This window comes from Neoarius graeffei, chromosome 14, assembly GCF_027579695.1.
Source record: "Neoarius graeffei isolate fNeoGra1 chromosome 14, fNeoGra1.pri, whole genome shotgun sequence".
NCBI lineage: Eukaryota > Metazoa > Chordata > Actinopteri > Siluriformes > Ariidae > Neoarius > Neoarius graeffei.
This window is the reverse complement of record NC_083582.1, coordinates 42,704,720-42,765,667: the sequence shown is the minus strand read 5'-3', so window position 1 is coordinate 42,765,667 and position 60,948 is coordinate 42,704,720. Positions and strand designations below refer to the sequence as shown.

Here is a 60,948-nt window from a genome sequence, read left to right as displayed (position 1 = left end):
TGTTGTGAAGATCAGACTTTGATAGATCCCTGTTCTTTAAATAAAACGAGGTGCCCACTCACACCTGATTGTCATCCCATTGATTGAAAACACCTGACTCTAATTTCACCTTCAAATTAACCGCTAAACCTAGAGGTTCACATACTTTTGCTACTCACAGATATGTAATATTGGATCATTTTCCTCAATAAATAAATGAGCAAGTATAATATTTTTGTCTCATTTGTTTAACTGGGTTCTCTTTATCTACTTTTAGGACTTGTGTGAAAATCTGATGATGTTTTAGGTCATATTTATGCAGAAATATAGAAAATTCTAAAGGGTTCACAAACTTTCAAGCACCACTGTATAACAAAGTTTGTATGAAAAAATAGGGTGCCTAAGACTTTTGCACACTACTGTACTTGTCTAATGTCAGCTAAGTCGAACGTACATTGATAGATTTTGTTTTATATTTTAATGAACTCAAAACATTCTCCGTTTACTGTGACAAGAAAATGCCATGTCAGCACATCTCGCAAGCAGATAACTAAAGACGAGACACTAATGTGAGATAAGGGGAGGGTGGTGGGGTGTTTTATGATCGAGGTGTTTTAGAGTTCAAAACACTTCTGTAACCTGTCAATCATTACAGATTTACATGTCAACTGGATGTGCCATTTTATTTGGGGTAGGGGGTGATTGTAGAAGACGACTGACCTTCTTGCATATTTTTGGGTGACACTCAGAGCAGCGTTCTCTGATGTTACAATGTAGCGTTCGTACTCAAACAGCGTACAGATCTGTGAGTCTGGTTTGGCCATGACTTCTGGGACGCATCACGCACTTTGAGACAGCTGGTCATCTTTTAATTCCCCATGGACGAAACCCTGATACAAGCTATTCTTCTGGACACCTATAATCAGATATAGTTTGGTCCATTAAAAACAGCACACATCTGCGAGTCACGCCACACGAAAACACTCGTGTATCAAACAGCATATTCAACTGACAGAATTTTAATTTTTACCAAATAGGTACATGTTAGCTACTTATGACTGCTGTTCATTAAGTCAAATCCTTTTCATTTCCCAGTAACAGCACTGAGCTTGACATCACTTCTACAGTAGGTGTGTGAGGGAAAAATCCAATTTAACCTGCCTTGCAGTCACCGTCAGCTTTGAACTCTATTTACTTGGAATATGTCTCATATAACAGGCAACATTTCAATGAACCACAGCTAAGATTTGCATTTGGACAAAAGCTCCATCTGCACAGCCTAAGACGCTGCTTCAGTGCAAATGATACTAAATAAACATATGAACGCTCTATCCCTTTGTGATTTCTCGAATAGGTTTCACATCTAAATTAATGACACACATTATCCTGAGGCAGCACAAAAAAAGAAGAAAAAAACCCCCCGAACTCTATCATCAATCACTATAGTGAAGAGATCTTTAGCCTAACCATCACTTGTGCATCCTTTTCCCTTTCTCACTGCTTTGTGAGGTAGACCAAATCAAATCAAATGAACCAGTGTCCTGGTTCACGTACTGCAATTCACACATACTATAAAAACCTAACTAATCCTTCCTCGGTTCACTTTCATTTAATAGACCTAACAGATAATATATTAGATACATCTGAATTTACTGTTATTCGAGTTAATATATTTTTTTTCTAAGAAAAAAGAAACAAGTGAAATGGACTAATTTCCTTTAACCATAAGGTTTGTGTGCTACTGAGGTCTTCAGGTGCATTATCTCACTAGAGATATCCATAGCTAAAATCAATGAAGATCAGATTACTTTTTTTTCTGTATTAGCAGCACTTGCAAACTGGAGACTTCCGAGACGCATCAGCGGGAGCTAGCTGAACAACACTGCTCTGGAATAACGATTTAAATAATCTAGGCCCACACAGAATTACAAAACAAAATAGCCATTTCTGATATTTAAAGGAGTTGCTAAAATGATCGTATTGTTAACAATGCAAATAACGCAGTTTTTTTTTTAATTTTGTTAGTTCCTGCCATGTGCTTCATTAACAAAATATCAATGATCTCTTACATTCATAGAGTTGAAATGTGATATGTTGTTTTTTTTTGAAAGAAACGAATGTCTGAAGCTCATGAAAATGTCTGTCTTTAGTATCCTTTCACAAAACCAGTCTGCGAAAACAAACTGCATAGGAGGCAGCTGCCGTAGTGTTGATTGTGTAGTAATGCGGGAAGCAGAGGAAAGACAGGGGGCCGCTGAGTCTGCAAGACCACCTACTTACCACACACAGGAGGCTGAACACACACCCAATACTCCCAAAATCCATCTACAATACAAACAGGGAGTCTTCAGATCGATCAGATTTTTTTCCCAGCATTTACAGCTGAGCCAGCTGAACTGGTTGGATCTGCACTCGGCACCACTGGAAGTGTAGGGACCCTTTCGGCAGCTTTAGCCCTCTCCTCCAAAAACTTATCAAATTCTGAAGGAGAAAGAGAAAAGAGACAAAGCAATACTAGAGTCAGTGTCATACGCTCATCTAGCCTACAGTCATGTATCTGGTAGTGTAGTGTTACTTTAACAATGTGTCTGACGACTCTAAGTTGTTATCTGCTTGTCTTGATTAGTGTTTCGCCATCACCTGCTTCATGTTTATTAATTTAGTCTTGTCTATTTTATACCTGTTTCCCGATCACCTGATTGGTCACATTGATTTTAACAAGAGTGCTCTGAGAGCACAATATCCCCCACTGGCAACTACGCCATAACTCTGGTAAACTGTGACTAAATTGAACGAAATTGCAATATGTGTGTTACCAACATATAACAAAGAATCCTGTCAAGTTTCGTGAAGTTGACTTCAGAATGTGAGTACCCTTCCCGGGACGGACGGACATCGCTATGACATCATCCCCCTTCGGGCCTTTCAGCCAGTGGGGGATAATAAAACCTGAAAGCTGTACTTGCAATGTGTCTGTTCGCTTCATGACAATAAGATGTGTATACCTTCGCTCGTCACACCTTCTTCTCCTTCATCTCCTTTCTGTCAGAGAAATAGAAGAAAAAAATTTAAGGAAGTAAAAATTAAAGCAACAATGTGCTGTGAGCAGGTTGAAAACCTCAATAAGCATTTTTATAAGAATGATCTCTGAACGATTTAATTTAGAATTCACACCACTGCCACTTAAGACAAAGTCAAGGTAAAGATAAAAGTGACAGAAACATTTATAAATTAATAACAAAATAGATACTGGAATTTGTTCATTGCAGTTTCAGAGAAATTGGGGAAAAGAATCCCTGAACATCCACAAAAGTCCATAAGAAAAGTGAAGATTTAAGAAAAGAAATTAAGGGGTCACAGGAAGTTCCTAAAAGAAGTTGGCAGACAGCAGAGCTGGTTGGTTAAAAAAAAAATTAAGCAAACAAAAAAGAAATACACTGTTAATGGAGCATATTTCTTTTCAGGAAAGCTTGTTATGCAGCATCCAAAAAGAAGCAAAAAGATAGACCTAAAAAAACAAACAAAAAACAATCTCACCACATCAGTACAGAGCCATTCCTCAATGTCATCCATGACAGAGGACTGAGCAAGAGCGAACTTTGGGCCGAAGTCATGGACAAACCATCGGACAGAATCAAACAAACAACAAACAAACAAACAAAAAAGCCAGAAAACATAAAAATATATAAAACTATTTAAGAAAAATTGCTTAAAATTAAACAACTGAAATGTTTCCGCTTTTAAACAGAAATTATCTCAAAAGCACAGTCTTTAGAAAAAGGTGTGTAGTGAAACAGACTGCATACAGACAACAGGTTTGGACTTTTACAATTCCTACTATGTTCAGGAGAAGTGTTTTGACTATGTTTAGGAGAAACTGAATGGCAAACATGCAGACATATTAAATGCTCAAAAGAAATTATGTTTCATAACAAAACAGAAACACTAATTACAAGTGTGCTCTTAGTAATGCCAATTACACACACTCATTACATACGTACACTCACCCCTCCAGAGTTCTGCTGTCTCAGCTCAAGATTCGGAGCTGCTCCACTTGCGGCCTGTGTGTCTTCAAAAGGTGGGCTATAATTTGGACAAGAAAAGACAATAAACACCTGTGCAAGACACGACATGTTTATCTGAGTTATACCTTGTTAAATTTAACTCACCATAAAAATTACCACACGGTGTTGCGAATGATGTGAAGGAAAAGAAGTGCTTTAAGACATCATTTTTCTACCCTGTTCATGAATGAATAACAGGGAGCACCACAGGACTGAGGAGATATTGTTTGGGTGGCGGATCATCTCCTCACAGTACTGACATTAAAACGGTAGGGAACTGGTTTTGCGTGTGTGTGTGTGTGTGTGTGTGTGTGTGTGTGTGTGTGTGTGTGTGAGAGAGAGAGAGAGAGAGAGAGAGAGAGAGAGAGAGAGAGATGATGGTGCACCACATGCATCAGAACTGTTAGTTGTTTTTTTTTTTTTTAACTGAGCACTTTCATTATCCAGAATTCATATTTGGCACACTGTGTAATGTGTCGTTCCTGTCCATGCAACCCACACTGCATGTATTCCTCTACAGCACAGTTTGGATTAGCAGGTGAGAACACACTAATCACACTCAGCTTCAGAGCAACACAACTGCCCGACTGTGCCAGTCTTTTTCTGTTTCCTATCAAACTCTACCATGGTTCAACAGCAGCGATAAAGTGACTCGACCCTGAACTGATCTAATTGCACAAAGTGAACCAAACGTGTTTTTGTGATTTTTGTGCACGCTTGCCAAACACTGACCTTTTTCTGTTGCTACTTATCTTACAAATGAATGAAAGTTTTTAGCCATACAGAACCCTCAGCCAAAGTTTCTTGCTTATTTGAGTCACTTAATTATGTGCGGTGTGAAACCAACCCACCCCAAATGGAGCAATGGGTCTAAACACACCCTAAGAAAATGAAAAATATACTGTATATTCAATCCAGTGTATCCAAAGATTAGAGTAATAGCGTACATCACATGTTTATTCAAACTGAGTAACTGCAGGCTTTCATCTAAACGGGGGAACAGGGGCGCTGCGCCCTCTTACTCTCGGCGTGCGCCCCCTTACCGACTCCGTGAAAACATCCCAGCAACACTACGTGACAATGTGTCTGATCATCAAATACGTTATAATTGCTCCAAAAATATTCCAATCATAGTAGATACACCGCCAGACGGTGCAAAAACAATCCGAATTGGCGTTTTCCAGACTGAGGCGCCATGTTGTTTAGTTGTTTACTTGTCGCGGCTGCTCTCGCGAGATTTGACATGGGTTACATACAAGGTCAGCTGACTTGTAGAGCGAGATTTCTCGAGACTGAATGACCTTTCACCCACCGGCGCGGGAGCTTTTGACAGAAGTAGTTCGCGAGTTGTTTTTGTTGACACTTGGGCATTTAAAGATGTCATCCCGCGGCACGAAGCGGAAGAAAGCCAAAGACTGTCCGGGACAGAAGAAGATTACTTCTTTCTTTTTCAATGTTGACAGACAATTTGTTACAATTTCCCTCTCAGATAGCCTCAGAATGTCCCATTGGAGCATTTTTCAAAGGCTTTGCACGGCGGGGGGGAACAACCGGCACCATCCCCCCCCGCTTCGCTCCCTCGCCATGGTGAGCGCCCTCATACTAAATTTTTCTAGAAAAAACCCTGAACTGAATATGATGTGTTAGATTAGAAGTTTGAAAATTATTAGAATGAACTAATAAACACATCTAAAAGCATTAGAGGAAGAGAGAATCATTGCAAAAGCATGAAAACCTTTTGGAACAAGCAGATCTCTGTCACCAACAAATACAGGTGGTCGTTTTTGGTTTTGCTATTTGACTTTGACCCTGTTTGGGTCAATTACAAAATGTAATAGGTTCATCTGCTGGTTACACTGATAATTCCATGTACAGCCTATACACATTCAACTACTCATTCCTGAGATATCACGCTTAATGAGAATCTCGGACAGATGCACAAACAGACGGATGCACAGACAGCCCAAAAACCTTGTGGGTTATAAACCTATTCAGATGAAGCAGCTGCAAATAAACACATGCTGTGTAAGTTGTTGCATACTCACCTCATTGTAAAATATTTTTACATACAAAAATTGTCCAGAAAATACGGTATATACACATATAATAAAGTATCATTATAAATTGTCCTACTTCTTCCTTTGGTCAGCCAGGGTGCCGGTCCTCGTCTGGGCAAACATGTCAAAGTCATCTGACAGTGGCTGACAGCGACTTAGAGAACTCAGGGTGCCACTGACACTGTCAGCTCCTATATCTGAAAACACACAACTCTGTCATTTATCACTAAGTGTTACTATTATTATTATTGGGGCTAGCATGCAGGAGATACAAATAATCAGCAGAGGCAGAGACTCACCCAGACCTGCCAGCTGAGATGCGAGTGTGGCAGGTGAAGCAGAGTGAGTAGGGGCTACTGAGGCTGGCAGGCTGGAGGGAGGTGTGCTACTGATCCTGGGGCTCATCACTGCAGGAGAGCCTGGCCCAAGGTCAATCAGGTTGTCGTCTGTGGCCTCACTCAGGACCTGCAGGCGTGAAACAATTACACACCAATAGGCAAGGCAACAAACCCACATGGCCCATGGAAAGGGCACATGACAAGGCTTGGTTTTGGGCACTGATAACAAATCAGGTAGTAAATGCTGATGTTAGATTAGTTGTCACCTTGAAGATGAGAACTGAACATTAAGTAAGCAATAAGGGTAAAGGGAACAATAAACCAACAAACAAAAAGAAACACTGAATGACTGGTGAATTTCCCAAGATCCACATGTACCTCACCACTTTTTTTCTCCACATTTTGGTTAAATTCAGCGATTATGAGGCTAATGTCAGTTCCATCCTGATAATTTACAACTTTTTAACCACATGGACTACAACAGAGGCTATATCTTTAAAAAGGGTGGTGACAGGGAGTCCGTGGTACGTAAAGCATCCTTGAGACATTTTTAAATAGAATGTTCAATATGATCACATCCTATTAACAAGAAATCAAATGTAAAAGTAGTGGAGAAAGCAAACATTAAACTCAAAGTTCCAGAATGCAAATCAGCTATACAGCACTACTGCACCGAGTTAGGGGAGTGGTGGGCAGCTCGGCTAGTTAGCAAGATACAAGATGTCAAGCACAGTTTCCCTGATGGAGGACAGAGGTATTAAAACCCATCATGAACCCACTAAATCCCACCATGACCTCTAGCAGCAGGTAGTTGAATGTCATTGTGGGTAATGCAGGAAACCATAAACCAGACAGACCAATAAAAGCCTTAAAAAAAAAGGTATAAAATAAATATTGGATGCCATTCAGCGTGACATTAAAGATACATTTTGATGTGTAAGTAATTTGATAGCTTGATAGTGAAGCACTAAAAGCCAGCTATTTCTAGAAAATTGGACAGAAAGACACATTGCAAAAAAGGTCAATTTTGATTTTTGAGTGGTGGCAGCAACAGCGGTGGAGGATCTATCTATATGCTGGTGTGGCTTTGTGATGCAGTCACTATACAGCCAATGTGTCGAAAAATGCAGAGTGAGTGCATATTAGGAGATATCAAGATGTTTTGGTATGTAGGTGTTAGTTGTCCTAAAGCATGTTTCTCAAGATAGTCCTACTTTTAGTTTTAGGGCGTATTCACACCTACGTTGTTTGGTCCGGACCAAACGACCAAACGAACCAAATTTCCCTTGGTCCGGACCTTTTGGGTTGGTCTGAATACAAACCACCGAACTCTGGTCTGGACCAAACAAGCGGACCGAGGTCGGACTCGGTCCGGACCAAAGGAACCCTGGTGCGGATCTTTTGGAGGTGTGAAAACAGACCGGACCTAATCTGACAGTTTTGCTTTTTTGTACCTCGGGAGCTTCCGTCGTTTGTCGAGCATTATGGGAAACAGAGTCTTGACACTCCACCGTAAAGTGCAAACACTGTTTCGGTTGTCAAGGGTCGTTCAGTCACCAGTGGTAGGCGAGTACAAAAAATGAGTAGGGGGCAAACGTGGGCCGAGGAAGAAACGCGCACCCTTGTGGATATATGGGCAGATGTCCACATATCTGAGCTTTTGGAGAGAACACACAAAAATGCCGACGTGTTTGCTGTATTCAGTGAGAAAATGAAGGAGAAGGGGTTCACGCGCTCCCCAGAACAATGTCGGCTAAAAGTGAAGAAACTCCGTCAGACCTACATTAAAATCAGGGACATTCTTTCAAAAAGTGGCAGTACTAGCGACGCAAAAAAAGAAATTCATCTATTGCGTGAAGAGCCAGAACTGTCACAACATGATGTGCGCTCATCAGCGCTATCCTCCGTAGCCGCCTTGCCCTTTGTCGTCGTCGTTGATAAATTACTTGTACAACAGCATAGTAATCGCACAATTGTGAAAACAGTAAAAACTGGAAAAAACATATAGCTTTGATGACATTAAAAAGAATAACAGCACGGAAAGCCTCCATGACTACTTTTGAACTTAACGCTTTGTGCGCGTGTCGTCTCTGACCAATAGCTGAACGACCTCAGGGCGCGTGGCTTTGTTGACAGATTTTGGTCCGCTTACGAAAATGTACAGTGTGAAAGCGAACCGCACCAAAATGAAAAAATAAAAAAAACATTTGGTTCGGACCAAAGCAAGTGAACTATCGAACTATCCTGGTCTGAATACACCCTTACAGATCCAATATTTAACTTACATGAGAGTAGAAATTAGATAATACAGAACAACACAACTTACCCCATTATTGACACCATGAACAGTTCGACCACACCGGAACCTCTCATATCTAAGTACAACAAAGTACTCATTAAAGATGCAGTCTTTTGATATAAACTATATACCTATAACAGTCTGTGATGCCATCGCTATAGAGCCAATGTATGTGGAAAAATGCAGATTGAGACAAATACCTCTCATATCGCAAAAATATATTGTTGAGATCATCATTGACATGGAGCAGTTCCTCCGTGACCTCCTCATTGGACACACGGGAGATGAGCTCTACTATCCTCTGCTGCATGGCCCTGCAGGTTCTGTTTAGCTCCTTACCGACAGATATGAAAGATATAGAGAGTAATACATGAGAACAGTGCAACCACAGAGCTCACACAGTCACATTCTCTTATTCTAAAACCCAGCTTGGCCATTATGAGGGAAAAACTAAAGTGTATCCCTGACTAATGTTGTCTATTATTTGAAGATTAGGCTTGCTCATTGTCTGAGATCACAAACTGCTCATATAGTCCAATAATAAACTATACAAAGACAAAAAAGCTGAGTCAGGAGTCACCTCACCTGCAGAAGTTCATGGTCAGATGGATCCTCTTGGCCTGGTACCATTTCTGTTAACATCTCAGACATCACCTTGGTGTTCCCACGCACAATATCCAGCTCACTGCGCAGCCTAGAAATCTTCAGGGTAAACAGCCAGCGAAACGTGTCAGTGCATTCTCAGCACAAGCATTAATATGGCAGTGTTGTTTTAGGGGAAGCAGGCTACCTGTTCTGGGGTGGGGTTGATGGATGCAGACATGTGCAGGTTGGGAACCTGAGGTGAGGTGTGGACAGGAGGAGCAGAGTAGGCATGGGCAGGTTTTGGCTGAGCTGGAGCACTAGGTTTGGGGTCACCCTCTGAGGAACTCTGCAACTGACAACACCAGCACACCAGAATGTGACTACAAACCGAGTGCAGAACTTTGTTAAATTTACAGGTTTAAAATTACAAAACATTCAACTAGTAGCTCTTGTGGTACATGCTGAATCTCTACCAAACAGGTCACCAGGAAATCTCACCCGCTGTGGTGTGTGGATAGGTGATAAGGTCTCCAAGTCTGACCTTGGGAACTCTATGCCTTTTCTCTTCATTTCCTCATAGACATGGACCACACCTGTCAAATCTGGCCTACTCCTGAAAGCATCAGCCCAAGCCTACGCCATACAACACACAGAGGGTGAATAAATATTGACTTCAATGCCTTACACATAATACCTCTGTTTTAATAAGTAGCGTTCCTGAATCAGTGGAGAAACACCCCCCCCCCCCCCCCCCCCCCCCGACTCTTTAAAATCAGGAAACATGTATATGGGTAAAATCATATTTTGCACAATCCTAAATGTACAAAAAAGCGTTAAACCTTTTCCGACATGTTCATTCCAAAAATGAAAGCCTAATAGGGAATGGAAGATGAAATAACACAACAGCTAAAACCAGACAATGAGCACTTTAAAGCGCAGACTAATAACAAAATATATATATTAGTGCTGTCAAAAATGTCGCGTTATTAACGCATTAACTTGACTCAATTTTAACGGCGATAATTTTTTTATCGCGAGATTAACGCTCTGTGACATGATGTAGGTTTTTCATAAGCTTTTGAAACTGCCAGGAACTTGGAACAGAGACTTTGCTTAGAAAAACGATAGCAGCTAGACTGTAATGCCACGCCCTGCACAGCCAGAGTCCTCTGCCCCCCCAAGAACCAGCGCGGGCAGGGCGCGCTAGTAGAGATGGGATTTATGGCTCTTTGATGGGATCCGCATCTTTGTGATCCGTTCTTTGAAAAGAGCCGTTCAAAAGACTGGCTCATTTGGCTCTTTTTAAATATTTATTCAGTTTTAAGAAGACAGCGTCTAAAGAAGCCAGATCCCTCTGAACTGTAAACTCAATGCTATCCCAGAAATCCTTCCTGTAATATGCAAATTTGGCCGCCTCTGATTGGACAGCGCGACGCATCAACAGGCAGAAAGTGTAAAAGTATAAAATGTGTCAAGTGAGCTGAAACAGTAAAGATCAGATTCAATGCAATATTTATCAACGAACAACTTAAAGTTAATATAATAGTGTACTTTATATTATAATCAAGCATGTCAAGCCTACCGTCACTGTGTAACCTGTCTCTCTGAGTTGTAGACTAACTCAAACAGTAGATCACTTCACTCATGGTTCTTTTGCTAGCCCCGGTGTTCGGTTTAGGTTTCACTTTGCAGTGGCTGTATCAAGACGTGTTATGCTTTGCAATACAAAGCAAGCCCATTCACGTTTTTATGCTGATAAGAGAATTACAATGGTTTTTCATGTGACAAAAATGTGCGATTAAATTGCGATTAATCGCGAGTTAACTATGACAGTCGCGACATTAATCGCGATTAAATATTTTAATCGCTTGACAGCACTAATATATATATATTTGATCTGTTTATTCGTGCCCTTTTCTGATATTGACACAATTCAGGGAGTTGTCTAAAACTACCAAAAATTGTGAAAGCACATCAAAAGATTTCAGTGTGCACAAGAATTTTATGCACAAGAATTTTAAGTGTGAAAGAAGAACATATTTCAAAGTTTACTAACCCTGAATTCTACACTTGTGTAGAATGACCCATAAGTGTAATAATTAGTTTGGCAGCCAGACTTCATAGAAAGTAATGTAATTATGTACAATAACATAGGTGTATCACATCAGTCCAAGAAGATTAAGATGCGATCTAGAGGTTGTGATCGACATTACAGACAGCAATGGGAATGTGGTAAGAGTTTACAGATAGAATCCGTCGTATCAGTAGAATTACAATAGAGATTACATAAAGAACAAGATTTTAACATTTTAAAACAATCTATCACTACAAAACCTAAGTGGCAGAGACAGGGGAAGGTGGGTCGTAAGATATTAAGGGAAAAAGTGCTGAATTATATTTTGTCAATACTGCTACTAACCAATGCACATCACTGCTTTAACAGGGAAATTAAAGTGAAACGAGACCTTATTCTGCTCTATGAAAAAGCTCTAGAAAACTCTTTGGGAAACTTAAAAAAAAAGGTCATACTCTCTTTCATATTACTCAATTATAACTACTGTAAGGATCTTGACATAGCTCTCACAGCTTTCACTGCAGTTCTATAAAGAGTAACAGCCTATCATAGGCACGATCAAGTTGGCCTCAGACACCTGAGATGCTCGAGGTAATCAGATCGCACATGGTGATTATTAGCAACTCCAGGGACAAAGCACCTGCCAGGTCTCCTTGGCTACAGGGCCTCTCGTAACTAAGCAGTACCAGAGGCTTTCCTGATCCTTCCACTTCACGTTATTTTATTTAATGTGGTTCGAATTACAAAGCATCATATTTTCATCATCACGTTAGTATCAAGTTACCACACCTGTATAAGGGCAAGTACTTTGTCCTGTACAATGGCTGGGGGGTTGTTTTTAGGAGAAATGACCTTAACCAGAACTCCATCAATAAAGTCCCGGCTGGCAACGAGAGCATGGAAGCGATAACCACAGTTCTTCACACATGTCTCAAGAACCTAGTGACAGAAAAGGGGCCGAAATCAGGAGAGACGATTAAACAGCCAATAAATAAATCAATAAATAAATCTATGAATTAAAAAAATAAATATCAACTTACAGTCAAGGTCAGCATCACCTCCCTAAAATTCTTATTCCCATTAAGTCTCTTTTTGACAGCCCTTATGGCATCCTTAGGCCTATCATCAGAAAAGAAAATCAGACATCTACATTCAGTACTGCAGTAATTTTATATTGAGCATCTGTCACATTGTCAAAGCAACAGTATAATTAGGTATAATTTCTGGTTTGCTCAGTCATGAATTTTTGCCTTTGTGTTACATATCTGCATGCTGAATCATATTGTTCCCGTATAATCATAGCAGCATGCTGTTCTTGTCTTATTTAGATGTCCATTGTGTATAAACACTGAATGTTAGTGTATTATCTCATTCAGTGTAGGTTTTTATCTTGACCATAAAAGCTGTATCTCTGACTTACCGCTATATCAACTGTCTTATCTTTAATATACTCACACACAAAATACACATTTAATAGGAGCGCTGTAGAAGCATATCCACGTACACATTTGGCAAATACAGTGCCCTCAATAATTATTAGTACCCCTTGTAAAGATTAGAAGAAAAAATGGATTAGAAAAAAAATCCACCTTTTTGTGAAGTAGCTTCAGCTCACACTGACAAAACTGGAAAAATGCAGCCTTTTATTGAAATACATTTACTCAGAGAAAAACAAATCCCACATCAATAAATAATTATTTTCAACAAAAACTACATGTGCTACACTGCAAAAAACTGAAAACTGAATTTGAGGAGAAAATTACTTAATACTCGTGAAATTATCTTGCTGCATGGACAGATATTTTTATTTGATAAGACATCTTAGAATAAGCTGGTTGCAATCTAGAACTAGGTTTAATAATCTCAGAATTGGTGTCTTGTATTCTCCTAATAGGAAATGCTAGATCGTTTCAACTATTTTTTCAAGTTATTTTCACTTGCTAAGATATCATTTTTTGCAGTACACTATTATGGGCACCCCTGGAAATTATAGTGAACGCAATGTAACTGAAGCATGTTTCCCATTTAACTTGTACATTTTTGAGTTGATTGGAGTGTGTAGGAACCTTCAAGTAGTAATCCATGACTTCCTGATTAACTGGGGAACAAACATGAGGTGACACAAAGACCAAATCCCCTTACCCTGTGTCCAAAATCGCTCCCTACTCACTATATAGGGCACTGTATAGTGGGGACGCCATTTTGTAGTGCTGTCTGAAACCTTAGTGAGGATTATTTACACCCAATATTGTGCACTCAAAAGTATCCCACAATGCATCACGAAAAGTAGTGTACAACGATGGTCACTAACCAAAGCAATATATCCCATCATGCATTGCGGTCACGCTAAAAGAAATCAAATTAAAAGTCTCAAATTTGGTTTAATAAAAAGCAGCGGCAAAGAAGAAAGTATTCAGCCCTGATTTAAAAAAAAAACTGAAAGATGCAGGTACTTTCTATTGATTAATGTAGGAAATACACAGTATAATATGGATTTATCACAAAAATACATGCATTTATTATTTTGAAAACTTACCAGCCGACTGATCTGGCACGTTTTAATTGTGTGACAGTAATGACGTAAATACCAGCGCAACGGACTAGTGTCCAAAAGTGTTTTTTCATTTTACCAATGAGCTCACTATATAGTCCTCTATATAGTAATTCCCTATATAGGGAGTAGTGAACGAGTGAGCGATTTCGGACATAGGCTTAGTCATCCATCAACATGGGAAAGATAAGCGAACACACAAATCAAATGAGGGAGAAGTGTGTTGACCTTCATAAGTCAGGGAATGGTTATAAAAAAAATAGCTACTTGCCTGAAAATGTCAGTTTCTACTGTTAGGGCAATAATAAAAAAGTGAACACCAACTGGAACTGTTACAAACTTGCCTGGAAGAGAACCCAAATTTATTTTGCCCCCATGTACGGTGAGGAGGAGGGTGGGAGAGGCAAAAAAAAATCCCCTAAGATCACTGTTGGTGAATTATAAGAAAAAATAAAATCTTAGGAGTTTCCAAGTCTCCAAAACCACCATCAGATGCCACCTCCATGCTGACAGATTATTTGGAAGGTCTCATCTCATTCTCATCTCATTATCTGTAGCCACTTTATCCTGTTCTACAGGGTCGCAGGCAAGCTGAAGCCTGTCCCAGCTGACTACGGGCGAAAGGCGGGGTACACCCTGGACAAGTCGCCAGGTCATCACAGGGCTGACATGTAGACACAGACAACCATTCACACTCACACCTACGGTCAATTTAGAGTCACCAGTGAACCTAACCTGCATGTCTTTGGACTGTGGGGGAAACCGGAGCACCCGGAGGAAACCCACGCGGACACGGGGAGAATATGCAAACTCCGCACAAAAAGGCCCTCGCTGGCCACGGGGCTCGAACCCGGACCTTCTTGCTGTGAGGCGACAGCGCTAACCACTACACCACCGTGCCGCCCCTATTTGGAAGGTATGCCAGAAAAAGACTTTTCTCTCAGTTAACCACAAACGTAAGCGCCTGAAGTTTGCAAAATGCTACTATAACTTTGACTGGAACCATGTACTCTGGTCTGATGTAACAAAAATTGAGCTTTTTTTGGCAATAAACACTCAATGTGGGTTTGGCATAAAAAGAAGGATGGCTATAATGAAAAGAACCTGATCCCAACTGGAAAATATGGTGGAAAGTCTGTAATGTTTGGGGGCTGTTTTTATTCCAAAGGCCCTAGAAACCTTGTTAGGGTTCATGACATCATGGACTCCATGAAATACCAGGACATTTTAAACCTAAATCTGTCTGCCTTTGCCAGGAAACTAAAACTGGGTCGTCACTGGATCTTCCATTAGGACAATGATACGAAGCATATGTCCAAATCAGCACAAAAATGGTTTGCTGAGCACAGAATCAAGCTTCTGCCATGGCCATCTCAGTCCCCTGACCTGAACCCCAGTGAAAACCAGTGGGCTGAGCTGAAGAGGAGAGAGCACAAGAGAGGGCCGAGGATCCTGGATGATGGAGAGGTTGTGTGAAGAGGAACAGTCTCAGATGCCCTGCCCTGTATCTCCAGGCTTATAAAATGTTATAGGAGAAGACTCAGTGCCATTTTACTGGCAAAGGGAGGTTGTACAAAGTATTAAATGCAGGGCTGCCAATAACTGAAGCCGATGTGCTTTTGATGAAAATAATTATTTCTTGATTAGGGATTTTTTTTTCTCTGAATAAACTTATTTCAATTAAAGGTTGGAGTTCTCTCATTTTTTTCAGTGTGAGATGAAGCTACTTCACCAAAAGGTGAATTTTTTTTGCAAAGCTTTACAAGAGGTGCCAATAATTGTGGAGGGCACTGTACATTTCATTTTTATTTACAGAGTCCTCACATAAATAGCTGTGTTACTGATTTTACACAAGCTCAGAGAGTTTAAAATCTCACTGGTCATTTAGACATATGACAAATTAAAAAATATAGTGTCCATCAACTGCTTCAGTAACATGCTGCCAGAACAGCTTTAAGGGCCTTGGCATGGACGTGACAAGTCTCTGAAATTGTACTGAAGGAAGAATACAATACTTTCAATAGATATTCCCTCAGTTGGTGTTTTGATGAAAGTGGTGGCAACTGCTAACACGTAGGTCAAAAATCTCCCATAGGTGCTCAACTGGACTGAGATCTAATGACTGGCCACAGCACATTATTTACATAATGGTTTCATACTCATGAAGCCATTCCGTAACCCTCATGCTCTGTGGAAATTTTTCATCACAGGATAAAGGTGATGAGTCAGAATCACTCTGTACTGATTTGCAATGACTTGTCTCTGTAAGGGAACAAGTAGGCCCAATCTACACCAGAAAAATGATCAAGACATAACAGAACTACTGCTTTTCTTAGCATTAATTTGTCAGCCATCTAATTCTCTAAAATCAGAGGTTCGAACACGTTTTTCAGACACGGAACCTCCTAAAATTGCAGATTCAGAAGCATAATCTAATATTCAAATTTTGGGCACATTTGGCAAATGTGTACTATCATATTTATTTATAAGATTTCCACTCAAAACTCAAACAATCTGCAGTATGTTGTGTTAAAACGTAGATTAGAAGCAAACATAGTGCGCATATTCACCACGCTTTTCTTTGCATGAAAATTGCACTCGGATTCAAAGTGACATTACAGCAACTTTTGATAGTTGTTGATCATCAGGAGGAGCCCCTGCCACTGGAGATAAGGGGAGAGGAGATGGAGAGGGTCTCCAGTTTTAAGTTCCTGGGTACCCACATCAGTTAACATCCTCAAGTGGATGGTTAACTCCACTGCTCTAGTCAAAAAGGCTCAGAGACTCTAGCCTACTTCCTAAGGACTCTGAGGAAGACCAACCTCTCTGCAAAGCTACTGCAGTCATTCTACCACTGCTCGGTCGAGAGCATACTGACATACTTCATAATGGCCTGGTATGGAAACTGTTCAGCAGCAGACAGAGCAGCTCTTCAGAGGGTTATTAATACGACACAAAAAATAATCAGACTCCCCCTGCCCCCCCGGAGGACATCTACAGCTCTCACCGCCTCAGCAGAGCCTGCAACATCATTAAGGACAATACCCATCCCTTTCATCACCTGTTCTCATTAGTGCCATGTGGAAGCCGCTACAGAGCCTTCAAGGCCTGCACTTCCAGACTCAGGAACAGCTTGTACTCAACAGCTATCAGTGAACTGAACTCACACCCTTCCACTACCACCACAACAACAATTTTACCTCAAGTGCAATCATAATACATTAATGTGTAATAACTGCATAAGTCACTTTAAATTATTTTATATTCTATCCATCCAGCCATTATCTGTAGCCGCTTATCCTGTTCTACAGGGTCGCAGGCAAGCTGGAGCCTATCCCAGCTGACTACGGGCGAAAGGCGGGGTACACCCTGGACAAGTCGCCAGGTCATCACAGGACTGACACATAGACACAGACAACCATTCACACTCACATTCACACCTACGGTCAATTTAGAGCTACCAATTAACCTAACCTGCATGTCTTTGGACTGTGGGGGAAACCGGAGCACCCGGAGGAAACCCACACAGACACGGGGAGAGCATGCAAACTCCGCACAGAAAGGCCCTCATCGGCCACCGGGCTCGAACCCAGGACCTTCTTGCTGTGAGGCGACAGTGCTAACCACTACGCCACCGTGCCGCCATTTTATATTCTATTTATATTCTATTTTTATAGTTATTACTCATTCAACTTTTAACGTGTGTGCATGAGTCCATCTGATAATCTGATTCCAATTCTGATTATAATCAGAATTGGTTATTACATTCCAATTATAATCTATTGGAATGTAATAACGTTGTTTTTAAACAACAAACATAACTGCAAACACACTGCCTGCCTATGCTTCATAAACCCCAGGGTCTCTGTGCCTCACTTTTAGAAATAACAAATAAAAAGTCCTCTTCCGGTTTTGTCCTCACCCATCTTCTGTTTCATTGATGATGTCACATATCTCCATATTTAAAGTCCAGTCTTCACTCTGTAAGGAGCCATCTGTGGCTTTTTCTAAAGAAGAAAACAGGACAGGGAGTTTAAATAAAGTGGCAAATCTCAGGCACCATAACTACAAAATACTGCGGTATATCTGTCTATTATTACACTAATCACTAGTGTAAAGATCAATCAAAATCAAACTACAGTCACTAAAACTAAAGGAGCTCGATTACAGTGATGACAGATGGACATGAGCTCAGTAAAGGGCAGTACAGACTGAGTGATGCCCTTCAGAAGCGAGGCTACCTTATAAACACTTATCCGCAGTTCCACCCTCTGGCTGAATTTTAGCTGCAGACATTTCTTCTGCTTATAGCAGCTGTGAACTATTTCGCCACGCTGATAAGGTTAGTTCATCCCGAACACAGGGAACCCAAACAGTCCAGTTCATCCTGACATGCAGATAACGTAGCAGCAAGCTAGCTTAGAAACAGCTTACAATACTAAAGTTACAGCTTAATTTAACTCCAAAAAAACAGCTAAACATGCACAAAAGGAAGAATTACTTTTCCAGGATATCTAACTTCATGATATAGTAATTAAAACGCTGCTGTTAATTAAACTGGGAGCGAATTTCCGAGACTCCCTGGTACTGGACAGCCATGGAACTGTAACCAGCCAAACCGACACACTACAAAACAGACAAGCTTTACTGTAAGAGATATAACACGTTTCATTAATTTTTATTTCGATCCCATACCAATGCACTGTCCCACCGGAGTACCGTATGGATTTCCAAGCAAGAACTCCATCTTGTTAACAATAATCCCACCGACTAACGGTGAATAAGGCAGTAAACACTGAAGTCCCGCCCCTCATAATGTCCTATTGGAAGACGCAACGCTGGACTTTCTATTTATTGGTGAAAACTTTTGTCCATCACAAAAAAAAACTGTTTCGTGCGTTAAAGGGACACCTCAGCAGGTGGATAAATTATGTATACTTAATTTTTTTTAATTAAAAATTAAAGACTGATTTTATATATGTGTGTGTATAAATTTAGATTTCTATAAAATTAAAATTGTTTTTCTTCTAAAAAATAAAAGGTAGCATGGTGGTGTAGTGGTTAGCGCTGTCGCCTCACAGCAAGAAGGTTCTGGGTTCGAGCCCTGTGGCCGGCGAGGGCCTTTCTGTGCGGAGTTTGCATGTTCTCCCCATGTCTCCGTGGGTTTCCTCCGGGTGCTCCGGTTTCCCCCACAGTCCAAAGACATGCAGGTTAGGTTAACTGGTGACTCTAAATTGACCGTAGGTGTGAATGTGAGTGTGAATGGTTGTCTGTGTCTATGTGTCAGCCCTGTGATGACCTGGCGACTTGTCCAGGGTGTACCCCGCCTTTCGCCCGTAGTCAGCTGGGATAGGCTCCAGCTTGCCTGCGACCCTGTAGAACAGGATAAAGTGGCTAGAGATAATGAGATGAGAGGGGAAAAAAAAGGGCAGCATGGTGGTGTAGTGGTTAGCACTGTTGCCTCACAGCAAGAAGGTTCTGGGTTCAAGCCCAGTGGCCGGCAGGGGCCTTTCTGCGTGGAGTTTGCATGTTCTCCCTGTGCCTGCGTGGGTTTCCTCCAGGTGCTCCAGTTTCCCCCCACAGTCCAAAGACATGCGGTTAGGTTAACATGGGGCGGCCTTGGGCTGAAGTGCCCTTGAGCAAGGTACCTTAACCCCTGACTGCTCCCCGGGCGCTCTAGTGTGGCTGCCCACTGCTCTGGGTGCGTGCGTGCAGGTGTTCATTGCTTCATGCAGAGGATGAATTTCACTGTGCATGTGACAAAGGTTTCTTCTTCTTCTAATTAGAATAAATATTGCTACTAGCAGACACACATGGCCTGTTACTTGTTAGAGCTTATCTTCTGGACCTTTATAGTACCTGATAGCATTCATGGAGGACATGCGTATAAAATACACTACAGATTTAGCTAATATTTTACCATAACTCACAAAGATAACAGTCAAAGGTAGTTGGCCCAACCACTGTATATTTAATGTTTCACAGTAATATTACAACATACAGTATAGGTAACTTAACGTATTTACATTCATCTTTAGTAAGCACTTTCTCGTGTCAGGGTCAAGGTGGATCTTAAGACTATTCTAGGAACACTGGACAAGAATCAGGAACACACCCTAGAAGGGAACTGAGAGTAGCTGATCCACCTACATGCACGTTCCTGGGAGGTGGGAGAAAATCTGAGAACTCAGAGGAAAACTACACAGACATAGGGAGAACATTATGTGAAACTGCACAGACAGTAACTCCAGCGCCGACTCAAACTAAGTTGTCCTGAAACTATGAAGTAGCAATACTAACCTAAATTGATATAGAAAATATTGTAAAACACTTTTATAGATGCCACTAACATTCTCAGAGATGTCTTCACAAACACACTACAGAGAAATTGGTTAAAGGCTTTAGACTTTAAATTATACATAGCAACGTTACAAATTCAGACATATAATTATCGTAGAAAGAGAATTTTGTCTAACGATATGACAATACTACAAGCTGAGAAGATGGATTTTGTCTCATGTGTGCAGGTCAGATCAGTCCTGAAGCAGTTTCTTCTTCACTGTGGAACTCTCAGATGACAGATGCACAAACAGGGCACCTGCTGCTGTACGAGCCCGCAGCTCATACAGATCATAGTCATGAGCCCATTCGACGTTTCCCCAACGTTGGATCTAAGCGTGAACACATACAGATGTTCAAGGAATACAGAGATGCTGGACGATGAAAAACACTGCTATTCTAGTGAAACGAAAACTCAGAAAGCATGCCTAGTCCAACTAAAAGCAACATCCCATAATTTTTCCAGAGACTTGCAAACTGATGAGGCGAGACAGAGATAGTAACACACAGTGATGTGCCATTGGACATAAATTCTAAAGTATTCCTTTATATGCACCATATTTTAGGAAATCTTTATAGATTGAAGTGAAGTGATGAGACACAATCAATCAGGTCACATAACATTACCTTTATGCACCACGATTAATTTCAATGTGGATTAAAAAGGTAGCCTGCTGAACATGTGGATGATTATACCTGATACTCTTCCTCTAGTCGAGACAGCAGAACCGCATGTTCCACAGTTAAATGTCTGTCAATCAGGCCAAAAGACAGAATCAATGACTTCAGTTGTGAGATCACATACTCGAGCCCTGTAGAAAGATGCAATTTATTCAAAAAGAGTCTGCTAATTTAAAGAGAAGAATAAACAATTGATCATTCTTGTGCACTTTATACTAGACAATAGAAACATAATATAAAACAATTTCTATACTGAGCATAATTCAAGATTCAAGGATTTTTATTGTCAATTCACTATATATCCAGGACATATAGGAGAATCAAAATGCTGTTTCTCCCTCACCTTATTTGTAAAATGAAATAAAAATATAAAAAATATAGATAAAATATAGATAATATAGGTAATGAGTGAAGTGGTAGTGGAATAGAAGTGGAATTACATGGAATAGCCCTGTGGTTAACATTGCTGAAATAATACATTAAAAAAAATCTGTTTACACCTAGTTGTTTCATGTATATTAACAAAAATACATTTAGCTTAAGTGCGCCTAAAAGGCATATAAAACACATTAAAATCAAAAACACTCAAAGGCTTTAGTCCAAGACAAATTTAACAACCAATATGTCCCCCACTACATTACGTCATAAAGGTCATGACTCAGCAACTATATTTTGCACAAACAACTAGAAACTCGAAAGCACAGACAGTTTCTTATATCTGAGGCACCTGTGTGTAAACACGTACTTTTAAACACTAAATGAGGACACAACTCTTATTTGAAAAGAAGAGGTTTTTAAAATGAACGACACCAAATCCAATTTTAGAAACATATACTTATCTATACCTGTCAGAGACCACAAATTATAAGAGTTAAGGTGCTGGCGAAATGTTTCCTTGGTCTTCTCTGGGATTTGTGGGCCCATTATACTAAAGGAGGACCCAATGACAACATTGTACCTACAAACAAACAGCAGATTAGCATTTTTCTCTGTTCATGCAGATAGATGTTTGTGTCACACAAGGACAGTGTTATGAATAATGACCAGGAGGTGGTTACCTTTTTTCAATCCAGTCCATAACGGGGTCCCATTCATTCTTCTGTAATTCGACAAGTCCTGGAGGGTCTTCTACTCTGTAACTGAAGGTATATGTGCGACGGTTAACATGCAATCGTATTTGTCTGATAAACCGACATGGTAACAGCTCAGCTCTCAGTCAGTGCAACGCTCCTACAAACACTGCTCCTTGTTAAACCCAAAAATACCACTTTGTATGAAAATTAAACTTTTTATATGAATGCTCTTTATTTTCATATTAAGTGATCCAAGTCCTTCCAACCATTTAAACTGAAAATGCCATGACGTAATCACTGAACATACCAAATGGTGTCAGTCTCCAGAAATTTCAGGGCAGCAGAGATCATTTGGTCCTTGTTGCGCTGCGTTGGGTTATCAAGAGCTGTATTACACAAAGTGGTCTATAAAAAAAAAATGCATCATTAGGTAAAAGAAAATAATCCTGGTATAATTTCACAAATACATGTTTTATTAAAAAGTATCTCACTAGATGCATGGTGTAGAACTTGAGTGTGTCCTTCTGAGCGTCCCATTCAGTAGCAACAGCAATAGCCAGTGCTTCACTGGGCACAGTGAAAAGTTTTCCTCCTGGAGTTTTTAGCTTTCTTCTGTCCAGGTTTATCTCAAACAGACCACCTAAAGCAGACGTCAGTATTCATCAGACCACCAGTATTCAGCCACAACAGCATGTTTGTACTACAGACACAAAACACTTTAAAATGCATTGTTACATAGTAATATGAAGTGAAGGATACGATTTAAGGAAAAGGCACTACAAATTCAACACATCTTCCCTTAAACTGTAATTTTTTTAAATTATATATAAATTTCTCTTTCACAGGTTCTCTCAAATTGCAACAGCAAAAGCAGCAGCATTTGAAGATGAGAAACTTCAGTGCACACTACAGCCCAAGAATCTGACAGATGCACATTTGCAGAAATATTTTCACTAATTTTACCAGATCGCTACGGAATTTCACAGGGGCGCAAGCACACCAAGCCCTTTCCGAAGAGGGCAGCCACGGCCTGTTACGACCATGGCTCGGCCCACTATTTGCCCCCAAAGCTCTGCGAGAGTATGGCTCGCCAAAAACTTTCATACAAGCCCTGGTTCCAGCCACTCACGCGCACCGGGATTTAAAAATTCATAACTTGGCCACCAAATAGCCCAGCCCCGCCAAACTTTACATGGACCTTCCTCTCCCAAAGACCTTTCGAAACAGCCCAGGCACGGCCCACTACAACTGTGGCTCGGCCCGTTATTCAGGGCAAATTTTGACCCCTTTTTGGAGCATTTTATTGGTTTGACCTAGATTCTTTGTCTCAGGTCACACTATTACAAAGCATCGTGAGAATACAAATAATTAAGTCAGGTAAGCATCACCGCTTACCACAGGTGGTTGGATCCTGAACCATTGGTCTGTTGGTTGAGCGTGGCTATAGCCCATGTAGCCAGCTCGTGGTAAATTAAACAAACGCCCCATGACTGATGCCAAGTGGTGCACATATATTTCTGACCCATGCACGTGCATCAGTCTGGATCTGTCCCTGCACTACCTACTTGGCCCAATCACATCATGACACACACTCACTGAGCACTTTATTAGTTACACCTGTACACCTCCTTCCATTCAATCAATTATCTAAAATCAGTCAATTGTCTGGCAATAATGCGATGCATAAAATCATGCAGATACAGGCTAGCAGCTTCAGGTAACATTCACTTCAACCATCAGAATGCAGAAAAAGAGATCAAGTCATTTTGACCATCGTGTGATTGTTGGTGCCAGATGGGCTGGGTTGAGTATTTCTATAACTACTGATCTCCAGGGAGTTTTAAGTACAACAGTCTCTAGAGTTTACTCAGAATGGTGCATTTAAACAAAAACACAACATCTAGTGAGCAGCAGTTCTGAGGACAGAAAGAGAGGTCAACAGAGAATGGCCAGACTGGTTCAAGAGGACAGAAAGGCTACAGTAACTCAGATAACCACTCTATACAATCGTGGTGAGCAGAAAAACATCTTGGAATATACAACACATTAAAACTTGAGGCAGATGGGCTACAACAGCAAAATATACCGTCAGGTTCCACTTCTGTCAACCAAAAACAGAAAGCGAAGGCTACAGTGGGCACAGGCTCACCATGACTGGACAGTGGAAAATTGGAAAAAATGTAGCCTGGTCTGATGAATCTTGGTTTCTGTTGATGCACACAGATGGTAAAGTCAGAATTTGGCACCAACAGCATGAATCCATGGGCCCAACCTGCCTCATGTCAACAGTCCAGACTGGTGGAGGTGGTGAGATGGTGTAATGATGTGGGGAATGTTTTCTTGGTACACTTTGAGCTCATTAACACCAATCAATCATTGCTTGGATGCCACAGGCCATTTCAGTACTGTTGCTGATCATGTGCATCCCTTCATGACCACAATTTACCATCTTCTAATAGCTACTTCCAGCATGATGATGCACCATGTCACAAAGCAAAAGTTGTCTCAAACTGGTTTCATAAACATGACAACGAGTTCAGTGTTCTTAAGTGTCCTTCCCATGTCACCAGATCTGAAACCAGTAGAACAGCTTTGGGATGTGGTAGAACAGGAGATTCGCAGCATGAACGTGGACCTGAAAAATCTGCAGGAATTGCATGATGCAGGCATGTCAACATGCACCAGAATATCCAAGGAATGTTTCCAACATCTTGGGGAACCCATACCATGAAGAACTGAGGTTGTTTTGAGAGCAAAGAGGGAAGCCTTGCCCAGTGTTAGCATAATATTCCTCATAAAGTGCTTGGCGAGAATATATCCTTGAATAGCTTTTTTTTTCCACCTGATAGCCATTTCAGTTCAAGTGTCATTATGATATACATATCAAATTCATTTATAAATGAATGGGCGGCACGGTGGTGTAGTGGTTAGCATGGATGCCTTACAGCAGAAAGGTTCTGGGTTCGAGCTCAGCAGCCAGCAGGGGCCTTTCTGTGTGGAGTTTGCATATTCTCCCCGTGTCTGCGTGGGTTTCCTCCGGGTGCTCCGGTTTCCCCCACAGTCCAAAGACATGCAGGTTAGCTTAATATGGGACAGCCTTGGGCTGAGGTGCCCTTGAGCGAGGCACCTAACTCCCAACTGCTCCCTGGGCGCTGTTAGCATGGCTGCCCACTGCTCTGGGTGTGTGTGTGTGCATATGTGTTCACTGCTTCAGATGGGTTAAATGCAGAGAGGAATTTCACAAGTGTGTAATGAATAAAGTTGTGCTTTCTTTCTATCTTATAAACCACACTTACCTGAGGGGAAACACATTCAACCCATTATACTCTAAAACCATTTTTATAAAAAAAAAAAAAATCATAACCAAACATCTGTTTTAGACAAATATTCATAGAATTATACCGTACATTTTCACACCAAGTTCTAATCAGAAGAATCTTAGAGAGGAAATGTTTATTAACATTGCATTTATGTTTATATTACAAGTACCATTATTATCTCAGCTCATCGCCTTATCTCTAGCCGCTTTATCCTGTTCTACAGGGTCGCAGGCAAGCTGGAGCCTATCCCAGCTGACTATGGGTGAGAGGTGGGGTACACCCTGGACAAGTCGCCAGGTCATCACAGGGCTGACACTTAGACTACTTTCAGACTGCACCCTGAAACGACCCATATCCGATTTTTCTGCCCATATGCGACCTGTATCCGATTTGTTATTGACAATCTGAACGACACAGATCCGATTTTTTCACATGCGACCCAGGCCGCTTGGATATGTGGTCCTAAATCCGATGCATATCTGTTATTTTCACATGCGACTGCAGTCTGACCGGACAGGTCGCATTCATGCGACCTACACGTCATCAACAAGAGACAAATGTCACTATTCTGCGTTGGCTAATCCCACCTCTTTGGTGGAAAACAACAACATTTGTACAGTTTTCAGAATTTAAACAGACTTTTATACAATTGATCAAGCTAATGGTGGATTTGGTAGGGACCTGGATGTTTATCTGTTAGCCTGATTAAATAAAACAGTTTCTATAACTGATTTATAACTTAAACCATCCTGTATTACAAGATTATAAGATTGTTCTGGAAATTTCCAGTAATTTGACACCTTCGGTCTCATTAGTCTGCTGCCCACATTAATCAGATGATTGTGTGAGTTCCGCCGCCGCCACAAAAACCACATCGCCAGGTCTTGCCTCATCTCCATAGCAAACTGCACTGGTGTTTATGCACCTTGAGCCAGCGCTGAGAGAAGTTGCAGAATTCAGCTGGCTATAAACAATCTAAATAAATATTTATAAAAATGTAGAAAAAGTTTATTAATATGACGAAATAAATATGTGCAAATTATTAAGCCTGAATTAAGAGTTTGGTAATACAGCGGCCGTATCCCAAATGACTGCCTACTGAAGCTCGAGTGCACTATATAGAGTTTAAAAATTAATTACTTCCTAGTAACATGTAGTGCACTTATATAGAAATTAGAGAGATATTTAGGAGTCAACCCTCGTTACCAGGCTACACGTTTTCATTTCAGTTCAGAAACAAAAACACACACAAGACCTCACACTAACACTAACCAGATAATTAAACAAACAAACAAACAAACAAACAAACAAAAAAAAGAAATCATTAAACTTGAAGAGTGCGCTTTTTTTTGTTTACGTATTACGTAGATGTGCTTATTACTTGTCAATTTGCGCATGAGGGACACTTTTGGGTCGTTTTCCGTTCATATTGGAGATCACATACAAGTCTCATATAATTGGTAATGTGAACGGCCTAACAAAAAAATCGGATTTCACAACAAATCAGATATGGGTCGTTTCAGGTTGCAGTCTGAACATAGTGTTAGGCTACATCCACACGACAACGGCAACGAGATGTTATTTAAAAATATATCGCGTCCAAATGGGCAACGATCAGTAAAATCTCAGGTCCATATGGCAACGCAACGCTTGCTGAAAACGATGCAATACACATGCCACACCTCTAGGGGCGCTGTAAGACGGTCCCTTCGGAGACACCAGAACAATAGAAGTAAGGACGCATGCGCATAAACTATTATGCACGAGACTTCATATTAGCCACAAAGTCAGGAAAATCTGTTCGTAAAATTACATTATAATGACCAGAAATACAATGAAAAGTATTTTTCCAGTCTCACCTGTGAAAGGTAATCCCGTTTGGACGGCAAACCTGTTGGTACAGTTAAACGCAGCTAATCTTTATTCTCCGCTTTGACCTATCCAATATGGCGGCGAGGATGACGTATGAGTCTACGCGGAAGGCGGCGTCTTTAATGGTCCGGAATAAATTGAATGCTACACGTTGATGGATTAATTTGTTGTTTCTCACCTGTGAAAGGTAATCCCATGTGATCTCGTTTGGACGGCAAACCTGTTGGTACAGTTAAACGCAGCTAATTTTTATTCTCCGCTTTGACCTATCCAATATGGCGGCGAGGATGACGTATGATTCTACGCGGAAGGCGGCATCTTTAATGGTCCGGAATAAACTGAATGCTACACGTTGATGGATTAATTTGTTGTTTCTCACCTGTGAAAGGTAATCCCATGTGATCTCGTTTGGACGGTAAACCTGTTGGTACAGTTAAACGCAGCACATGAATCTTTATTCTCCGCTTTGACCTATCCAATACGGCAGCGAGGATGACGTATGATTCTACGCGGAAGGCGGCGTCTTTAATGGTCCGGAATAAATTGAATGCTACATGTTGATGGATTAATTTGCTCTTTTACGCCCTTTTTGAGGAATGTATTGTAGGACTTAAACCATCATCTGAAGAGGTGAGATCGCTCCTTTTTTTCCCTATTTTTGCTGGCAGGATTGACTCTGCCCTAAGGGCAGAGTCTCTCTCTCTCTCTCTCTCTCTCACTTTGCACCATTACACAATAAATATTCACAGTGAAAATATTTTGTAAGCGCGTTTCATGAACCAAGTTATAGGATTTGTTGACAACTCGCATCGAGTTCGTTACACTTCTACCCGGCGCGAAGCACTCGCAGTCATGTGGTTGTGACGTCATCGTAAACAAATCCGTTCTACTCATCCAGACGACTTCACAACGGCAACGTTGCCGGATCTTTCCACTCTGGAACCCGTTCTCTAAAAGATTGTGTTTTGGGCACCCAAAACGCCGGTGCCGTGTGGACGCCAGGCCAAAACGATAAGCAATTGTATCGGAGTCACCTGAATCCGTTGCCGTGTGGACAGGGCCTTAGACACAGACAACCATTCACACTCACATTCACACCTACAGCCAATTTAGAGTCACCAGTTAACCTAACCTGCATGTCTTTGGACTGTGGGGGAAACCGGAGCACCCGGAGGAAACCCACACGGACACGGAGAGAACATGCAAACTCCGCACAGAAAGGCCCTCGTCTGCCACGGGGCTCGAACCCGGACCTTCTTGCTGTGAGGTGACAGCGCTAACCACTACACCACCGTGCCACCCTACCATTATTTTTATTTTTGACAAAATGTACTAGTGTTTTTTTTAAAGAAACTGAATTTAAAAGTCTGTCTTGACAGTGTTTTATGTAGAACAATATCAAAATACTAAGTTTTTGTTTAATATTTAATTAAATTAATTAATGCCTCATTTGCATAAAGAAAAAAATCATTAAAAAACTCCAATACAAAAATACTTGCAAGAATATCAGCAAACTTTTTTTTTTAATTAACTGTGATATCTATTGTTTAATAAAATGCCCCAGTTCATCTGTAACATCTTGGCTTGAGAGAAAAGCAATGCACACTTCATCACAGATGCTCACCTTCACCCTGAGAGATACTGACATCCTGGTAGAACTTCCTGCGCTCTGTGAAACAAAGAATAAGTAAACAGAAAGTAAAGACACACTTTATGTAAGTCCACAGTGAGCTCAGTGTCGGAACACTTCACCTGCTGTAGCACTTCCGTATCTCGCTCTTTGCACGTGCGCGGGTGAATTTAATGCTTCGCTCGTTAATGCACGAGCAGCGAAAGGCAGAAGAGCTCGAGCGAGCTGCCGGTGAAATTTACACAAACTCTGCAGCATCGCTGTTTCACAAACCGCAAAGACTCCGACCATGAATTAAACACTAATACTGAGTATTAGCCATCAACACCATGAACTAACACACACACAATTCAGCTCTAAACCGCATATAAACGACATCAACACACAAGTTTAAATTAAACCCCTACACTGACCTTCCCCTCATATGCGAATCCATAAACTTCCTTTTTAAAATAAAAGTCTCATTTCCTGTGGGCTATTTTCAACGCAGCAGCTGCCATTGTTTTCATTTCATTCATAATAAATAAAAATAATTGTATTTTTTGATAATAATAATAATAATAATAATATGTTGATACTTTTATTTATAATTTTATTATAATTAAAAAGTTGTAAGAGCACGGTGGTGTAGTGGTTAGCACTGTCGCCTCACAGCAAGAAGGTTCTGGGTTCGAGCCAAGTGCCCGACAGGGGCCTTTCTGTGTGGAGTTTGCATGTTCTCCCCATGTCTCCGTGGGTTTCCTCCGGGTGCTCCAGTTTCCCCCACAGTCCAAAGACATGCAGGTTAGGTTAACTGGTGATTCTAAATTGACCGTAGGTGTGAATGTGAGTGTGAATGGTTGTCTGTGTCTATGTGTCGGCCCTGTGATGACCTGGCGACTTGTCCAGGGTGTACCCCGCCTTTCGCCCGTAGTCAGCTGGGATAGGCTCCAGCTTGCCTGCGACCCTGTAGAAGGATAAAGCGGCTAGAGATAATGAGATGAGATGAGATAATATGTTGATACTTTTATTTATAATTTTATTATTAAAATTATTTATAAATAACAGAGCACGGTGGTGTAGTGGTTAGCACTGTCGCCTCACAGCAAGAAGGTTCTGGGTTCGAGCCAAGTGCCCGACAGGGGCCTTTTTGTGTGGAGTTAGCATGTTCTCCCCGTGTCCGCGTGGGTTTCCTCCAGGTGCTCCGGTTTCCCCCACAGTCCAAAGACATGCAGGTTAGGTTAACTGTTGACTCTAAATTGACCGTAGGTGTGAATGAGAGTGTGAATGGTTGTCTGTGTCTATGTGTCGGCCCTGTGATGACCTGGCGACTTGTCCAGGGTGTACCCCGCCTTTCGCCCGTAGTCAGCTGGGATAGGCTCCAGCTTGCCTGCGACCCTGTAGAACAGGATAAAGTGGCTAGAGATAAGGAGATGAGATTAGATTTATAAATAACAGAGCACGGTGGTGTAGTGGTTAGCACTGTCGCCTCACAGCAAGAAGGTTCTGGGTTCGAGCCAAGTGCCTGGCAGGGGCCTTTCTGTGTGGAGTTAGCATGTTCTCCCCATGTCTCCGTGGGTTTCCTCCGGGTGCTCCGGTTTCCCCCACAGTCCAAAGATATGCAGGTCAGGCTAATTAATTGGGTGGCATGGTGGTGTAGTGGTTAGCACAGTAGCCTCACAGCAAGAAGGTTCCGGGTTCGAACCCAGCGGCCGGCGAGGGCCTTTCTGTGTAGAGTTTGCATGTTCTCCCTGTGTCTGCGTGGGTTTCCTTTGGGTGGTCCGGTTTCCCCCCACAGTCCAAAGACATGTGCTTAGGTTAACATGGGGCAGCCTTGGGCTGAAGTGCCCTTGAGCAAGGTACTTAACCCCTGGGTGCTGTAGTGTGGCTGCCCACTGCTCTGGGTGTGTGTGTGTTCACTGCTTCAGATGGGTTAAATGCAGAGGATGAATTTCACTGTGCTTGAAGTGTGCATGTGACAAAGGTTTCTTCTTTCTTCTTCTTCTAATTGGTGGCTCTAAAGTGAATGTGAGTGTGAATGGTTGATTTTCTCTATGTGTCAGCCTTGCGATGATTTAGTGACTTGTCCAGGGTGTACCCTGCCTCTTGCCCACAGTCAGCTGGGATAGGCTCCAGCTTGCTTGCGACCCTGCACAGGATAAGTGGTTATGGATAATGGATGGATTTATAAATAATTTTAATACTTTATTATTTGAAAAGTTAGCACTGTCGCCTCACAGCAAGAAGGTCCTGGGTTCAAGCCCAGTGGCTGGCGAGGGCCTTTCTGTGTGGAGTTTGCATGTCTCCTCGTGTCTACGTGAGCTTCCTCCGGGTGCTCCGGTTTCCCCCACAGTCCAAAGACATGCAGGTTAGGTTAATTGGTGGCTCTAAATTGACCATAGGTATGAATGTGAGTGTGAATGGCTGTTTGTCTCTGTGTCAGCCCTGCAATAACCTGGCGACTTGTTCAGGGTGTACCCCACCTCTCGCCCATAGTCAGCTTGGATAGGCTCCAGCTTGCCTGACTACAGATAATGGATGGTTGGATTATTTTAAAAGCTGCCCCCAGGCTTTGGAACAGTCTCCCACCCCACATTAGGTCCTGCTCTACCACTGATGATTTTAAGTCAAACTCAAAGACCCAACTTTTTTCTCTTGCTTTTAATTCAATCTGAGGTTGCGCCATGGTTTTTTTTTTTTTTTTATATATAGCTCATCTGGCCCTTGGCCAGGCCGGCTGAACTTATGCGATCATGCGTTGTCCGTCCGTCTTCCGTCATTGTCGTCTGTCCACAATTTACAAAAATTGCTACTCCTTCAGGATTGATTGGATTTCTATCAAACTCACAGACAATGTTCCCCAAATGGGTGTGCATAAAAGTTGTCAAGATGGTGGCGCCACCTGTCATATTTAACATTTTATGGGCGTTTGAAAATTTGGGGTGACTCATCACATCAAACACTACTGTTTGTAAACTGCTAGGATGTTTTCACTGAAACTCACCCAGAAGACTCTAAAGACATATTCCAACAAGAATGGTTCACCAGGTGATGCCACCTGCCATGGATGCGGCTACACAGGGGTCATAGGCAATTTCACAAAAATAGCTACTCCTCCCACAGGATTGATCGGATTTCAAAATCACACACAACAACAGTGGCCAGTATGAGCTCCAGCCTCACTGAGGCAATTAGTTTGTCAAGTTCATGCTTAAATTTTATGATTGATCTTTCAATTTTATGATCGATTTTATGATTTTTGATTGATTTTACAATCTTATGTTTGATTTTTATGCTTCTATTTGGTTTTATGTCTTTTAGTCTTGTCTCATTATTTCTGTACTTCTATTCTTCTATTCATGCCTATCATGTATTGAACTGCATTTGCCTCGACTGTAAAGCACTTTGGGTCAACTCCTATTGCTTTTAAATGTGCTGTAGAAATAAAGTGACTTGACTTAATAGTAGTTTGATTTAAGTACTAAACATTTACAATATCTTTATAATTTTTTTATTTTGATTTACATAAAATCTGTTCAAATAAGTCTCGTGTCAACAATAACATATTCATTATACATTGATCAAATAACATTGCTCACTATATTGAAATGACCTTAGCTACATTCCAATAAAAATTAAACAAATCAACAAAGTCAACTTCAAATATAATATGAAATATGAATACATTATAATTAATACATTATATAAGTATTATCTAACAATGCAGCTCAATGAACAAGGCAAATGAGTGATATATGGTTGCTGAATGAAGCAGCACTGCCACAATGTCAAAGTCAAACCTTTTGTTGTAAAAGGGAAAAAGAAAAGAAAAAAGATTTGCATTATTTATGTGGACTCAAACAACTAGCTCAAAAAGTACAATATAGTATAGTCAACTTTTCTGTTCATCCCAAAAAATGGGCAATGAATTATTGGCTCCAACATGGTAAAGTTGGGTAAAGAAGATGTATTTTAAAATGTCTTTGTGGTTAATTTCCTTAATGTCACACTGTAAATCTCTGTTTCACCTGCAAGCTCAATATACAGGGTTAGTCAAAATTATGTTAACACTTAAATGGTAGAAACCATTTATTCACAAAACTTGCATCATATGTGCAAGATGATTTACAGGACAGTCTCAACCTGTTTGCCATCGTGTTCAACACACAAAAACCAGTGAGCAACAGTACCATTTAAAGAATAATAAAAATAAAAATAATAAAAATAATCCATTAGTATTAACATAATTTTGACTAACCCTGTATAAATAAATATTTTGTAAGCCAAGGGCCATTTAAAGGGCTAGTTCTACAGTACCCTAAACTGATAAGTAAATAAATGAAATCAGTGGGGTCTAATAATAACCTATTTACAGTTTATAACACCATGGTTGTGTTTTTTAATCTAAAGACGGAGGGTGGAGGATAAATAAAATAAAGTACTGATGTAGTATTGTTATAGTAGCTCTGGGTTATAGCAATGCATTTACTTTAATGTGTGACTGACATGTGCAGTGTGCATCTACTACCACCTACTGGATGTAGTTCAGTAATAAAACATCCATCCATCCATCCATCCATCCATTATCTATACTCTATACCACTTATCCATCAGGGTCATGGGGAAGCTGCAGCCAATCAGTGTATGTACCCTGCCTCTCGCCCATAGTTAGCTGGGATAGGCTCCAGCTTGCCTGCGACCCTGTAGGACAGGATAAGCGGCTACAGATAATGGATGGATGGATATGCATATCTCTTTCTCATATATAAAATGTATGTATGTATGTACACACACACAGCGGGGAAAATAAGTATTGAACGCATCAGCATTTTTCTCAGTAAATATATTTCTGATGGGGCTATTGGCATGAAATTTTCACCAGATGTCGGTAACAACCCAAGTAATTCACAGATACAAAGAAATCAAAACATATATGTCCATAAATTAAGTGTAATAAAGTGGAATGACACAGGGAATAAGTATTGAACACATGAAGAAAAGGAGGTGCAAAAAGGCATAGAAAGCCAAGAAACCAGCTGAAATATATCAGTATTTAGAAAGCAATCCTGCCCCCTATCAGTGCAAATTAATATCAGCTGGTTTAGTCCTAAATGATGGCCTATAAAAAGGTTTCTCATTACTATCTGATAACTTTGCCAATTCTCATTCAATTGACCTCATATTTTAACAGCATGTGTGGAAACAGGTCAAAATTTTATCTCATCTCATTATCTCTAGCCGCTTTATCCTTCTACAGGGTCGCAGGCAAGCTGGAGCCTATCCCAGCTGACTACGGGCGAAAGGCGGGGTACACCCTGGACAAGTCGCCAGGTCATCACAGGGCTGACACATAGACACAGACAACCATTCACACTCACATTCACACCTACGGTCAATTTAGAGTCACCAGTTAACCTAACCTGCATGTCTTTGGGGGAAACCGGAGCACCCGGAGGAAACCCACGCGGACACGGGGAGAACATGCAAACTCCACACAGAAAGGCCCTCGCCGGCCCCGGGGCTCGAACCCAGGACCTTCTTGCTGTGAGGCGACAGCGCTAACCACTACACCACCGTGCCGCCGTCAAAATTTTATGTTTAATGTTTTTTGTTTTTATCTTTTTAGGTATAGAAATGCCATTCACTGGAAAAGAAAAGGCGTTTTGTGTGTTAGAGTACACTCAAACACAGTCGAACAAGACTGTGCAGCGTGCATTTATGAGAGAATTCTCTAAAAATGCACCGACTGCAATGCAGATTTGGACATGGCACAAAAAGTTAAAAGAGGAAGGCTGTCTGTGTGTCTGTGTCTCAGATGGCGTGCATATTGAAAATTTGTGAAATCGTTCATGGAATCCATATACCTTTGAATTTCTCATTCAAATTTTGAGGAATAAATCTTATATTGCTCAGCATTAAGCCTGTTCAGTTTCATTTGCCTAGACTAATGTAGTTTCTGGGATATTTACATCTCCAATAATATCAAATTTTTTGAAACACTATATATATGCTTCCAAGGTTGTCATAGCCGAATGGTGATAGTGGGGATAAGCTCCCACTATCTATAAAGTGCTCCCATATGCCGTGCATCTCAAATAGCCTCTGACAACTAAGGCCAACTCCTGGCCTGCTTGTCTGGCTTAGTTTCTAAGTCCAGCAGAACTGCTTCTACTGACAGGAGAAGGGGTGAAGGCAGGTCACTGGCGCCTCAAAACCAGTTGCTTCGGGTTGATGGAACTCGTCAACCTGGGAAGACAGTTAATCTAGGGGAAGGAAAACCCTGATTCCAAACCTCTGCTGCCTTGAGGCATACCCGTTCACAGGAAAGGCTTCGGGAGTCAACCCTGAGGACAAATCTGGAGTGGAGCCCCTAAGGCAGTTGGATGGCATACAGCATCACTTTCCGGCAATTCCTGCAGCTGCGCTGGTACCAAATTGTATCGGTCTAACCTTTCCTTTGGATCCTACCAGCAATGCTGAGAGGGGGATCTTGACCCCTGGGCAGCCCAAGGTCTCCATATATCCTGCCCAGGCCGGTAGCGCCCTGGAGAGGACACTCCAGCGTTGCCACTAGACATCGGCACAACACGGGAAGTGGCAGTTACCGATTAAAAGTTCTATCCGATTGGCATAGGAAAGGAGCACCTGGGGTCACTTCCGACAGTGGGAGAGATCATCGCGTCTCATTGGACAGCTACCACCCGCCTCAAGCTGGGCAACCCCCAGCCAGTAAGATGCTGTCCTGCCACAGCTTGCCTGCTCCTCTGGGTGCATGGGGCTTAGAGGTCATCGATCTTGAAAAGCAAGCTGGAAATCCTGCACCAGGTAAACACAGAAGTATCAAGAATGCGAAGACTTCAGCTCTTTGGTTAGCAAGCTGGAATGTCTGGACCATGTGCACTGGACTCACCGATGATCTCCAGCAGATCAGCGACTCTTGCAAGACTGCAGTCATCAACAAGGAGCTGGCAAGACTGAACGTCAACATTGCTTGCCTACAGGAGACCCGTCTGGCTGACAGCAGCTCCATCAGAGAGTCTGACTATACCTTCTTTTGGCAGGGTCTGTCACAGGACAATCCCAGGCAGTATGATGTGAGCTTTGCTGTGAAGAACTCCCTTTCTGCAGCTATCGAAACACCAACAGGCAGAACAGAGAGAATCCTTGCTCTCTGTGTGTCAACATCATCAGGCACCGTTAACCTCCTCAGCATCTATGCTCTAACACTCTGCTCTACCCCAGAGGTGAAAGATCAGTTCTATGAGGCACTGGATGAGGCAATATCCAGGATCTCCAGCACTGAAGGATTATACCTTTTGGGAGACTTCAATGCTAGAGTGGGGGCTGAGTTTGAAGCCTGGCCATCCTGCTTAGGTCATCATGGCATAGGCAGGATGAATGAGAATAATGGACAGAGACTTCTAGAACTGTGCTGTCACCATGGTCTGTGTGTCACCAACACTTACTTTAAGTGTAAGGAGCTCCACAAAGTCTCCTGGAGACACCCCCGGTCCCGCCACTGGCACCAGCTTGACCTTGTCATCACCAGGCATGCGGACCTGAGCAGCATCCTCCACACTCACAGTTACCATAGTGCTGACTGTGACACAGACCACTCCCTTGTTGGCAGCAGAGTGAGACTCGTGCCCAAGAAGATCCATCATGCCAAAACCAAAGGTCTCCCACACATTAATACCTGCTGTGCAAACAATCCTGCAAGATCTAAGGCATTTGAAGACACCTTCAAAGAGAAATTGGATACCTTTACCACCAATGACAATGATGTTGACACCAAGTGGTCACAACTCTGTGACGCCATCTACTCCTCAGCAGTCACAGCTTTTGGAAGAAAAGAGTGCAGGAACATAGACTAGTACGAAGCTCACTGGACAGAGTTGCAGCCAGTTACTGAAGCCAAGAGGAACACACTGTTGGCCTACAAGCAGAACCCCTGCTTCAGCATACGCGACGCCCTTCGAGCTGCACTGAACAAGGCCCAGCAGACTGCCCACCGGTGCACCAATGACTACTGGCTGAACCTGTGCAGCAGGATCCAGTCAGCTGCAGACAGTGGAAAGTCCAGGGGCATGTACGACGGCATCAAAACAGCCACAGGCCTCACAGCCACCAAGACCGCTCCACTCAAGTCCAAGACAGGGTCGTCATCACTGACCAGAGCAAACAGCTAGAACACTGGATGGGACACTACCTAGAGCTGTATGCTACCCAAAACATGGTGACCGATGCTGCCCTGGAAGCCCTACCGAGTCTTCCAGTCATGGAGGAGCTAGACAACCTGTCTACTATGGATGAGCTCAGCAAAGCCACTGACTGCTCCACCAGCAGTAAGGCTCCTGGGAAAGATGGAATTCCACCAGAAGTTTTGAAGAGTGGAAAACCAGCACTACTGCAGCATCTGCATGAGCTCTTGTGCCTATGTTGGGAGAAAGGCTACATCCCACAAGACATGAGGGATGCAAATATTGTCACCCTGTATAAGAACAAGGGTGACCGTAGCGATTGTAACAACTATTGCGGCATTTCTCTTCTCAGTGTAGTTAGCAAAGTCTTCACCCGTGTTGTTCTGGTGCGCCTGCAGAGCCTTGCTTCACGAGTTTACCCAGAGTCACAGTGTGGCTTCAGAGCTGGAAGATCAACAGTGGACATGACATTCTCTTTACACAAGCTGCAGGAGAAGTGTCGAGAGCAGCAGGTACCACTGTATATTGCCTTTATCGACCTGACCAAGGCCTTCGACCTGGTGAGCCGAAGCGGTCTTTTCAGTCTCCTGCAGAGGATTTGCTGTCCCCCCCCAGGCTGCTCCACACGGTCATTTCCTTCCATGAGGACATGCACAGCACAGTCTGCTTCAACAGAGCAACCTCAGAAGCCTTCCCAGTGAGCAGCGGAGTGAAACAAGGTTGCATCCTGGCACCGACCCTCTTCGGATTCTTTTTCTCCATGCTCCTGCATTATGCCTTTGCTGATTGCTCTGAAGGGATCTACCTCTGCACCAGAGCTGATGAGAGACTGTTTAACATCACTCGCCTGCACGCAAAAACCAAGGTCAGGGAGGTCCTCATGCATGAGTTGCTGTTTGCAGATGATGCAGCATTGATGTCACACAGTGAAGCTGGACTGCAGCAGTTAGTCAGCTGTTTGTCTCAAGCCTGCAAGGAGTTTGGCTTAACCATCAGCCTGAAAAAGACCAACATCATGGCCCAGGATGCTGACTCTGCCCCAGACATCATCATCAACAATATGCATCTTGAGGTGATGGACACCTTCATCTATCTCGGGTCCACAATCTCCAGCTCCCTCTCTTTGGATGCAGAAGTGGGTACAAGGATCGCCAAAGCTGCAGCCGTCATGGCCAAACTGAACAAGCGAGTGTGGATCAACAGCCAGCTGACTGAGAACACCAAGCTACACATCTACCAAGCATGCATACTCAGCACACTCCTCTATAGCAGTGAGCCCTGGACCACATATGCCAAACATGAGAGAAGGCTGAACAGCTTCCACCTCCGCTGTCTCAGACGCATTCTATACATCAGGTGGCAGGACAGAGTGCCAAACACCGAGGTCCTACAGTACACCAGCATCTCAGGTTTGCTTGCACTGCTTAGTTGGAGATGACTCGGATGGCTGGGCGATGTGCGACGCATAGATCCAGGTCGCATCCCCAAGGACATGCTTTACGGTGAGTTGTGCGAGGGCTCCCACCCTGTCGGCCGACCACAGCTCCGATTTAAAGATTGTGGCAGCGGGGGCATGGCCAAGCAGCAGTCTGTGAATGGAGGGTGGGGTCAGGGAAAGCAAGTGGCTAAGTCATTCCATCTGCTGTCAATTAATGTGTGTGTGGGGGTGCGTGTGTGTGTGTGTTTGTTACAGGGATGGAGCATAAAAGGAGAGAGAGAGAAGAGAAAAGGAGCTCTCTCCCTGACCACAACTGTGACCACAAGTGAGTGAAAGAAAGCTGAAAAGCAAGCTGAAAAGCAAGCTGAAGCTCAATAAAGTGTTTTGTGTAAACATCAACTCTCGCCTGCCATGCTTCTGTGCTCCACCCACATCAGGAACTGTTACATTGGTGCTGAAACCTGGGAGCACAGAAAGGAACCACCCCATGGAGTCCTCCCCATTCGAAGAGCTCATCCTTGCCTTTGCTACCGCCCAGCAGAACCAGCATCAAGTACTGATCACCCTCCAAAAGGAACAGGAGCAATGCTTTGAAGCCTTGATGCTGGCCCAGCAGGAAGATTGCCAGGCATTACGGCACCTGCTCACGTCAGCAGGGCCGTTGGCCACTGCTGCCGGCACCCTCACGAAGATGGGACCGCAGGATGATCCAGAAGTGTTCCTCGCTCTCTTCGAGCAAGCAGCCAAGGCATGGGGGTGGCCGCTGGAGCAGTGCGCGGTGCACCTCCTCCCACTCCTGACTGGCAAGGCACAGCTCACAGCACAGCAGCTCCCTGCTGACAGCTGACTGGTCTATGCTGACCTGAGGAAGGCCATTCTGCAGCGGCTCGGCTGCTCCCCGGAGCAACATCGCCGGTGCTTCTGGAGGCTGGCACTGGAGGAGGTCGGCCGGCCATTTGCATTTGGCCAGCAACTCTGGGATGCCTGCCGGCAGTGGCTGAGGGTGGAAGACCGCGACGCCGACGAGATCATCGATCTGGTGGCACTGGAGCAGTTTATCTCTCGACTTCCGGAAGGAACAGCGGGATGGATCCAGTGTCACTGCCCGGCGTCGATGGAATGAGCCATCAAGCTGTCGGAGAACCATCTGGAGGCAGCTCCGATGGCAGGCAGACGAGGCGTCTCCCTTCACTTCTCTTCTCTCTTTCTCATCTCCCTGTCTCTTGTCCCGCTCTCCACCCCATTCCCCTGCCATGGAGGCGGCGGATGGCTCCTCCCCAGCCGGCCCATTGCACCCGTGGTGTCCTCCCATCTCCCTCTTCTGTGTCTGTGTTGTCTCCCCCGCAGGTGAGTGACACCCATAACACCAGTGCAGAGGGAAAGCCTGGGGCGGTGTGCTAGCGCGGTGGGGAATCGGAGCATCTCCAGAGTCAGAGCTACGCAAGGGAGGTGGGTGCTGTAATCCGGATCCCCAACACGCCAGAAACCGCCCCCGATCAGACTGGAACGTATCGCATACCGGTGAGTATTCAAGGGGATACTCACGCTTTGGTGGATTCCGGTTGTAATCAGACCTCAATTCACCAATGCCTGGTGCAAGGTGAGGCATTGGGGGGGAGCACAAGCAGTGAAAGTGTTGTGTGTGCAAGGGGATGTTCACCATTACCCTGTAGTGTCTGTCCATATTCTATTCCAGGGCCAAATGCATAGAATAAAGGAAGCGGTTAGTCCTCGTCTCACCCACTCGTTGATTTTGGGTACTGATTGGCCGGGGTTTAAAAACCTAATGGAATATTTAACATGTAGTGGGTCCTGCACTAGTAGGTCATGGGAAGATCCCGGTGTGGCACTGACTGGAGAAGTTGTCACAGAGCCGTCTACGTCAACACTGCGTGAGAGTGAGGAGCAGCCCGCTCCTCCTCCCTCTCTCAGGGATTCCCTTGGGGATTTCCCGTTAGAGCAGTAGCGAGACGAGACTCTGCGGCATGCGTTTGACCAAGTGAGAGTAATCGATCGTCAAACTCTTCAACCAAGCATGGCACCGACCTTCCCCTATTTTGCTATTATTAAAGATAGATTGTACCAAGTGATGCAGGACACTCAAACTCATGAACAAATAACCCAGTTGTTAATCCCAAAGAGCCGTAGGGAACTCGTATTCCATGTGGCTCACTTTAATCCCATGGTTGGACACTTAGGGCAAGATAAAACACTAGCCCAAATAATGGCCCAGTTCTATTGGCCAGGGATTCAAGGGGATGTCCATCGGTGGTGCACGGCATGCTGTGAATGCCAATTAGTAAATCCTGCCGCCACTCCAAAAGCACTGTTGCGCCCTCTTCCTCTAATCGAGACCCCGTTTGAGCAAATTGGGATGGATCTCGTCGGGCCATTAGCTCGGTCAGCATGGGGGTATCGCTTTATTTTAGTTCTGATGGACTATGCAACGCGATATCCAGAAGCAGTGCCTCTCCGCAATATCTCAGCACGCAGTATTGCGGAAGCACTCTTCTGCTTTATCTCCCGGGTCTGGATTCCAAAAGAAATCCTGACAGACCAAGGCACCTCATTTATGTCACGCACACTGCGCAAACTGTATGGGTTACTGGGGATTAAGTCTATCTGCACCAGTGTCTATCACCCACAAATGGATGGCTTAGTAGAACGATTTAACCAAACACTCAAAAACATAATCCGGAAATTTGTAAGTGAAGATGCGCGTAATTGGGATAAGTGGCTCGAGCCCCTGTTATTCGCTGTATGAGAGGTCCCGCAAGCCTCCACGGGGTTTTCTCCCTTTGAATTATTATATGGGCGTAAACCCCGTGGCATTCTGGACATGCTAGGGGAAAATTGGGAGGAGGGACCTTCACCTAGTAAAAATGAAATCCAGTACATTCTTGATCTGCACACAAAACTCCACACCCTCGCGCACCTAACCCAGGAGAATTTGTGGCAGGCACAAGAACGTCAAAGCCAGCTGTATGACAGGGGCACGCGCCTTAGAGAGCTCACGCTGGGAGACAAAGTGCTTGTATTATTGCCCATGTCGAGTTCTAAATTAGTCTCCAAGTGGCAAGAGCCCTTCAAGGTCACACAGCGAGTCGGGGACGTCGACTATGAGGTGACGCGAATGGATGGGGTGGGGCACTGCAAAGCTACCATCTCAACCTTTTAAAATGCTGGAATGAGGGGGTCCCCGTGGTGTTGGCATTGGTAGTCCCAGAGAAGGCGAAGCTGGGGCCGGAGGTAAAAAGGATAACATCTCGGACCACTCCAGTCCCTTGTGGAGACCACCTCTCACTGGCCCAACTCACGGAGGTAGCCAAGTTGCAGAAGGAATTTTCTGACATGTTTTCGTCCCTTCCTGGTTTTACCCACCTCATAGAACACCACATCGAAACGCCCCTGGGGGTGGTAGTGTGTAGCCGCCCTAACCGATTGCCCAAACACAAGAAAAAGGTGGTTCAGGACAAACTCAAGGCCATGCTCAAAATGGGCATAATTGAGGAGTCCCACAGTGACTGGAGCAGCCCAGCGGTCCTGGTTCCCAAGACCGACGGGTCGGTCCGGTTCTGTGTGGACTATAGAAAGGTCAACGCGGTGTCTAAATTTGATGCATGCCCAATGCCTCGCATTGATGAGTTGCTTGATCGGTTAGGCACTGCTCGCTTTTATTCGACACTGGATCTAACAAAGGGATATTGGCAGATCCCCTTGACTCCTCTATCCTGAGAGAAAACGGCCTTTTCCACACCGTTTGGTTTACACCAATTTGTCATGCTCCCTTTTGGGTTGTTTGGGGTGCCCGTTACATTCCAGTGGCTTATGGACAGGGTCCTCCGCTCTCATGCTGCCTATGCGGCTGCCTATCTAGATGACATCATAATTTACAGTCATGATTGGCCGCAGCACTTGGAACACCTAAGGGCCATTCTAAAGTCACTGAGGTGAGCGGGCCTCACAGCTAACCCGAAAAAGTGTGTGATTGGGTGGGTGGAAGTACGGTATATGGGGTTCCACTTGGGTCATGGGCAGGTGCGTCCCTGAATTAACAAGACTGCAGCGATTGCGGCCTGCCCAAGGCCCAAGACCAAAAAGGAGGTGAGACAGTTCTTGGGGCTGGCTGGCTATTATCATAGGTTTCTACCTAATTATTTGGACGTCACCAGCCCGCTAACCGATCTCACTAAAAAGGGGGCTCCAGATCTGGTCCAGTGGACAGAGCAGTGCCAACAGGCCTTCTCTGAGGTAAAAGCTGCACTGTGTGGGGGGCCACTTTTACACTCCCCTGACTTCTCTCTCCCCTTTATTTTGCAGACTGATGCATCGGACAGAGGGCTGGGGGCAGTTTTATGCCCGGAGGTGGAGGGTGAGGAGTGCCCCGTGCTGTACATCAGCCGGAAACTGTCGATGCACGAAAGCAAGTACAGCACAATCGAGAAAGAGTGTCTCGCCATCAAGTGGGCGGTCCTCACCCTCTGATACTACCTGCTGGGGTGCCCTTTCTCTCTCTGTTCTGACCACACGCCCCTCCAGTAGCTCCACCGCATGAAGGGAGTCAGCTTCAGGCTGGACGGCTCCCTGGCCTGAGTCGGGCGGTGGGGGTATGTGGTAGCGGGGGTGTGGCCAAGCAAAAGTCTGTGAATAGAGGGCGGGGTAGGGGAAGGTAAGTGGCTAAGTCATTTCACCTGCTGTCAATTAATGTGTGTGTGTGGGTGCGTGTGTGTGTGTGTTTGTTACAGGGATGGAGCATAAAAGGAGAGAGAGAGCAGAGAAAAGGAGCTCTCTCCCCAACCACAACACATGTGTGAGTGAGTGAGTGAGTGAGTGAGTGAGTGAGTGAGTGAGTGAGTGAGTGAGTGAGTGAGTGAAAGAGTGAGTGAAAGAAAGCTGAAAAGCAAGCTGAAGCTCAATAAAGTGTTTTGGGTAAACATCAACTCTTGCCTGCCGTGCTTCTGTGCTCCACCCACATCAGGAACTGTTACAAAGATGTCTGCAAATGTGACATGAAGTTGGCAGATATCAACCTGAACAACTGGGAAAGCACAGCAGATTGTCGAGAAGCATGGAGGGCTACTGTTAAGGAGGGAGTCGAGAGGGCTGAGAACACCAGAAACACACAGCTTGCTGACAAGAGAGTTAGGAAGAAGGCAAGGGCAGCCACTACCAGTCAACCATCCTCCTTTGTTTGCAGCCAATGTGCAAGAGATTGTCACTCTAGAGTGGGATTCCACAGCCACTTTAGAAGATGCACATCCAACCCCTAGCGCTACACCATTGTCTCACGAGATGAATGTGTGTGTGTGTGTGTGTATATATATATATATATATATATATATATATATATATATATATAGGCAGGATTTCTTGATATCAGCCACTTCCTCTATCTGTACCACCATCAGATAGAGGAAGTGGCTGATATCAAGAAATCCTACCAGTGGCTGGATAATGCAGGACTGACAGACAGCACAGAGGCACTAATCATGGCGGCACAAGAACAGGCCATAAGCACAAGAGCCATAGAGGCCAGGATCTACCAGAGTAGATCAGACCCAAGATGCAGACTGTGCAAAGAAGCCCCTGAAACAGTCCAGCACATAGTAGCAGGGTGTAAGATGCTAGCTGGATCAGCGTACATGGAGAGGCACAACCAAGTGGCTGGGATAGTATACAGGAACATCTGCAACCAGTATGGAATAGAAGTACCCAAGTCCCAATGGGCCATACCACAGAAGGTGGCTGAGAACAACAGGGCCAAGGTTCTGTGGGACTTCAGCTTCCAGACTGACAAACAGATCCTGGCTAACCAACCGGACATAGTGGTGGTGGACAAAGAGCAGAAGAGGGTGGTGGTGATAGATGTGGCGATCCCAGCTGACGCCAACATCAGGAAGAAGGAACATGAGAAACTTGAGAAGTATCAAGGGTTGAAAGAGCAGCTAGAACGGATGTGGAAGGTCAAGGGCTGTGTGGTCCCCGTGGTAGTGGGGACACTTGGGGCAGTAACCCCCAAACTGGGAGAGTGGCTCCAGCAAATCCCAGGAACAACATCTGAAGCCTCAGTCCAGAAGAGCGCAGTCCTAGGAACATCGAAGATACTGCGCAGAACCCTCAAACTCCCAGGCCTCTGGTAGAGGACCCGAGCTTGAGGATGACATGGATACCACCCCCCCGCCGGGGGTGAGAAGGAGATTTAAAAAAAATATATATATATATCCAACCCCGATTCCAAAAAAGTTGGGACAAAGTACAATAATTTACAAATCTCAAAAACTGATATTGTATTCACAATAGAACATAGACAACATATCAAATGTCGAAAGTGAGACATTTTGAAATTTCATGCCAAATATTGGCTCATTTGAAATTTCATGACAGCAACACATCTCAAAAAAGTTGGGACGGGGCAATAAGAGGCTGGAAAAGTTAAAGGTACAAAAAAGGAACAGCTGGAGGACCATATTGCAACTCATTAGGTCAATTGGCAATAGGTCATTAACATGAGAGTGGCAGCGGCTCTCAGAAGTAAAGATGGGAAGAGGATCACCAATCCCCCAATTCTGCGCTGACAAATAGTGGAGCAATATCAGAAAGGAGTTCGACAGTGTAAAATTGCAAAGAGTTTGAACATATCATCATCTACAGTGCATAATATCATCAAAAGATTCAGAGAATCTGGAAGAATCTCTGTGCGTAAGGGTCAAGGCCGGAAAACCATACTGGGTGCCCGTGATGTTCAGGCCCTTAGGGCCTCTGCATGCTCTTGCAACAAGGCTTTCGCAGATAGCTTTTCGCCGACAGTTGTCATTTATCGTTGAGCGGGGAGTAATAGGCGTGCGCGATGTTATTCACCGCCACAACGCAAGGGGTCGCGAAATCGCTATCCATGCCCAGATTCTGCGATATCTCCCTCCACGAATTATTGGAGTATGCGCTGTCCTTATAATGACTAGAACTGGAGTCGTATAGATGTACGCACTTCCTCACTTCCTCGATCAACCGCTCTTCGTGCTGCTCCATCTTCGCTCGTGTTTTTAAAAATGGCGGTCGTGAAAACAAAACAAACCGGGAAGCGGAAGTGCGTGTACAGCAGATGTAGAGTGATCCAATCAGAGCTCTCTTGTCTGCGAGGCTGTTTGCGGTGGTCACAATTTTTGGGAGGTGTGTGCAAAGCATCTGCGAGGGGGGGGCTTCGCAGCCGCCATCTGCGACGCCATCTGCGAGGACTGGGTTGTCAGCATAAATTGGCCTTTAGACGGCACTGCATCACATACAGGCATGCTTCTGGATTGGAAATCACAAAATGGGCTCAGGAATATTTCCAGAGAACATTGTCTGTGAACACAATTCACCGTGCCATCTAAAACTCTATAGTTCAAAGAAGAAGCTGTATCTAAATATGATCCAGAAGCGCAGACGTCTTCTCTGGGCCAAAGCTCATTTAAAATGGACTGTGGCAAAGTGGAAAACTGTTCTGTGGTCAGACGAATCAAAATTTGAAGTTCTTTATGGAAATCAGGGATGCCGTGTCATTCGGACTAAAGAGGAGAAGGACGACCCAAGTTGTTATCAGCGCTCAGTTCAGAAGCCTGCATCTCTGATGGTATGAGGTTGCATTAGTGCGTGTGGCATGGGCAGCTTACACATCTGGAAAGACACCATCAATGCTGAAAGGTATATCCAGGTTCTAGAGCAACATATGCTCCCATCCAGACGACGTCTCTTTCAGGGAAGACCTTGCATTTTCCAACATGACAATGCCAAACCACATACTGCATCAATTACAGCATCATGGCTGTGTAGAAGAAGGGTCCAGGTACTGAACTGGCCAGCCTGCAGTCCAGATCTTTCACCCATAGAAAACACTTGGCGCATCATACAACCCTGATTCCAAAAAAGTTGGGACAAAGTACAAATTGTAAATAAAAACGGAATGCAATGATGTGGAAGTTTCAAAATTCCATATTTTATTCAGAATAGAACATAGATGACATATCAAATGTTTAAACTGAGAAAATGTATCATTTAAAGAGAAAAATTAGGTGATTTTAAATTTCATGACAATAACACATCTCAAAAAAATTGGGACAAGGCCATGTTTACCACTGTGAGACATCCCCTTTTCTCTTTACAACAGTCTGTAAACATCTGGGGACTGAGGAGACAAGTTGCTCAAGTTTAGGGATAGGAATGTTAACCCATTCTTGTCTAATGTAGGATTCTAGTTGCTCAACTGTCTTAGGTCTTTTTTGTCATATCTTCCGTTTTATGATGCGCCAAATGTTTTCTATGGGTGAAATATCTGGACTGCAGGCTGGCCAGTTCAGTACCCGGACCCTTCTTCTACTCAGCCATGATGCTGTAATTGATGCAGTATGTGGTTTGGCATTGTCATGTTGGAAAATGCAAGGTCTTCCCTGAAAGAGACATCCTCTGGATGGGAGCATACATGTATGCTGCTCTAGAACCTGGATATACCTTTCAGCATTGATGGTATCTTTCCAGATGTGTAAGCTGCCCATGCTACATGCACTAATGCAACCCCATACCATCAGAGATGCAGGCTTCTGAACTGAGCGCTGATAACAACTTGGGTCGTCCTTCTCCTCTTTAGTCAGAATGACACAGCATCCCTGATTTCCATAAAGAACTTCAAATTTTGATTCATCTGACCACAGAACAGTTTTCCACTTTGCCACAGTCCATTTAAATGAACCTTGGCCCAGAGAAGACATCTGCGCTTCTGGATCATGTTTAGATACGGCTTCTTCTTTGAACTATAGAGTTTTAGCTGGCAACGGCGGATGGCATGGTGAATTCTGTTCACAGATAATCTCATCTCATCTCATTATCTCTAGCCGCTTTATCCTTCTACAGGGTTACAGGCAAGCTGGAGCCTATCCCAGCTGACTACGGGAGAAAGGCGGGGTACACCCTGGACAAGTCGCCAGGTCATCACAGTTCACAGATAATGTTCTCTGGAAATATTCCTGAGCCCATTTTGTGATTTCCAATACAGAAGCAAGCCTGTATGTGATGCAGTGCCGTCTAAGGGCCTGAAGATCACGGGCACCCAGTATGGTTTTCCGGCCTTGACCCTTACGCACAGAGATTCTTCCAGATTCTCTGAATCTTTTGATGATATTATGCACTGTAGATGATGATATGTTCAAACTCTTTGCAATTTTACACTGTCGAACTCCTTTCTGATATTGCTCCACTATTTGTCACTATGAAATTTAAAATCGCCTAATTTTTCTCTTTAAATGATACATTTTCTTAGTTTGAACATTTGATATGTCATCTATGTTCTATTCTGAATAAAATATGGAATTTTGAAACTTCCACATCATTGCATTCCATTTTTATTTACAATTTATACTTTGTCCCAACTTTTTTGGAATCAGGGTTTTATATATATATATATATATATATATATATATATATATATATATATATATATATATATATATATATTTGTATATGAGCCTTCTTTGGGCTTTGGGCGAGAGGCGAGGTACTCCTTGGACAGGTTGCCAATCTATCACAGGGCTAACACAGAAAGAAACAATCATTCACACTCACGTTCATACCTATGGGCAATTCAGAGTAGCCAGTTGACCTAATCCACATGCCTTTGGGCTGTGGGAGAAAGCCCACACAGACATGGGGAAGAACATGTAAACTCCTCACGAAAAGGCCCAGGTGGACCCTGTGTTTCCTCCTCAGTGGATAGTCTGATGGAAAGAATGTGTTCATTCCCAGTGTCATAGGGTTGTTGTTGGGGCTTGTTTTCCCCCAGTGAAGGGCAGGTTCTCTGAACTATAGCCATACTGGTAGACCAATGTGTTATAAGATTTTTGTGACACTCAGTTCGTTTACATGCACATCCAAATCGAGCTACTGTCGGTAATCAAGCTAAGGGTCCCAGCAGGGGTGCCAGAGAAATCCAATCCTACATGCACACAAGGAAATCGAGCTATTGTGTGAGGCACATTGTGCACCCGAGCCACAGGTGGCGCTACACGCCCCATCGTGTTGGTACACTTCCGGTTGTCATCATGAAGAAGAGCTATTCAAGAGTATAAACAAAGTTATCAGTTCTGTGTTCACAAGAAGAGTGTATGTATGAACAGAAGTGTTCCTAATAAAATGGCCACTAAGTTGAAGTTGCTCTGTAATGGTGAACATATTAACTGTTAGCCTGCTAACATGCTAATAACTTACCAACTAATTGGAAATGGGTGCGTACATGCCCAGACACAAGTGTTCCTAATAAAGTGGCGGCTAAGGTGAAGTGTCATGCCGACTGAGGCTGTTGTGTTTCCCGCTTGTGGTCTCGTCACTCGTCACTTCCGGAAGGGGCAGTGCTGAAGTAAGTAGCTCGACTACGTAGCTCGATAGGGTTTACATGCACTAAGTAGCTCGGCTACAATCGCATAATCTAGGTCGTGTAGCTCGATTACGAGAAATCAGTTCGGTTCGATTTCAGCCGAGCTAAGGTGTTTCCATGGCATTTAGAACTTCAATTTCAGTCGAGCTATGGCAGAAATTCGATTTTCTCTATGTGCATGTAAACGCACTGACTGAGAACCACCACCTCAACAAATTGGTGGTAAACTGTTAAGATTTAACATACTTTGTGCTCTTCTAGGGACAAGGAGCAGGCCAATTTTTAATTGTTCATGTTTAAAAACAAAACTAAACAAAACAACAACAAAACCCCACAGGCACTGGATTTGTCTCACATGAGGGGAAGCCACAGTCTAATGGTTACAGAAGCAGCTTTGGGACCAAAAGTTTGCCAGTTTGAGTCCCTGGACCAGCAGGAATGGCTGAAATGCCCTTGAGCAATGCACCTAACCCCTTCTCTGTGTATGTTGTATGTCACTCTGGATAAAAGCGTCTGCTAAATGCCTGTGATGTAATGTAATGTAACAAAACCTAATTAATAAAGGGTTTTTTTTTGTTTGTTTTTTAAAACAAAAGGTGACATGGCAAAGCTATATGGTTATGCCACATACCTTTGGCATCACCGCACTTACTAGGAAATGAACAATGTGTAATGTGACTTTGACAGTGGCTACAGGGAAGCCATGGCCTAAAGGTTAGAGAAGCAGCTTTGGGACTAAAAGGTTTCCTGGACCAGCAAGAATGGCTGAAGTGCCCTTGGGCAAGGCACCTAACCCCTGGCTGCCCACTGCTGTGGGTATGTCAGGGTCTGTTGTACGTCATTCTGGATAAGAGTGTCTACTAAATGCCTCTATTGTAGTTATTTCTTTTTAAGATACGAGTGGTGGCTGTGGCTAAAATGAGCCAAAGATGGATCATTGAGGGAGGGAGGAAAAAAGTTAAATACTTTAAATAAGCTCCAATTCTGCCACATGAGTAAATTAAGTTATAACAATGTATTAATGCAAATATTGTGAAACATGGAGGAAGAAAGCAGATATATGCTGTTATCTGTTACGTGTGGGAAGGACTGAGCTGTTCTGTAACTTACTGTTAGCAAGTTTTTCCTCATAACAATTTCTGTTTCTTGAGAGTATCTGTTTCAAAACAATGAGACTACAGGCACTTCTTCCTGCTACATCAACTTAGTAAATGTAGAGAAATGCACAAGGAAATAACTATATATGAAACCTTTGTATTGTCTTGGTTTGTTTACCTTCTCTGGAAATAAACTATCTCAGTTATGTTATGTCAAATGGAAGTTAGGCCAAAAAAAAAAAAAAAAGTGTGTTTCCGGTTACGTAGATTTCAAAACTAGGGTAGGTAGGCAGGCATTTTTTTTTTGAATTTTTTTTCTCAAGATGGCTGCCATAACCTATATTTAGACAGGAATAATTTCACAAAATATAATGAATTTCTTTGCAGGTCACCTGAGTTACCACCTTCTGATGAAAGAGAGAGAGCAGCCCCTGTCAGGGTTTCGCACCTGGTTTGCTGGTGTGATAATCCAGCAAACCCCCACTAGGCCACCAGGGGGATGACTCAAATGCAGAGGCGTGAGGCGGAAGTAGAAAACGTATTAAAAGGTTTATTTACAATATTTACAAAAAATCCAAAAAGTATAATCCAAAACGCTCAGATCTTAAGGGAAAAAATAAAAAATCCAAAAGTTCAAAGTCAATACAAAAGCCAAAAAAACTAGAAAAGAAAAGGCAAAAATACCAAACGCTCAGAAGATTCACAAAGTCTCATCTCATCTCATTATCTCTAGCCGCTTTATCCTTCTACAGGGTCGCAGGCAAGCTGGAGCCTATCCCAGCTGACTACGGGCGAAAGGCGGGGTACACCCTGGACAAGTCGCCAGGTCATCACAGGGCTGACACATAGACACAGACAACCATTCACACTCACACCTACAGTCAATTTAGAGTCACCAGTTAACCTAACCTGCATGTCTTTGGACTGTGGGGGAAACCGGAGCACCCGGAGGAAACCCATGCAGACACGGGGAGAACATGCAAACTCCACACAGAAAGGCCCTCGCCGGACCCGGGGTTCGAACCCAGGACCTTCTTGCTGTGAGGCGACAGCGCTAACCACTACACCACCGTGCCACCGATTCACAAAGTCAAAAAACAAAGTCCAAAAGAAAGCAAAAATACAAAGAACACGAGGACATGGCCGAGGAAATCAGAACAGAGGTAACTGGAGCTTAAACATAGCACAAAGACTCCGTGACAAGAGGACTGAACTCAGGGGGTATAAATACACAAAATAAATAGGAAACAGGTGACACTAATGAAAACAGGCAATCAACACCAACCCAAAACACAGGACACAGTGGCGACCTCTAGAGGCCAAAACAAACATAGACAAAAAACAGGAAATAACAGCGGCCTCTAGAGGCCAAAACAGTCCCAGTCCTAACAGCCCCTCCCCTCTCTGCTCCCTGAGTGGAGCTCGTCGCCTTGGTAACGGTGCAGGGAAAAGACACAATATAACAAGCAAAGAGCGCTTTTTCTCAGAGTTCCCTCTCCTCGAACAACGCTGATTTACACGGAAACGAAAGGAGCTATTCACAAAATTCTTTCACATTGAGTGCTACAAGGCTCCCATGAACACATTAATGTAATTTTTTTTGTCCCTAGTGTAAAAAATGTGGACACTAGAGCGAGTTAAAAACAAGTGACTTTTCTGATTTTGCAGTAAAAGCGCAGCCATGTTTATAATGGGAGTCTGTGGGGCTGCGCGCCTGTCCACTCGTTACTTTCAGGCTTCTCATTCAAAAACTGTAAGTCCTATCGCTCAGGTAGACACATTGTGTGAATCAAGACAAGTGTGACTACAACTTTTGAGAAAATTGTGTGTGTAGAGTGAAAATTGTGGCTGAGAAAACAGTTTAAATGAGAAAGTTAGAGCTTTTTTTTTTCAGGCTGCCTACACTCTAAACTCCTGAGCCCCACTGGTGTGTAACGCAATAGACACCCATTATAAAGCCTGATTTTCTCCAGATTTGCTCATGGTGTTTGATCTGTGACCGATCCAAAAGTATAGAACCTAGCAAAAAAAGTTGAATGACAGATCCACACAGGAGAAGTTTGTCTCCGTTTTAAAGTTTGAATCATGTCTCTAGGTGAAAGACAAAATAAGCGTTATCTCTGCTTCTGTTCCCTCCGACGGCCCCGACACACTACTGCCTCCGCCGAGTGCACGCGCACACACTGCATGTCGGGGCCACGGATGAGTTACTCTCCCTTGATCAACGAATTCGGCGGGGAATTTGTGGTTATTATCGGTACAAACAGCGCGAATCACAACTTAAATGAGTGCGGTTCAGTTTGACATTATTGTCAGTCCGTTAGATAAACATTTAATTTTATTAAAATTGAAAATTAATATTTAGAGCCTGTGGCTACAAAAATAATAGTCATTAAAGTAGCCGGCTGGACTTAATTGTGTAGTCGGCTGTATGGCCGGCAGCCGGCGCTTGTGGAAAGCCCTAATTTTCCCAGTGAGTGACAAAAACTTCCGGTTCACGCGGTTGGGTTATATGTAAAAGTCGTGACTGGGAAAAAAACGAAAAAAAAGTTTAGGGTCGGGCAGTACGGATTAGGGTCGGTCGGGTAACCCGAAACACGCATATTTTTTTTTTGGCCTTATCATTTGTTATTCACATTTACTCAAAGACTGCAGGGCATAAAAAAAACTAGACTGTAGCCTATTGAGGTATTTCACCTGACGTCACAGGGTCACGTGACGCCCCGGTGTCCGCCATTTTGAAGGTCAAGCTAGCTAATGTCAACAACATAGTAGCTAGTATGTTACTGTAGCAATGTTTACGTTCAGTCATTTGGATGACTGTTAAAACCTTTCAGTCTCAAGTTTTTCCTTTACTGTATTTACTAGTTTACTGTAATTATGATCCGGCAGCTATTTACACCGGATCCAGTGTAAATAGCTGCCGGAGCGCGCTCCGGCTTGCTCCCCCTCAAATTAAGCAGCGCGCTCCGGCTTGCTCTGCTTGCTCTGTTTTTGCCAGAATGTCTCGTTTGCTTCTTTAGCTGTTTCTGTGCCTCTCTTTGTTAGGGTTTTGCTGGGATTCGAACCTGGTTCGTTGGTGTGATAATCCAGCAAACCCCCACTAGGCCACCAGGGGGATGACTCAAATGCAGAGGCGTGAGGCGGAAGTAGAAAAAGAATCAAAAGGTTTATTTAAACTATATACACTATATACAGGGCAAAACAAAAGACAAAAAAAAAAAACCAAAGAGTATAATCCAAAAGAAAAGCAAAGTGCAAAAATTCAAAAGCTAAGAAGATCAAAAAACACAGTACAAAGGAAACTGGAGATAAACATAACAGCACAAAGACTCCGTGACAAGAGGACTGAACTCAGGGGTATAAATAGACAAACTAATTAAGGACACAGGTGAAGATAATTAGGCAATTAACACAAACACAAGACACAGGAACAGTGGCGGCCTCTAGAGGCCAAAATAAACACGACATGAAAAGGAAATAACAGCGGCCTCTAGAGGCCAAAACAGTCCTAGTCCTAACAGGACCCCCCCCTCTAGGAGCGTCTCCTGACGTTCCCAGGGCGATCCGGATGGGCCGAATGGAAGTCCCGACATAGTTCTTTATCAAGGACATCCCGAGCAGGAACCCAGCAGCGCTCCTCAGGACCATAGCCCTCCCAGTCCACCAGATATTGCAACCCGCCGCGGACCCGGCGGGAGTCAAGCAGGCGATTCACAGTGAACACAGTCTGCCCCTGGAAGATGCGGGGGGGTGGGGGGTTCCTAGGGGCAGGGGCATACGTAGACGTCAGTACGGGCCGTAACAGGGAAACATGGAAAGTGGGGTTGATCCTCAGAGTCCGGGGCAACTGGAGCCGGTAGGAGACAGGGTTCACCCTGCGCACCACCTTGAAGGGGCCAATGTAGCGAGGAGCAAGCTTGCGGTTCTCCACCCGCAGTGGAAGGTCCTTAGTGGACAGCCAAACACGCTGCCCAGGGCGGAAAGCGTGTGCAGGTCTTCTATGGCGGTTGGCCTGAGTCTGGTTGGTTCTGGAGGTCTGTATGAGGGTCTTCCTGACCTTGCTCCAGGTCTTGCGACACCGTCTCACATATTGGTTGACCGAGGGCACCCCCGCGTCCTCCTCCTGGTCCGGGAACAGAGGTGGCTGGAACCCGAATTGGCACTGGAATGGCGACAGCTTGGTGGCCGATGACTGCAGGGTGTTGTGGGCGTACTCCGCCCATGGCAGCCAGGTGCTCCACGATGTCGGGTTATCCATAGCCAGGCCTCGCAGGGTGGTTTCCAGGTCCTGGTTGAGCCTCTCCGTCTGACCATTGGACTGTGGGTGAAACCCAGAGGAGAGGCTGGCAGTGGCTCCGATGACCTTGCAGAACCCGTGCCACACTCGGGAGGAGAACTGGGGCCCTCGGTCTGAGACGATGTCCTGTGGAAGACCAAAGACTCGGAAGACATGATTAAACAAAAGTTTCGCAGTTTCAAGAGCAGAGGGGAGTTTGCACAGTGGTATGAAGCGGCAGGCCTTGGAGAATCTGTCAACTAAGACCAAAATGACCGTGTTACCTTGTGACTCAGGGAGACCCGTGATAAAGTCGACTGCCACGTGGGACCAGGGACGCCGGGGAATGGTCAGAGGATGCAGGAGACCCTGGGGACGCTGTCGTGGGTTCTTGGTTCTGGTGCAAACCTCACAGGACAGGACAAATGACCTTACTTCCTTCTCCATGTTAGGCCACCAGAAGCGTCTTTTCAGGAAGTCCAGGGTCCTCCGAGCTCCCGGGTGGGCGGTGAGAGGGGAAGAGTGACCCCACTGGAGAACCTTGGCCCGGGCTTGATGTGGGACGTACAAGAGGCCTGGTGGCCCCGTCCCAGGACCGGGGTCCTGGCGTTGGGCTCGTCGGACAGCCTCCTCAATACCCCAGCGGACAGGGGCCACAATCCGGGACACAGGGATAATAGGCCCGACTTCACTCTCCCTGTTAGTGGCAGAGAACAGTCTGGACAGTGCGTCAGGTTTGGTGTTCTTGGAGCCGGGGCGGTATGAGAGGGTGAAGTCAAACCGACTGAAAAACAGGGCCCACCTAGCCTGTCGAGGGTTCAGTCTCTTGGCTTGCTGGAGGTACTCCAGGTTCTTGTGGTCAGTCCAAACCAGGAATGGATGTTGTGCTCCCTCCAGCCAGTGCCTCCACTCCTCAAGGGCCAGTTTGACCGCTAGCAGTTCTCGATCCCCCACATCGTACCGGGACTCAGCAGGACTCAGGCGGTGGGAGAAGTAAGCGCAGGGGTGCAGCTTTCCTTCCGAACGTTGAGAGAGCACCGCGCCGACACCACTGTCCGAGGCGTCCACCTCCACGATGAATGGTTGGGAGGTGTCCGGGAGAACCAGAATGGGTGCCGTGCAGAAGCGGTCCTTGAGGTCTTTGAACGCCTTTTCTGCCTGAGGAGACCAGCCATAAGATCCACCTGTCCCTTTGGTGAGGTCTGACATGGGTGCTGCCACAGAACTGAAGTTCCTGATGAACTTGCGGTAGAAGTTAGCGAATCCTAGGAACCGCTGAACCTCCTTAACGGACTTGGGAGTAGGCCAATCCCGGACGGCCAGGGTCTTGGCAGGGTCCATTTGGAGTTGGCCTGTCCGTACAATAAATCCCAGAAAGGAGACCTCGGGAACATGAAATTCGCATTTCTGGGCCTTGGCGAACAGATTGTTCTGTAGCAGCCTCTGGAGAACCTGGCGGACATGGTGGCGGTGCTCCTGCACGGTCTTGGAAAAGATAAGGATGTCGTCGAGGTAGACAAAAACGTATAGGTTAATCATGTCCCTTAAGACGTCGTTGATTAGGGCCTGAAAAACAGCTGGTGCGTTGGTGAGTCCGAAGGGCATCACCTGGTATTCGTAGTGCCCAGACGGGGTGTTAAAGGCAGTCTTCCACTCGTCTCCCTGTCGGATACGGATGAGGTGGTATGCGTTCCGTAGGTCCAACTTGGTGAAGACGGTGGCGCCTTGGAGCAGGTCGAAAGCTGTGGACATCAGCGGAAGGGGATATCGGTTGCGCACAGTGATCTTATTCAGGCCCCTGTAATCAATACATGGTCGGAGCCCCCCATCCTTCTTGCCGACAAAGAAGAAGCCGGCTCCAGCAGGTGAAGTGGAGGGTCGAATAAACCCAGAGACCAGGGCATCTTTGAGGTATTCCTCCATGGCCTTGCGTTCTGGCTGAGAGAGTGAAAACAGTCTGCCACGAGGAGGGGTAGTCCCAGGGAGCAAGTCGATGGCACAGTCGTAGGCCCGGTGCGGAGGAAGAACGGCGGCCCTGCTCTTGCTGAATACCTCCTTGAGATCCCAGTACTCTGTGGGAACTTGAGATAACTCGGTGAGATCAGGGGGCTCGGCAGGAGACACAGGAGAGCTAGAGAGCAGACAAGAGGCATGGCATGCAGGGCCCCATTCCACAACCTGGCTTGTTACCCAGTCTATGCGAGGGTTGTGGCGAGTAAGCCAAGGAAGGCCTAGAATAACTGGGAACTCAGGTGAAGGAATCAGGTGCAGGGATATTTCTTCCTTGTGACCTTGAGACTGGAGGAAAACTGGAGAAGTAACTTGGGTGACTCTTCCATCACCTAACGCTTGGCCATCGAGGGCAGACACAGACAGTGGGACTTCAAGAGGTGCAGTCGGAATATTGATGCTTTGGGCGAAGTGAATATCCATAAAGTTCCCAGCCGCCCCTGAGTCTATCAAAGCTTGACAAGAGTGGACAGACTCACCCCAGGAGATGGAGACCGGGATGTAGATTCCTTGGCCAGGGAGTCCGGGAGAGAGGGTAGGCCCCGTCACAACCCTCCCTCGGCTGGACGGGGCGGTCCTTTTCCCAAGAGTTCGGGACATGATGCTCGGAAGTGACCAGGCTTGCCACAGTAGATGCAGCACTTGTCCCTCCTTCTGCGCTCCCTCTCAGATGCGGAGAGGCGAGTACGACCCACTTGCATGGGTTCTGGACAGTCACTGAAGGAGGTAGACGGTCTCCAGGTAGAGGTAGGGAGGCTGGGGGGGCTCAAGGCTTGGTGGCGTTCTCTCATCCTGTTGTCCAGACGAATAGCATGTGAGATGAGGGTTTCGAGGTCACTTGGGCATCCAATAGAGGCCAGACCGTCCTTGATGGGGTCAGACAGACCATGGTGGAAGGCTGACACCAGGGCAGTCTCGTTCCATCCACTTACTGCTGCGAGTGTTCGGAACGAGATGGCGTAATCTGCGACGCTTCCTCCTTGCCGGATGGACATGAGCTTTCGGGCTGCGTCGGTACTGATGTCTGCCTGATCGAAGACCCGAAGCATCTCTTCAGAAAACAGCTGGAAATCAAAGCACTCAGGTCCCTGTCTTTGCCAGATAGCAGTAGCCCAGGCTCGCGCCTTACCAGCTAATAAGGTGATCACAAAGGCAATCTTGCGGCGATCCGTAGTGTAGGTGGTAGGCTGAAGCTCAAAGGTGAGTTGACACTGGGTAAGGAACTCTCGGCACTCACTGTGCTTGCCGTCATACCTCTGTGGTGCAGGAAGGCTGGGTTCGCGAGGTGAAGAAGGCAGCATTGCAGGAGGCACTGGAGCAGGAGTGGGAGCTGGATCAGGAGCAGGAACTGGATCAGGAGCAGGAGATGCAGGCAGAGATGTCAGCTGTGCCAGGGTTTTCCCAATTTGCTGAAGCAGTTCCTCGTGGCGAGCGAGGGCCTCACGTTGGCTGGTGAGCGTACGTCCATGAGCGTCCATGGTCGCTCCGAAGCGTGTCAAAGCTGCCATAATTCCCTGAAGGTTGGCCGGGTAGACAGTTGAAGCAGCCTCTGCTGAGTCGGTCATGACGGAGTCTTTCTGTTAGGGTTTTGCTGGGATTCGAACCTGGTTCGTTGGTGTGATAATCCAGCAAACCCCCACTAGGCCACCAGGGGGATGACTCAAATGCAGAGGCGTGAGGCGGAAGTAGAAAAAGAATCAAAAGGTTTATTTAAACTATATACACTATATACAGGGCAAAACAAAAGACAAAAAAAAAAACCAAAGAGTATAATCCAAAAGAAAAGCAAAGTGCAAAAATTCAAAAGCTAAGAAGATCAAAAAACACAGTACAAAGGAAACTGGAGATAAACATAACAGCACAAAGACTCCGTGACAAGAGGACTGAACTCAGGGGTATAAATAGACAAACTAATTAAGGACACAGGTGAAGATAATTAGGCAATTAACACAAACACAAGACACAGGAACAGTGGCGGCCTCTAGAGGCCAAAATAAACACGACATGAAAAGGAAATAACAGCGGCCTCTAGAGGCCAAAACAGTCCTAGTCCTAACACTCTTGCTCCTCATGGTTTTTCACTCTAGCGATTTTCTCTTGTCCATGGTTTTTGCACTAGCGTTTTTCTGGTTCTTGGTTTTTTGCACTAAGGGTTATTTCTGGTTCATGGTTTTTGCACTAAGGGTTATTTCTGGTTCATGGTTTTTGCACTAAGGGTTATTTCTGGTTCATGGTTTTTGCACTAAGGGTCTATTCTTGTTTATGTTTTTTTGTGCTAGCATTTTTGTCTTTGCCTGTCTCACGTTTTTGTCAAGTTGTTTGTTCTCATTTTGCCCGGACTATTTTTGCTATTTGTTTTTCATCCTGTTTGTTTATCTTTTGCCACACCCTTTCTTCCCTGTATTAAATCATCTTATTTATTGGATTATTGTCTGTGTTCTGTTTTTGGATCCTAACTTCACCATACCTCCACCAGCCCTAACAGTACGTTCTGGCCAACATGGATCCAGTGGAACTCGCCCATCTGAGAACGGCCATCCAGCAGCAAGGGACTCTCCTCGGGACCCACTAACAAGACCTACAACAAATTACCCAGAACCTCACCACCCTGTCCAATGCACTCAACCTTCTCACCATGCAGATGCAGCACTGTCAAGCCGTGCCTACCCCTACTCAGCTATCTCCTACTTCAGCTCCTGCCACCACCTTTTCCCATGAACCAAGACTTCCAGCACCTCAACCCTACAATGGAGAACCAGGTACTTGCAGATTGTTTTTGTCTCAATGTTCGCTGATCCTAGGACTGCAACCTCTGGCCTTCCCCATAGAACGCTCCCAGGTAGCATAATAACACTCCTCACCGGCAAGGCCAGAGAGTGGGGGACTGCGGTCTGGGATGCCATTGCACCCTTTTGTTCCAGTTTCAAGGATTTCTCTGAGGAGATGAGGTGAACTTTCGACTTTTCTCTGTCCGGCCGGGAGGCAGCCAGGGAGCTCATGGAGCTGCAGCAGGGGTTCCGGTCTACCTCTGATTACGCCATCAAGTTCCTGACGTTGGTGGCTTCATGTGGTTGGAACAAGATCATCCAGATCGACACATTCCTGCACGGCTTGTCCGACGCCATCAAGGACGAGTTGGTATCGTGGGAACTGCTGTCAGACCTCCCCAGTCTCATGGACCTCACCAACTGCATTGACGCTCGGATCCAGCAACAGAGGAGAGAGAAGAACCACCCCAGATTCACCTCCTCTCCACCTCCCGACGCGTCTGTCGAACCCATGCAGGTAGACCGGGTTCGGGTGTCAGCGGAGGAACGACATTGGCAGCAGATCATGGGGGCCTGCTTCTACTGTGGTCAGCTGGGACACATCTGCCTAGCCTGCCCACTAAAAGGATGAGCCCACCAGTGAATCAAGGGGCCCTGGTGGGCAACGCTCGGAACCAGTCCCCCACTAATCATCCGTTACTTCCTGTCATCATTATCCATGACAACCAGCATCACCACCTCCAGGCCCTCATCAACTCAGGGGTGGACAGGAACCTGATCTGCTCCACCACTGCCAAGAGTCTGGGAATCCTGCTACTTGCTCTTGACGTCCCTCTCACTGTCCTGATGCTCAATGGCACTGGCTTGACCAGCATCACCCACCTTACCACCCCGCTCACCCTAAGGATTTCCGGTAACCACTCAGACCATCCAGCTTCACGTCATTAACAACCCCCACGGACCCATCGTCCTAGGATTTCCATGGTTAATGCAGCACAACCCCCACCTTAACTGGGCTGACAACACCATCCTAAGCTGGAGCCAGTCCTGCCTAGCTTCCTGTCTGAACTCTGTTCTGCCTCCCGCCAAACCACTGCAGCCTTCAGTCAGCGAGTTCCCCGACCTTTCTCACGTGCCTTTGGAATATCTGGATCTCAAACTTGTTTTCAGCAAGACCCGAGCAGTGTCCCTCCCTCCTCACAGATCCTATGACTGTGGAATCGACCTCCTACCCAGGACAGCGCCACCCAAAGGACAACTCTACTCTCTCTCTTCCATCGAAAGGCAAGCCATGGAGAAGTACATCTCCGAATCTTTGGCAGCTGGGATCATCTATCCTTCCTCTTCCCCAGCAGGGGCGGGATTCTTCTTCGTGGAAAAGGACAAGTCATTCCACCCCTGCATTGACTATTGGGGTCTCAACACCATCACAGTCAAGAACCGCTACCCACTACCTCTCATGACCACGGCCTTTGAACTACTCCAAGGAGCCAAGGTATTCACCAAGCTAGATCTATACAATGCATACCATCTCGTCAGGATGGTATGCAGGAAGACGGCCTTTAACACCACCACTGGTCACTACGAGTATCTTATGGTCCCTTTTGGCCTGACCAACGTGCCCGCAGTCTTCCAGGCACTCATTAATGATGTCTTAAGGGACTTCCTAAACATCTTTGTTTTTGTGTACCTGAATGACATCCTGATCTTCTCCCACTCCCTGGAGGAACATCGGGGTCACGTCCGGCAGGTCCTCCAGTGCCTGCTAGAGAACAAGTTGTTCATCAGGGCGGAAAAGAGTGAATTTCACCAGAGCTCTGTCTAGTTTCTGGGATTCATCATCTCCCCAGCAAGGATCCAGATGGACCCCCTCAAGCTCGAGGCAGTTGCCAATTGGCCCACCCCATCTTCGAGA

The 60,948-nt window shown here is 44.6% G+C and overlaps 2 protein-coding genes across 3 annotated transcripts; both read right to left on the bottom strand.

The window, feature by feature from the left end:
* Positions 1-327: 327 nt before the first annotated feature.
* Positions 328-18,723, bottom strand: tom1l2 (target of myb1 like 2 membrane trafficking protein). 2 transcript variants are annotated; one of them, XM_060939717.1, is made up of 15 exons: positions 18,643-18,723; positions 17,870-17,954; positions 12,437-12,515; positions 12,186-12,335; positions 9,821-9,955; positions 9,528-9,674; positions 9,323-9,439; positions 8,938-9,071; positions 8,765-8,813; positions 6,400-6,565; positions 6,177-6,297; positions 3,987-4,062; positions 3,517-3,576; positions 2,985-3,021; positions 328-2,460 (listed from the first exon to the last, which is right to left on the bottom strand). In XM_060939717.1, the coding sequence occupies exons 1-15, from the start codon at positions 18,692-18,694 to the stop codon at positions 2,336-2,338; spliced, it is 1,533 nt and encodes a 510-aa protein (XP_060795700.1). In that variant the 5' UTR covers positions 18,695-18,723; the 3' UTR covers positions 328-2,335. The 2 variants fall into 2 exon arrangements, with proteins under 2 accessions (XP_060795700.1, XP_060795701.1); XM_060939718.1 differs by lacking the exon at positions 3,517-3,576.
* A 1,172-nt stretch (positions 18,724-19,895) lies between these two features.
* On the bottom strand, positions 19,896-29,293 carry atpaf2 (ATP synthase mitochondrial F1 complex assembly factor 2). The gene is made up of 8 exons (XM_060938942.1): positions 28,985-29,293; positions 28,857-28,901; positions 22,532-22,680; positions 22,348-22,445; positions 22,026-22,106; positions 21,813-21,925; positions 20,983-21,098; positions 19,896-20,618 (listed from the first exon to the last, which is right to left on the bottom strand). Exons 1-8 carry the CDS (start codon positions 29,151-29,153, stop codon positions 20,481-20,483), a joined length of 909 nt encoding a protein of 302 aa, XP_060794925.1. The 5' UTR covers positions 29,154-29,293; the 3' UTR covers positions 19,896-20,480.
* Positions 29,294-60,948: the final 31,655 nt, after the last annotated feature.

Coding starts and splice junctions, on each gene's coding strand:
- tom1l2 (XM_060939717.1), bottom strand. CDS start 18,694: ATGGAGTTCTTGCTTGGAAATCCATACGGTACTCCGGTGGGACAGTGC. Junction 9,072..9,322: donor CTGACCATGAACTTCTGCAG/GTGAGGTGACTC, acceptor TCTGTCGGTAAG/GAGCTAAACAGAACCTGCAG. Junction 6,298..6,399: donor ATCTCAGCTGGCAGGTCTGG/GTGAGTCTCTGC, acceptor GTGTGTTTTCAG/ATATAGGAGCTGACAGTGTC.
- atpaf2 (XM_060938942.1), bottom strand. CDS start 29,153: ATGGTCGGAGTCTTTGCGGTTTGTGAAACAGCGATGCTGCAGAGTTTG. Junction 22,681..28,856: donor CAGTATCTCTCAGGGTGAAG/GTGAGCATCTGT, acceptor CGTCTGCTTTAG/GTGGTCTGTTTGAGATAAAC. Junction 21,926..22,025: donor ATGGACTGGATTGAAAAAAG/GTAACCACCTCC, acceptor GTTTGTTTGTAG/GTACAATGTTGTCATTGGGT.